This window comes from Stenella coeruleoalba, assembly GCF_951394435.1.
Source record: "Stenella coeruleoalba genome assembly, contig: scaffold_403, whole genome shotgun sequence".
Taxonomy (NCBI): Eukaryota; Metazoa; Chordata; class Mammalia; order Artiodactyla; family Delphinidae; genus Stenella; species Stenella coeruleoalba.
The window spans coordinates 7776-79864 of record NW_027645975.1 but is presented as its reverse complement, the minus strand read 5'-3'; the positions used below and the strand labels follow the sequence as shown (position 1 = coordinate 79864).

The 72089-nt window shown below is 43.9% G+C and overlaps 1 long non-coding RNA gene across 1 annotated transcript; it reads left to right on the top strand.

Annotated features, from left to right (window-relative positions):
• The first annotated feature begins 21948 nt into the window (after positions 1 to 21948).
• On the top strand, positions 21949 to 61495 carry LOC307181419. The gene is made up of 3 exons (XR_013826741.1): positions 21949 to 22004; positions 58252 to 58337; positions 61415 to 61495. It is a non-coding gene; the product is annotated as an uncharacterized lncRNA (long non-coding RNA).
• Positions 61496 to 72089: the final 10594 nt, after the last annotated feature.

Here is a 72089-nt window from a genome sequence, read left to right as displayed (position 1 = left end):
GGGGTGGCTGTGTCTTTTTGATTTTAATTTCCCTAAGCTATAGGACCATAAGTGGAAGTGCCCTAGGCTCTGTTGCTTTGTTTTTTAGATGTTTCAGGAAACACCATACACTTCTCCCGAGTGGTTGTTGGCAATTTACATCCCGCCCATCAGCATAACAAGGCTCCCAGTTCTCCATGGCCTGTCCTGCCTTTCTGGATTTTACACTTTTTTCAGATGGCCCTTTTGACCGGGGGGAAGTGAGACTTCATTGTAGTGCAGATTTCCTTTGCAAGCTTGCTTGGTTGGCCAAAAAGGGCGTATGCGTTTTTTCCTGAATATATTCAGGAAAAAACGCATACGCCCTTTTTGGCCAAGTGCATCATTGTGGACGTTCTGCCTCTTTCCTATGCTTTCAATGCAATTCCAGTCTACCTCCTGAAATCGGTTTCCTGCAATTCTGCCCCGCTTTCAAGTCCTCTTGGCAGCCTTACTTCAGTATATTTTTGGACGATAGCTGTCATTTATAACTCTGCAGGTTTGTGAATTAAAGTGCCCCTGAGCTCCTTTCTTCAACTCGCTTTCTTTTGAGCTGGCCGCAACACCGCAGGATGGCTTCAGGCCCTAATCTGGTTCCGGCACGGCACGCTGAGCCTTTGGTTAATTCCTCTTCCTGGTGGGAAATGAGAGTTAAATTTGCCCGTCCAGACACCTCCAGCTAGTCTCTCATTGGTTCTCGCTATTCCTGTTCATCTTCCGCAGAAATTGCAAACTGGGGCAAACAGGAGGTTAAAGGCACTGACTCTCCAAGTAGGGAGAGTGTTAGTAAAGCGTCTGGAATGTTGCACCCGAGTACCAGGGTACGAAAACTGAGACATATTTGAACACGTCTCCCGATCACATGGTTGATCATACTCTAGGTTCCACATGCATGTTTTAGCTGAAGGAAGAATACCTTAAACCTGGGTAGTTGAAACCCGTGGAATGGGTACCATGCAATATGACTTCAAAGGGTCTTCATTTGCTCACTGAACCTCTCCAATCCTATCACTGCTGCGTTTATGCCCCTGTACAAATGCTTGATTCTCTTTCGGAGACATAGCAATCCATAGGTTTTAAGATACTTACAAGTCAGGTACATTCTTAGGCGTTTAATATGCGGTGTTGAGTCCATTTCGTTGAGCAAGGAGTAGCTCTTGTCTATTCCATATTTGGCTTAAGGAACTTTATCTGTGCTCATTTCAATCTCTGGTTTTATGCAGCACCCCAACTCACCTTTACCCTTAAGCAAGCATAAGTTGGTTTTCTAAATTTGAGACCCTGTTCTGTTCTGTAATTCAGTTCCTGTGTAGCCAAGTTTACATTCCGTGTATTACTGATATCTTATGATGTTTCTTTTTCTGTGTGACTTATTTCAGTTAGAATCATCATACCTGAATCCACTCATTGTGCTGCTAAGGGCCTGATGACACAGATTTCATTGCTGAGTGATATTGCTTTGTAAGTAAATACCACAAGTTCTTTATCCATTTTTCACTTTCTGCGATGTTGAACTTGTACTGTAAACGAGGTTCTTGTAAACAGAGGCGTCCCAAACTTTGGGGTGGCTGTGTCTTTTTGATTTTAATTTCCCTAAGCTATAGGACCATAAGTGGAAGTGCCCTAGGTTCTGTTGCTTTGTTTTTTAGATGTTTCAGGAAACACCATACACTTCTCCTGAGTGGTTGTTGGCAATTTACATCCCGCCCATCAGCATAACAAGGCTCCCAGTTCTCCATGGCCTGTCCTGCCTTTCTGGATTTTACACTTTTTTCAGATGGCCCTTTTGACCGGGGGGAAGTGAGACTTCATTGTAGTGCAGATTTCCTTTGCAAGCTTGCTTGGTTGGCCAAAAAGGGCGTATGCGTTTTTTCCTGAATATATTCAGGAAAAAACGCATACGCCCTTTTTGGCCAAGTGCATCATTGTGGACGTTCTGCCTCTTTCCTATGCTTTCAATGCAATTCCAGTCTAACTCCTGAAATCGGTTTCCTGCAATTCTGCCCCGCTTTCAAGTCCTCTTGGCAGCCTTACTTCAGTCTATTTTTGGACGATAGCTGTCATTTATAACTCTGCAGGTTTGTGAATTACAGTGCCCCTGAGCTCCTTTCTTCAACTCGCTTTCTTTTGAGCTGGCCGCAACACCGCCGGATGGCTTCAGGCCCTAATCAGGTTCCGGCACGGCACGCTGAGCCTTTGGTTAATTCCTCTTCCTGGTGGGAAATGAGAGTTAAATTTGCCCGTCCAGACACCTCCAGCTAGTCTCTCATTGGTTCTCGCTATTCCTGTTCATCTTCCGCAGAAATTGCAAACTGGGGCAAACAGGAGGTTAAAGGCACTGACTCTCCAAGTAGGGAGAGTGTTAGTAAAGCGTCTGGAATGTTGCACCCGAGTACCAGGGTACGAAAACTGAGACATATTTGAACACGTCTCCCGATCACATGGTTGATCATACTCTAGGTTCCACATGCATGTTTTAGCTGAAGGAAGAATACCTTAAACCTGGGTAGTTGAAACCCGTGGAATGGGTACCATGCAATATGACTTCAAAGGGTCTTCATTTGCTCACCGAACCTCTCCAATCCTATCACTGCTGCGTTTATGCCCCTGTACACATGCTTGATTCTCTTTCGGAGACATAGCAATCCATAGGTTTTAAGATACTTACTAGTCAGGTACATTCTTAGGCGTTTAATATGGGGTGTTGAGTCCATTTCGTTGAGCAAGGAGTAGCTCTTGTCTATTCCATATTTGGCTTAAGGAACTTTATCTGTGCTCATTTCAATCTCTGGTTTTATGCAGCACCCCAACTCACCTTTACCCTTAAGCAAGAATAAGTTGGTTTTCTAAATTTGAGACCCTGTTCTGTTCTGTAATTCAGTTCCTGTGTAGCCAAGTTTCCATTCCGTGTATTACTGATATCTTATGATGTTTCTTTTTCTGTGTGACTTATTTCAGTTAGAATCATCATACCTGAATCCACTCATTGTGCTGCTAAGGGCCTGATGACACAGATTTCATTGCTGAGTGATATTGCTTTATAAGTAAATACCACAACTTCTTTATCCATTTTTCACTTTCTGCGATGTTGAACTTGTACTGTAAACGAGGTTCTTGTAAACAGAGGCGTCCCAAACTTTGGGGTGGCTGTGTCTTTTTGATTTTAATTTCCCTAAGCTATAGGACCATAAGTGGAAGTGCCCTAGGTTCTGTTGCTTCGTTTTTTAGATGTTTCAGGAAACACCATACACTTCTCCCGAGTGGTTGTTGGCAATTTACATCCCGCCCATCAGCATAACAAGGCTCCCAGTTCTCCATGGCCTGTCCTGCCTTTCTGGATTTTACACTTTTTTCAGATGGCCCTTTTGACCGGGGGGAAGTGAGACTTCATTGTAGTGCAGATTTCCTTTGCAAGCTTGCTTGGTTGGCCAAAAAGGGCGTATGCGTTTTTTCCTGAATATATTCAGGAAAAAACGCATACGCCCTTTTTGGCCAAGTGCATCATTGTGGACGTTCTGCCTCTTTCCTATGCTTTCAATGCAATTCCAGTCTACCTCCTGAAATCGGTTTCCTGCAATTCTGCCCCGCTTTCAAGTCCTCTTGGCAGCCTTACTTCAGTATATTTTTGGACGATAGCTGTCATTTATAACTCTGTAGGTTTGTGAAATACAGTGCCCCTGAGCTCCTTTCTTCAACTCGCTTTCTTTTGAGCTGGCCGCAACACCGCAGGATGGCTTCAGGCCCTAATCTGTTTCCGGCACGGCACGCTGAGCCTTTGGTTAATTCCTCTTCCTGGTGGGAAATGAGAGTTAAATTTGCCCGTCCAGACACCTCCAGCTAGTCTCTCATTGGTTCTCGCTATTCCTGTTCATCTTCCGCAGAAATTGCAAACTGGGGCAAACAGGAGGTTAAAGGCACTGACTCTCCAAGTAGGGAGAGTGTTAGTAAAGCGTCTGGAATGTTGCACCCGAGTACCAGGGTACGAAAACTGAGACATATTTGAACACGTCTCCCGATCACATGGTTGATCATACTCTAGGTTCCACATGCATGTTTTAGCTGAAGGAAGAATACCTTAAACCTGGGTAGTTGAGACCCGTGGAATGGGTACCATGCAATATGACTTCAAAGGGTCTTCATTTGCTCACTGAACCTCTCCAATCCTATCACTGCTGCGTTTATGCCCCTGTACAAATGCTTGATTCTCTTTCGGAGACATAGCAATCCATAGGTTTTAAGATACTTACAAGTCAGGTACATTCTTAGGCGTTTAATATGCGGTGTTGAGTCCATTTCGTTGAGCAAGGAGTAGCTCTTGTCTATTCCATATTTGGCTTAAGGAACTTTATCTGTGCTCATTTCAATCTCTGGTTTTATGCAGCACCCCAACTCACCTTTACCCTTAAGCAAGCATAAGTTGGTTTTCTAAATTTGAGACCCTGTTCTGTTCTGTAATTCAGTTCCTGTGTAGCCAAGTTTACATTCCGTGTATTACTGATATCTTATGATGTTTCTTTTTCTGTGTGACTTATTTCAGTTAGAATCATCATACCTGAATCCACTCATTGTGCTGCTAAGGGCCTGATGACACAGATTTCATTGCTGAGTGATATTGCTTTGTAAGTAAATACCACAAGTTCTTTATCCATTTTTCACTTTCTGCGATGTTGAACTTGTACTGTAAACGAGGTTCTTGTAAACAGAGGCGTCCCAAACTTTGGGGTGGCTGTGTCTTTTTGATTTTAATTTCCCTAAGCTATAGGACCATAAGTGGAAGTGCCCTAGGTTCTGTTGCTTTGTTTTTTAGATGTTTCAGGAAACACCATACACTTCTCCCGAGTGGTTGTTGGCAATTTACATCCCGCCCATCAGCATAACAAGGCTCCCAGTTCTCCATGGCCTGTCCTGCCTTTCTGGATTTTACACTTTTTTCAGATGGCCCTTTTGACCGGGGGGAAGTGAGACTTCATTGTAGTGCAGATTTCCTTTGCAAGCTTGCTTGGTTGGCCAAAAAGGGCGTATGCGTGTTTTCCTGAATATATTCAGGAAAAAACGCATACGCCCTTTTTGGCCAAGTGCATCATTGTGGACGTTCTGCCTCTTTTCCTATGCTTTCAATGCAATTCCAGTCTACCTCCTGAAATCGGTTTCCTGCAATTCTGCCCCGCTTTCAAGTCCTCTTGGCAGCCTTACTGCAGTCTATTTTTGGACGATAGCTGTCATTTATAACTCTGCAGGTTTGTGAATTACAGTGCCCCTGAGCTCCTTTCTTCAACTCGCTTTCTTTTGAGCTGGCCGCAACACCGCAGGATGGCTTCAGGCCCTAACCTGGTTCTGGCATGGCACGCTGAGCCTTTGGTTAATTCCTCTTCCTGGTGGGAAATGAGAGTTAAATTTGCCCGTCCAGACACCTCCAGCTAGTCTCCATTGGTTCTCGCTATTCCTGTTCATCTTCCGCAGAAATTGCAAACTGGGCCAAACAGGAGGTTAAAGGGACTGACTCTCCAAGTCGGGAGAGTGTTAGTTAAGCGTCTGGAATGTTGCACCCGAGTACCAGGGTACGAAAACTGAGACATATTTGAACACGTCTCCCGATCACATGGTTGATCATACTCTAGGTTCCACATGCATGTTTTAGCTGAAGGAAGAATACCTTAAACCTGGGTAGTTGAAACCCGTGGAATGGGTACCATGCAATATGACTTCAAAGGGTCTTCATTTGCTCACCGAACCTCTCCAATCCTATCACTGCTGCGTTTATGCCCCTGTACACATGCTTGATTCTCTTTTGGAGACATAGCAATCCATAGGTTTTAAGATACTTACAAGTCAGGTACATTCTTAGGCGTTTAATATGCGGTGTTGAGTCCATTTCGTTGAGCAAGGAGTAGCTCTTGTCTATTCCATATTTGGCTTAAGGAACTTTATCTGTGCTCATTTCAATCTCTGGTTTTATGCAGCACCCCAACTCACCTTTAACCTTAAGCAAGCATAAGTTGTTTTTCTAAATTTGAGACCCTCTTCTGTTCTGTAATTCAGTTCCTGTGTAGCCAAGTTTCCATTCCGTGTATTACTCATATCTTATGATGTTTCTTTTTCTGTGTGACTTATTTCAGTTAGAATCATCATACCTGAATCCACTCATTGTGCTGCTAAGGGCCTGATGACACAGATTTCATTGCTGAGTGATATTGCTTTGTAAGTAAATACCACAACTTCTTTATCCATTTTTCACTTTCTGCGATGTTGAACTTGTACTGTAAACGAGGTTCTTGTAAACAGAGGCGTCCCAAACTTTGGGGTGGCTGTGTCTTTTCGATTTTAATTTCCCTAAGCTATAGGACCATAAGTGGAAGTGCCCTAGGCTCTGTTGCTTTGTTTTTTAGATGTTTCAGGAAACACCATACACTTCTCCCGAGTGGTTGTTGGCAATTTACATCCCGCCCATCAGCATAACAAGGCTCCCAGTTCTCCATGGTCTGTCCTGCCTTTTTGGATTTTACACTTTTTTCAGATGGCCCTTTTGACTGGGGGGAAGTGAGACTTCATTGTAGTGCAGATTTCCTTTGCAAGCTTGCTTGGTTGGCCAAAAAGGGCGTATGTGTTTTTTCCTGAATATATTCAGGAAATAACGCATACGCCCTTTTTGGCCAAGTGCATCATTGTGGACGTTCTGCCTCTTTCCTATGCTTTCAATGCAATTCCAGTCTACCTCCTGAAATCGGTTTCCTGCAATTCTGCCCCGCTTTCAAGTCCTCTTGGCAGCCTTACTTCAGTATATTTTTGGACGATAGCTGTCATTTATAACTCTGCAGGTTTGTGAATTACAGTGCCCCTGAGCTCCTTTCTTCAACTCGCTTTCTTTTGAGCTGGCCGCAACAACGCCGGATAGCTTCAGGCCCTAATCTGGTTCCGGCACGGCACGCTGAGCCTTTGGTTAATTCCTCTTCCTGGTGGGAAATGAGAGTTAAATTTGCCCGTCCAGACACCTCCAGCTAGTCTCTCATTGGTTCTCGCTATTCCTGTTCATCTTCCGCAGAAATTGCAAACTGGGGCAAACAGGAGGTTAAAGGCACTGACTCTCCAAGTAGGGAGAGTGTTAGTAAAGCGTCTGGAATGTTGCACCCGAGTACCAGGGTACGAAAACTGAGACATATTTGAACACGTCTCCCGATCACATGGTTGATCATACTCTAGGTTCCACATGCATGTTTTAGCTGAAGGAAGAATACCTTAAACCTGGGTAGTTGAAACCCGTGGAATGGGTACCATGCAATATGACTTCAAAGGGTCTTCATTTGCTCACTGAACCTCTCCAATCCTATCACTGCTGCGTTTATGCCCCTGTACAAATGCTTGATTCTCTTTCGGAGACATAGCAATCCATAGGTTTTAAGATACTTACAAGTCAGGTACATTCTTAGGCGTTTAATATGCGGTGTTGAGTCCATTTCGTTGAGCAAGGAGTAGCTCTTGTCTATTCCATATTTGGCTTAAGGAACTTTATCTGTGCTCATTTCAATCTCTGGTTTTATGCAGCACCCCAACTCACCTTTACCCTTAAGCAAGCATAAGTTGGTTTTCTAAATTTGAGACCCTGTCCTGTTCTGTAATTCAGTTCCTGTGTAGCCAAGTTTACATTCCGTGTATTACTGATATCTTATGATGTTTCTTTTTCTGTGTGACTTATTTCAGTTAGAATCATCATACCTGAATCCACTCATTGTGCTGTTAAGGGCCTGATGACACAGATTTCATTGCTGAGTGATATTGCTTTATAAGTAAATACCACAACTTCTTTATCCATTTTTCACTTTCTGCGATGTTGAACTTGTACTGTAAACGAGGTTCTTGTAAACAGAGCCGTTCCAAACTTTGGGGTGGCTGTGTCTTTTTGATTTTAATTTCCCTAAGCTATAGGACCATAAGTGGAAGTGCCCTAGGTTCTGTTGCTTTGTTTTTTAGATGTTTCAGGAAACACCATACACTTCTCCCGAGTGGTTGTTGGCAATTTACATCCAGCCCATCAGCATAACAAGGCTCCCAGTTCTCCATGGCCTGTCCTGCCTTTCTGGAATTTACACTTTTATCAGACGGCCCTTTTGACCGGGGGGAAGTGAGACTTCATTGTAGTGCAGATTTCCTTTGCAAGCTTGCTTGGTTGGCCAAAAAGGGCGTATGCGTTTTTTCCTGAATATATTCAGGAAAAAACGCATACGCCCTTTTTGGCCAAGTGCATCATTGTGGACGTTCTGCCTCTTTCCTATGCTTTCAATGCAATTCCAGTCTACCTCCTGAAATCGGTTTCCTGCAATTCTGCCCCGCTTTCAAGTCCTCTTGGCAGCCTTACTTCAGTCTATTTTTGGACGATAGCTGTCATTTATAACTCTGCAGGTTTGTGAATTACAGTGCCCCTGAGCTCCTTTCTTCAACTCGCTTTCTTTTGAGCTGGCCGCAACACCGCCGGATGGCTTCAGGCCCTAATCTGGTTCCGGCACGGCACGCTGAGCCTTTGGTTAATTCCTCTTCCTGGTGGGAAATGAGAGTTAAATTTGCCCGTCCAGACACCTCCAGCTAGTCTCTCATTGGTTCTCGCTATTCCTGTTCATCTTCCGCAGAAATTGCAAACTGGGGCAAACAGGAGGTTAAAGGCACTGACTCTCCAAGTAGGGAGAGTGTTAGTAAAGCGTCTGGAATGTTGCACCCGAGTACCAGGGTACGAAAACTGAGACATATTTGAACACGTCTCCCGATCACATGGTTGATCATACTCTAGGTTCCACATGCATGTTTTAGCTGAAGGAAGAATACCTTAAACCTGGGTAGTTGAAACCCGTGGAATGGGTACCATGCAATATGACTTCAAAGGGTCTTCATTTGCTCACTGAACCTCTCCAATCCTATCACTGCTGCGTTTATGCCCCTGTACACATGCTTGATTCTCTTTCAGAGACATAGCAATCCATAGGTTTTAAGATACTTACTAGTCAGGTACATTCTTAGGCGTTTAATATGGGGTGTTGAGTCCATTTCGTTGAGCAAGGAGTAGCTCTTGTCTATTCCATATTTGGCTTAAGGAACTTTATCTGTGCTCATTTCAAACTCTGGTTTTATGCAGCACCCCAACTCACCTTTACCCTTAAGCAAGAATAAGTTGGTTTTCTAAATTTGAGACCCTGTTCTGTTCTGTAATTCAGTTCCTGTGTAGCCAAGTTTACATTCCGTGTATTACTGATATCTTATGATGTTTCTTTTTCTGTGTGACTTATTTCAGTTAGAATCATCATACCTGAATCCACTCATTGTGCTGCTAAGGGCCTGATGACACAGATTTCATTGCTGAGTGATATTGCTTTGTAAGTAAATACCACAACTTCTTTATCCATTTTTCACTTTCTGCGATGTTGAACTTGTACTGTAAACGAGGTTCTTGTAAACAGAGCCGTTCCAAACTTTGGGGTGGCTGTGTCTTTTTGATTTTAATTTCCCTAAGCTATAGGACCATAAGTGGAAGTGCCCTAGGCTCTGTTGCTTTGTTTTTTAGATGTTTCAGGAAACACCATACACTTCTCCCGAGTGGTTGTTGGCAATTTACATCCCGCCCATCAGCATAACAAGGCTCCCAGTTCTCCATGGTCTGTCCTGCCTTTCTGGATTTTACACTTTTTTCAGATGGCCCTTTTGACTGGGGGGAAGTGAGACTTCATTGTAGTGCAGATTTCCTTTGCAAGCTTGCTTGGTTGGCCAAAAAGGGCGTATGCGTTTTTTCCTGAATATATTCAGGAAAAAACGCATACGCCCTTTTTGGCCAAGTGCATCATTGTGGACGTTCTGCCTCTTTCCTATGCTTTCAATGCAATTCCAGTCTACCTCCTGAAATCGGTTTCCTGCAATTCTGCCCCACTTTCAAGTCCTCTTGGCAGCCTTACTTCAGTATATTTTTGGACGATAGCTGTCATTTATAACTCTGCAGGTTTGTGAATTACAGTGCCCCTGAGCTCCTTTCTTCAACTCGCTTTCTTTTGATCTGGCCGCAACAACGCCGGATGGCTTCAGGCCCTAATCTGGTTCCGGCACGGCACGCTGAGCCTTTGGTTAATTCCTCTTCCTGGTGGGAAATGAGAGTTAAATTTGCCCGTCCAGACACCTCCAGCTAGTCTCTCATTGGTTCTCGCTATTCCTGTTCATCTTCCGCAGAAATTGCAAACTGGGGCAAACAGGAGGTTAAAGGCACTGACTCTCCAAGTAGGGAGAGTGTTAGTAAAGCGTCTGGAATGTTGCACCCGAGTACCAGGGTACGAAAACTGAGACATATTTGAACACGTCTCCCGATCACATGGTTGATCATACTCTAGGTTCCACATGCATGTTTTAGCTGAAGGAAGAATACCTTAAACCTGGGTAGTTGAAACCCGTGGAATGGGTACCATGCAATATGACTTCAAAGGGTCTTCATTTGCTCACTGAACCTCTCCAATCCTATCACTGCTGCGTTTATGCCCCTGTACAAATGCTTGATTCTCTTTCGGAGACATAGCAATCCATAGGTTTTAAGATACTTACAAGTCAGGTACATTCTTAGGCGTTTAATATGCGGTGTTGAGTCCATTTCGTTGAGCAAGGAGTAGCTCTTGTCTATTCCATATTTGGCTTAAGGAACTTTATCTGTGCTCATTTCAATCTCTGGTTTTATGCAGCACCCCAACTCACCTTTACCCTTAAGCAAGCATAAGTTGGTTTTCTAAATTTGAGACCCTGTTCTGTTCTGTAATTCAGTTCCTGTGTAGCCAAGTTTCCATTCCGTGTATTACTCATATCTTATGATGTTTCTTTTTCTGTGTGACTTATTTCAGTTAGAATCATCATACCTGAATCCACTCATTGTGCTGCTAAGGGCCTGATGACACAGATTTCATTGCTGAGTGATATTGCTTTGTAAGTAAATACCACAACTTCTTTATCCATTTTTCACTTTCTGCGATGTTGAACTTGTACTGTAAACGAGGTTCTTGTAAACAGAGGCGTCCCAAACTTTGGGGTGGCTGTGTCTTTTTGATTTTAATTTCCCTAAGCTATAGGACCATAAGTGGAAGTGCCCTAGGCTCTGTTGCTTTGTTTTTTAGATGTTTCAGGAAACACCATACACTTCTCCCGAGTGGTTGTTGGCAATTTACATCCCGCCCATCAGCATAACAAGGCTCCCAGTTCTCCATGGTCTGTCCTGCCTTTTTGGATTTTACACTTTTTTCAGATGGCCCTTTTGACTGGGGGGAAGTGAGACTTCATTGTAGTGCAGATTTCCTTTGCAAGCTTGCTTGGTTTGCCAAAAAGGGCGTATGTGTTTTTTCCTGAATATATTCAGGAAATAACGCATACGCCCTTTTTGGCCAAGTGCATCATTGTGGACGTTCTGCCTCTTTCCTATGCTTTCAATGCAATTCCAGTCTACCTCCTGAAATCGGTTTCCTGCAATTCTGCCCCGCTTTCAAGTCCTCTTGGCAGCCTTACTTCAGTATATTTTTGGACGATAGCTGTCATTTATAACTCTGCAGGTTTGTGAATTACAGTGCCCCTGAGCTCCTTTCTTCAACTCGCTTTCTTTTGAGCTGGCCGCAACAACGCCGGATAGCTTCAGGCCCTAATCTGGTTCCGGCACGGCACGCTGAGCCTTTGGTTAATTCCTCTTCCTGGTGGGAAATGAGAGTTAAATTTGCCCGTCCAGACACCTCCAGCTAGTCTCTCATTGGTTCTCGCTATTCCTGTTCATCTTCCACAGAAATTGCAAACTGGGGCAAACAGGAGGTTAAAGGCACTGACTCTCCAAGTAGGGAGAGTGTTAGTAAAGCGTCTGGAATGTTGCACCCGAGTACCAGGGTACGAAAACTGAGACATATTTGAACACGTCTCCCGATCACATGGTTGATCATACTCTAGGTTCCACATGCATGTTTTAGCTGAAGGAAGAATACCTTAAACCTGGGTAGTTGAAACCCGTGGAATGGGTACCATGCAATATGACTTCAAAGGGTCTTCATTTGCTCACTGAACCTCTCCAATCCTATCACTGCTGCGTTTATGTCCCTGTACAAATGCTTGATTCTCTTTCGGAGACATAGCAATCCATAGGTTTTAAGATACTTACAAGTCAGGTACATTCTTAGGCGTTTAATATGCGGTGTTGAGTCCATTTCGTTGAGCAAGTAGTAGCTCTTGTCTATTCCATATTTGGCTTAAGGAACTTTATCTGTGCTCATTTCAATCTCTGGTTTTATGCAGCACCCCAACTCACCTTTACCCTTAAGCAAGCATAAGTTGGTTTTCTAAATTTGAGACCCTGTCCTGTTCTGTAATTCAGTTCCTGTGTAGCCAAGTTTACATTCCGTGTATTACTGATATCTTATGATGTTTCTTTTTCTGTGTGACTTATTTCAGTTAGAATCATCATACCTGAATCCACTCATTGTGCTGTTAAGGGCCTGATGACACAGATTTCATTGCTGAGTGATATTGCTTTATAAGTAAATACCACAACTTCTTTATCCATTTTTCACTTTCTGCGATGTTGAACTTGTACTGTAAACGAGGTTCTTGTAAACAGAGCCGTTCCAAACTTTGGGGTGGCTGTGTCTTTTTGATTTTAATTTCCCTAAGCTATAGGACCATAAGTGGAAGTGCCCTAGGTTCTGTTGCTTTGTTTTTTAGATGTTTCAGGAAACACCATACACTTCTCCCGAGTGGTTGTTGGCAATTTACATCCAGCCCATCAGCATAACAAGGCTCCCAGTTCTCCATGGCCTGTCCTGCCTTTCTGGATTTTACACTTTTATCAGACGGCCCTTTTGACCGGGGGGAAGTGAGACTTCATTGTAGTGCAGATTTCCTTTGCAAGCTTGCTTGGTTGGCCAAAAAGGGCGTATGCGTTTTTTCCTGAATATATTCAGGAAAAAACGCATACGCCCTTTTTGGCCAAGTGCATCATTGTGGACGTTCTGCCTCTTTCCTATGCTTTCAATGCAATTCCAGTCTACCTCCTGAAATCGGTTTCCTGCAATTCTGCCCCGCTTTCAAGTCCTCTTGGCAGCCTTACTTCAGTCTATTTTTGGACGATAGCTGTCATTTATAACTCTGCAGGTTTGTGAATTACAGTGCCCCTGAGCTCCTTTCTTCAACTCGCTTTCTTTTGAGCTGGCCGCAACACCGCCGGATGGCTTCAGGCCCTAATCTGGTTCCGGCACGGCACGCTGAGCCTTTGGTTAATTCCTCTTCCTGGTGGGAAATGAGAGTTAAATTTGCCCGTCCAGACACCTCCAGCTAGTCTCTCATTGGTTCTCGCTATTCCTGTTCATCTTCCGCAGAAATTGCAAACTGGGGCAAACAGGAGGTTAAAGGCACTGACTCTCCAAGTAGGGAGAGTGTTAGTAAAGCGTCTGGAATGTTGCACCCGAGTACCAGGGTACGAAAACTGAGACATATTTGAACACGTCTCCCGATCACATGGTTGATCATACTCTAGGTTCCACATGCATGTTTTAGCTGAAGGAAGAATACCTTAAACCTGGGTAGTTGAAACCCGTGGAATGGGTACCATGCAATATGACTTCAAAGGGTCTTCATTTGCTCACTGAACCTCTCCAATCCTATCACTGCTGCGTTTATGCCCCTGTACACATGCTTGATTCTCTTTCAGAGACATAGCAATCCATAGGTTTTAAGATACTTACTAGTCAGGTACATTCTTAGGCGTTTAATATGGGGTGTTGAGTCCATTTCGTTGAGCAAGGAGTAGCTCTTGTCTATTCCATATTTGGCTTAAGGAACTTTATCTGTGCTCATTTCAAACTCTGGTTTTATGCAGCACCCCAACTCACCTTTACCCTTAAGCAAGAATAAGTTGGTTTTCTAAATTTGAGACCCTGTTCTGTTCTGTAATTCAGTTCCTGTGTAGCCAAGTTTACATTCCGTGTATTACTGATATCTTATGATGTTTCTTTTTCTGTGTGACTTATTTCAGTTAGAATCATCATACCTGAATCCACTCATTGTGCTGCTAAGGGCCTGATGACACAGATTTCATTGCTGAGTGATATTGCTTTGTAAGTAAATACCACAACTTCTTTATCCATTTTTCACTTTCTGCGATGTTGAACTTGTACTGTAAACGAGGTTCTTGTAAACAGAGCCGTTCCAAACTTTGGGGTGGCTGTGTCTTTTTGATTTTAATTTCCCTAAGCTATAGGACCATAAGTGGAAGTGCCCTAGGTTCTGTTGCTTTGTTTTTTAGATGTTTCAGGAAACACCATACACTTCTCCCGAGTGGTTGTTGGCAATTTACATCCCGCCCATCAGCATAACAAGGCTCCCAGTTCTCCATGGCCTGTCCTGCCTTTCTGGATTTTACACTTTTTTCAGATGGCCCTTTTGACCGGGGGGAATTGAGACTTCATTGTAGTGCAGATTTCCTTTGCAAGCTTGCTTGGTTGGCCAAAAAGGGCGTATGCGTTTTTTCCTGAATATATTCAGGAAAAAACGCATACGCCCTTTTTGGCCAAGTGCATCATTGTGGACGTTCTGCCTCTTTCCTATGCTTTCAATGCAATTCCAGTCTACCTCCTGAAATCGGTTTCCTGCAATTCTGCCCCGCTTTCAAGTCCTCTTGGCAGCCTTACTTCAGTCTATTTTTGGACGATAGCTGTCATTTATAACTCTGTAGGTTTGTGAATTACAGTGCCCCTGAGCTCCTTTCTTCAACTCGCTTTCTTTTGAGCTGGCCGCAACACCGCAGGATGGCTTCAGGCCCTAATCTGGTTCCGGCACGGCACGCTGAGCCTTTGGTTAATTCCTCTTCCTGGTGGGAAATGAGAGTTAAATTTGCCCGTCCAGACACCTCCAGCTAGTCTCTCATTGGTTCTCGCTATTCCTGTTCATCTTCCGCAGAAATTGCAAACTGGGCCAAACAGGAGGTTAAAGGCACTGACTCTCCAAGTAGGGAGAGTGTTAGTAAAGCGTCTGGAATGTTGCACCCGAGTACCAGGGTACGAAAACTGAGACATATTTGAACACGTCTCCCGATCACATGGTTGATCATACTCTAGGTTCCACATGCATGTTTTAGCTGAAGGAAGAATACCTTAAACCTGGGTAGTTGAAACCCGTGGAATGGGTACCATGCAATATGACTTCAAAGGGTCTTCATTTGCTCACTGAACCTCTCCAATCCTATCACTGCTGCGTTTATGCCCCTGTACAAATGCTTGATTCTCTTTCGGAGACATAGCAATCCATAGGTTTTAAGATACTTACAAGTCAGGTACTTTCTTAGGCGTTTAATATGCGGTGTTGAGTCCATTTCGTTGAGCAAGGAGTAGCTCTTGTCTATTCCATATTTGGCTTAAGGAACTTTATCTGTGCTCATTTCAATCTCTGGTTTTATGCAGCACCCCAACTCACCTTTACCCTTAAGCAAGCATAAGTTGGTTTTCTAAATTTGAGACCCTGTTCTGTTCTGTAATTCAGTTCCTGTGTAGCCAAGTTTACATTCCGTGTATTACTGATATCTTATGATGTTTCTTTTTCTGTGTGACTTATTTCAGTTAGAATCATCATACCTGAATCCACTCATTGTGCTGCTAAGGGCCTGATGACACAGATTTCATTGCTGAGTGATATTGCTTTGTAAGTAAATACCACAAGTTCTTTATCCATTTTTCACTTTCTGCGATGTTGAACTTGTACTGTAAACGAGGTTCTTGTAAACAGAGGCGTCCCAAACTTTGGGGTGGCTGTGTCTTTTTGATTTTAATTTCCCTAAGCTATAGGACCATAAGTGGAAGTGCCCTAGGTTCTGTTGCTTTGTTTTTTAGATGTTTCAGGAAACACCATACACTTCTCCCGAGTGGTTGTTGGCAATTTACATCCCGCCCATCAGCATAACAAGGCTCCCAGTTCTCCATGGCCTGTCCTGCCTTTCTGGATTTTACACTTTTTTCAGATGGCCCTTTTGACTGGGGGGAAGTGAGACTTCATTGTAGTGCAGATTTCCTTTGCAAGCTTGCTTGGTTGGCCAAAAAGGGCGTATGCGTTTTTTCCTGAATATATTCAGGAAATAACGCATACGCCCTTTTTGGCCAAGTGCATCATTGTGGACGTTCTGCCTCTTTCCTATGCTTTCAATGCAATTCCAGTCTACCTCCTGAAATCGGTTTCCTGCAATTCTGCCCCGCTTTCAAGTCCTCTTGGCAGCCTTACTTCAGTCTATTTTTGGACGATAGCTGTCATTTATAACTCTGCAGGTTTGTGAATTACAGTGCCCCTGAGCTCCTTTCTTCAACTCGCTTTCTTTTGAGCTGGCCGCAACACCGCCGGATGGCTTCAGGCCCTAATCTGGTTCTGGCACGGCACGCTGAGCCTTTGGTTAATTCCTCTTCCTGGTGGGAAATGAGAGTTAAATTTGCCCGTCCAGACACCTCCAGCTAGTCTCTCATTGGTTCTCGCTATTCCTGTTCATCTTCCGCAGAAATTGCAAACTGGGGCAAACAGGAGGTTAAAGGCACTGACTCTCCAAGTAGGGAGAGTGTTAGTAAAGCGTCTGGAATGTTGCACCCGAGTACCAGGGTACGAAAACTGAGACATATTTGAACACGTCTCCCGATCACATGGTTGATCATACTCTAGGTTCCACATGCATGTTTTAGCTGAAGGAAGAATACCTTAAACCTGGGTAGTTGAAACCCGTGGAATGGGTACCATGCAATATGACTTCAAAGGGTCTTCATTTGCTCACTGAACCTCTCCAATCCTATCACTGCTGCGTTTATGCCCCTGTACACATGCTTGATTCTCTTTCAGAGACATAGCAATCCATAGGTTTTAAGATACTTACTAGTCAGGTACATTCTTAGGCGTTTAATATGGGGTGTTGAGTCCATTTCGTTGAGCAAGGAGTAGCTCTTGTCTATTCCATATTTGGCTTAAGGAACTTTATCTGTGCTCATTTCAAACTCTGGTTTTATGCAGCACCCCAACTCACCTTTACCCTTAAGCAAGAATAAGTTGGTTTTCTAAATTTGAGACCCTGTTCTGTTCTGTAATTCAGTTCCTGTGTAGCCAAGTTTACATTCCGTGTATTACTGATATCTTATGATGTTTCTTTTTCTGTGTGACTTATTTCAGTTAGAATCATCATACCTGAATCCACTCATTGTGCTGCTAAGGGCCTGATGACACAGATTTCATTGCTGAGTGATATTGCTTTGTAAGTAAATACCACAACTTCTTTATCCATTTTTCACTTTCTGCGATGTTGAACTTGTACTGTAAATGAGGTTCTTGTAAACAGAGCCGTTCCAAACTTTGGGGTGGCTGTGTCTTTTTGATTTTAATTTCCCTAAGCTATAGGACCATAAGTGGAAGTGCCCTAGGTTCTGTTGCTTTGTTTTTTAGATGTTTCAGGAAACACCATACACTTCTCCCGAGTGGTTGTTGGCAATTTACATCCCGCCCATCAGCATAACAAGGCTCCCAGTTCTCCATGGCCTGTCCTGCCTTTCTGGATTTTACACTTTTTTCAGATGGCCCTTTTGACCGGGGGGAATTGAGACTTCATTGTAGTGCAGATTTCCTTTGCAAGCTTGCTTGGTTGGCCAAAAAGGGCGTATGCGTTTTTTCCTGAATATATTCAGGAAAAAACGCATACGCCCTTTTTGGCCAAGTGCATCATTGTGGACGTTCTGCCTCTTTCCTATGCTTTCAATGCAATTCCAGTCTACCTCCTGAAATCGGTTTCCTGCAATTCTGCCCCGCTTTCAAGTCCTCTTGGCAGCCTTACTTCAGTATATTTTTGGACGATAGCTGTCATTTATAACTCTGTAGGTTTGTGAATTACAGTGCCCCTGAGCTCCTTTCTTCAACTCGCTTTCTTTTGAGCTGGCCGCAACACCGCAGGATGGCTTCAGGCCCTAATCTGGTTCCGGCACGGCACGCTGAGCCTTTGGTTAATTCCTCTTCCTGGTGGGAAATGAGAGTTAAATTTGCCCGTCCAGACACCTCCAGCTAGTCTCTCATTGGTTCTCGCTATTCCTGTTCATCTTCCGCAGAAATTGCAAACTGGGGCAAACAGGAGGTTAAAGGCACTGACTCTCCAAGTAGGGAGAGTGTTAGTAAAGCGTCTGGAATGTTGCACCCGAGTACCAGGGTACGAAAACTGAGACATATTTGAACACGTCTCCCGATCACATGGTTGATCATACTCTAGGTTCCACATGCATGTTTTAGCTGAAGGAAGAATACCTTAAACCTGGGTAGTTGAAACCCGTGGAATGGGTACCATGCAATATGACTTCAAAGGGTCTTCATTTGCTCACTGAACCTCTCCAATCCTATCACTGCTGCGTTTATGCCCCTGTACAAATGCTTGATTCTCTTTCGGAGACATAGCAATCCATAGGTTTTAAGATACTTACAAGTCAGGTACTTTCTTAGGCGTTTAATATGCGGTGTTGAGTCCATTTCGTTGAGCAAGGAGTAGCTCTTGTCTATTCCATATTTGGCTTAAGGAACTTTATCTGTGCTCATTTCAATCTCTGGTTTTATGCAGCACCCCAACTCACCTTTACCCTTAAGCAAGCATAAGTTGGTTTTCTAAATTTGAGACCCTGTTCTGTTCTGTAATTCAGTTCCTGTGTAGCCAAGTTTACATTCCGTGTATTACTGATATCTTATGATGTTTCTTTTTCTGTGTGACTTATTTCAGTTAGAATCATCATACCTGAATCCACTCATTGTGCTGCTAAGGGCCTGATGACACAGATTTCATTGCTGAGTGATATTGCTTTGTAAGTAAATACCACAAGTTCTTTATCCATTTTTCACTTTCTGCGATGTTGAACTTGTACTGTAAACGAGGTTCTTGTAAACAGAGGCGTCCCAAACTTTGGGGTGGCTGTGTCTTTTTGATTTTAATTTCCCTAAGCTATAGGACCATAAGTGGAAGTGCCCTAGGTTCTGTTGCTTTGTTTTTTAGATGTTTCAGGAAACACCATACACTTCTCCCGAGTGGTTGTTGGCAATTTACATCCCGCCCATCAGCATAACAAGGCTCCCAGTTCTCCATGGCCTGTCCTGCCTTTCTGGATTTTACACTTTTTTCAGATGGCCCTTTTGACTGGGGGGAAGTGAGACTTCATTGTAGTGCAGATTTCCTTTGCAAGCTTGCTTGGTTGGCCAAAAAGGGCGTATGCGTTTTTTCCTGAATATATTCAGGAAATAACGCATACGCCCTTTTTGGCCAAGTGCATCATTGTGGACGTTCTGCCTCTTTCCTATGCTTTCAATGCAATTCCAGTCTACCTCCTGAAATCGGTTTCCTGCAATTCTGCCCCGCTTTCAAGTCCTCTTGGCAGCCTTACTTCAGTCTATTTTTGGACGATAGCTGTCATTTATAACTCTGCAGGTTTGTGAATTACAGTGCCCCTGAGCTCCTTTCTTCAACTCGCTTTCTTTTGAGCTGGCCGCAACACCGCCGGATGGCTTCAGGCCCTAATCTGGTTCCGGCTCGGCATGCTGAGCCTTTGGATAATTCCTCTTCCTGGTGGGAAATGAGAGTTAAATTTGCCCGTCCAGACACCTCCAGCTAGTCTCCATTGGTTCTCGCTATTCCTGTTCATCTTCCGCAGAAATTGCAAACTGGGCCAAACAGGAGGTTAAAGGGACTGACTCTCCAAGTCGGGAGAGTGTTAGTTAAGCGTCTGGAATGTTGCACCCGAGTACCAGGGTACGAAAACTGAGACATATTTGAACACGTCTCCCGATCACATGGTTGATCATACTCTAGGTTCCACATGCATGTTTTAGCTGAAGGAAGAATACCTTAAACCTGGGTAGTTGAAACCCGTGGAATGGGTACCATGCAATATGACTTCAAAGGGTCTTCATTTGCTCACCGAACCTCTCCAATCCTATCACTGCTGCGTTTATGCCCCTGTACACATGCTTGATTCTCTTTTGGAGACATAGCAATCCATAGGTTTTAAGATACTTACAAGTCAGGTACATTCTTAGGCGTTTAATATGCGGTGTTCAGTCCATTTCGTTGAGCAAGGAGTAGCTCTTGTCTATTCCATATTTGGCTTAAGGAACTTTATCTGTGCTCATTTCAATCTCTGGTTTTATGCAGCACCCCAACTCACCTTTACCCTTAAGCAAGCATAAGTTGTTTTTCTAAATTTGAGACCCTGTTCTGTTCTGTAATTCAGTTCCTGTGTAGCCAAGTTTACATTCCGTGTATTACTCATATCTTATGAAGTTTCTTTTTCTGTGTGACTTATTTCAGTTAGAATCATCATACCTGAATCCACTCATTGTGCTGCTAAGGGCCTGATGACACAGATTTCATTGCTGAGTGATATTGCTTTGTAAGTAAATACCACAACTTCTTTATCCATTTTTCACTTTCTGCGATGTTGAACTTGTACTGTAAACGAGGTTCTTGTAAACAGAGCTGTTCCAAACTTTGGGGTGGCTGTGTCTTTTTGATTTTAAATTCCCTAAGCTATAGGACCATAAGTGGAAGTGCCCTAGGCTCTGTTGCTTTGTTTTTTAGATGTTTCAGGAAACACCATACACTTCTCCCGAGTGGTTGTTGGCAATTTACATCCCGCCCATCAGCATAACAAGGCTCCCAGTTCTCCATGGCCTGTCCTGCCTTTCTGGATTTTACACTTTTTTCAGATGGCCCTTTTGACCTGGGGGAAGTGAGACTTCATTGTAGTGCAGATTTCTTTGCAAGCTTGCTTGGTTGGCCAAAAAGGGCGTATGCGTTTTTTCCTGAATATATTCAGGAAATAACGCATACGCCCTTTTTGGCCAAGTGCATCATTGTGGACGTTCTGCCTCTTTTCCTATGCTTTCAATGCAATTCCAGTCTACCTCCTGAAATCGGTTTCCTGCAATTCTGCCCCGCTTTCAAGTCCTCTTGGCAGCCTTACTTCAGTCTATTTTTGGACGATAGCTGTCATTTATAACTCTGCAGGTTTGTGAATTACAGTGCCCCTGAGCTCCTTTCTTCAACTCGCTTTCTTGTGACCTGGCCGCAACACCGCAGGATGGCTTCAGGCCCTAATCTGGTTCCGGCACGGCACACTGAGCCTTTGGTTATTTCCTCTTCCTGTTGGGAAATGAGAGTTAAATTTGCCCGTCCAGACACCTCCAGCTAGCCTCTCATTGGTTCTCGCTATTCCTGTTCATCTTCCGCAGAAATTGCAAACTGAGCCAAACAGGAGGTTAAAGGCGCTGACTCTCCAAGTGGGGAGAGTGTTAGTAAAGCGTCTGGAATGTTGCACCCGAGTACCAGGGGAGGAAAACTGAGACATATTTGAACACGTCTCCCGTTCACATGGTTGATCATACTTGGGTTCCACATGCATGTTTTAGCTGAAGGAAGAATACCTTAAACCTGGAGAGTTGAGACCCGTGGAATGGGTACCATGCAATATGATTTCAAAGGGTCTTCATTTGCTCACCGAACCTCTCCAATCCTATCACTGCTGCGTTTATGCCCCTGTACACACGCTTGATTCTCTTTTGGACACATAGCAATCCATAGGTTTTATGATACTTACTAGTCAGGTACATTCTTAGGCGTTTAATATGCGGTGTTGAGTCCATTTCATTGAGCAAGGAGTAGCTCTTGTCTATTCCATATTTGACTTAAGGAACTTTATCTGTGCTCATTTCAATCTCTGGTTTTATGCAGCACCCCAACTCACCTTTACCCTTAAGCAAGCATAAGTTGGTTTTCTAAATTTCAGACCCTGTTCTGTTTTAGAATGCAGTTCCTGTGTAGCCAAGTTTACATTCCGTGTATTAGTGATATCTTATGATGTTTCTTTTTCTGTGTGACTTATTTCAGTTAGAATCATCGTACCTGAATCCACTCATTATGCTGCTAAGGGCCTGATGACATAGATTTCATTGCTGAGTGATACTGCGTTGTAAGTAAATACCACAAGTTCTTTATCCATTTTTCACTTTCTGCGATGTTGAACTTGTACTGTAAACGAGGTTCTTGTAAACAGAGCCGTTCCAAACTTTGGGGTGGCTGTGTCTTTTTGATTTTAATTTCCCTAAGCTATAGGACCATAAGTGGCAGTGCCCTAGGCTCTGTTGCTTTGTTTTTTAGATGTTTCAGGAAACACCATACACTTCTCCCGAGTGGTTGTTGGCAATTTACATCCCGCCCATCAGCATAACAAGGCTCCCAGTTCTCCATGGCCTGTCCTGCCTTTCTGGATTTTACACTTTTTTCAGATGGCCCTTTTGACCGGGGGGAAGTGAGACTTCATTGTAGTGCAGATTTCCTTTGCAAGCTTGCTTGGTTGGCCAAAAAGGGCGTATGCGTTTTTTCCTGAATATATTCAGGAAAAAACGCATACGCACTTTTTCGCCAAGTGCATCATTGTGGACGTTCTGCCTCTTTTCCTATGCTTTCAATGCAATTCCAGTCTACCTCCTGAAATCGGTTTCCTGCAATTCTGCCCCGCTTTCAAGTCCTCTTGGCAGCCTTACTTCAGTCTATTTTTGGACGATAGCTGTCATTTATAACTCTGCAGGTTTGTGAATTACAGTGCCCCTGAGCTCCTTTCTTCAACTCGCTTTCTTGTGACCTGGCCGCAACACCGCAGGATGGCTTCAGGCCCTAATCTGGTTCCGGCACGGCACGCTGAGCCTTTGGTTATTTTCTCATCCTGGTGGGAAATGAGAGTTAAATTTGCCCGTCCAGACACCTCCAGCTAGTCTCTCATTGGTTCTCGCTATTCCTGTTCATCTTCCGCAGAAATTGCAAACTGAGGCAAACAGGAGGTTAAAGGCACTGACTCTCCAAGTAGGGAGAGTGTTAGTAAAGCGTCTGGAATGTTGCACCCGAGTACCAGGGTACGAAAACTGAGACATATTTGAACACGTCTCCCGATCACATGGTTGATCATACTCTAGGTTCCACATGCATGTTTTAGCTGAAGGAAGAATACCTTAAACCTGGGTAGTTGAAACCCGTGGAATGGGTACCATGCAATATGACTTCAAAGGGTCTTCATTTGCTCACTGAACCTCTCCAATCCTATCACTGCTGCGTTTATGCCCCTGTACAAATGCTTGATTCTCTTTCGGAGACATAGCAACCCATAGGTTTTAAGATACTTACAAGTCAGGTACATTCTTAGGCATTTAATATGCGGTGTTGAGTCCATTTCGTTGAGCAAGGAGTAGCTCTTGTCTATTCCATATTTGGCTTAAGGAACTTTATCTGTGCTCATTTCAATCTCTGGTTTTATGCAGCACCCCAACTCACCTTTACCCTTAAGCAAGCATAAGTTGGTTTTCTAAATTTGAGACCCTGTTCTGTTCTGTAATTCAGTTCCTGTGTAGCCAAGTTTACATTCCGTGTATTACTGATATCTTATGATGTTTCTTTTTCTGTGTGACTTATTTCAGTTAGAATCATCATACCTGAATCCACTCATTGTGCTGCTAAGGGCCTGATGACACAGATTTCATTGCTGAGTGATATTGCTTTGTAAGTAAATACCACAACTTCTTTATCCATTTTTCACTTTCTGCGATGTTGAACTTGTACTGTAAACGAGGTTCTTGTAAACAGAGGCGTCCCAAACTTTGGGGTGGCTGTGTCTTTTTGATTTTAATTTCCCTAAGCTATAGGACCATAAGTGGAAGTGCCCTAGGTTCTGTTGCTTTGTTTTTTAGATGTTTCAGGAAACACCATACACTTCTCCCGAGTGGTTGTTGGCAATTTACATCCCGCCCATCAGCATAACAAGGCTCCCAGTTCTCCATGGCCTGTCCTGCCTTTCTGGATTTTACACTTTTTTCAGATGGCCCTTTTGACTGGGGGGAAGTGAGACTTCATTGTAGTGCAGATTTCCTTTGCAAGCTTGCTTGGTTGGCCAAAAAGGGCGTATGCGTTTTTTCCTGAATATATTCAGGAAAAAACGCATACGCCCTTTTTGGCCAAGTGCATCATTGTGGACGTTCTGCCTCTTTCCTATGCTTTCAATGCAATTCCAGTCTACCTCCTGAAATCGGTTTCCTGCAATTCTGCCCCGCTTTCAAGTCCTCTTGGCAGCCTTACTTCAGTATATTTTTGGACGATAGCTGTCATTTATAACTCTGCAGGTTTGTGAATTACAGTGCCCCTGAGCTCCTTTCTTCAACTCGCTTTCTTTTGAGCTGGCCGCAACACCGCCGGATGGCTTCAGGCCCTAATCTGGTTCCGGCACGGCACGCTGAGCCTTTGGTTAATTCCTCTTCCTGGTGGGAAATGAGAGTTAAATTTGCCCGTCCAGACACCTCCAGCTAGTCTCTCATTGGATCTCGCTATTCCTGTTCATCTTCCACAGAAATTGCAAACTGAGGCAAACAGGAGGTTAAAGGCACTGACTCTCCAAGTAGGGAGAGTGTTAGTAAAGCGTCTGGAATGTTGCACCCGAGTACCAGGGTACGAAAACTGAGACATATTTGAACACGTCTCCCGATCACATGGTTGATCATACTCTAGGTTCCACATGCATGTTTTAGCTGAAGGAAGAATACCTTAAACCTGGGTAGTTGAAACCCGTGGAATGGGTACCATGCAATATGACTTCAAAGGGTCTTCATTTGCTCACTGAACCTCTCCAATCCTATCACTGCTGCGTTTATGCCCCTGTACAAATGCTTGATTCTCTTTCGGAGACATAGCAATCCATAGGTTTTAAGATACTTACAAGTCAGGTACATTCTTAGGCATTTAATATACGGTGTTGAGTCCATTTCGTTGAGCAAGGAGTAGCTCTTGTCTATTCCATATTTGGCTTAAGGAACTTTATCTGTGCTCATTTCAATCTCTGGTTTTATGCAGCACCCCAACTCACCTTTACCCTTAAGCAAGCATAAGTTGGTTTTCTAAATTTGAGACCCTGTTCTGTTCTGTAATTCAGTTCCTGTGTAGCCAAGTTTACATTCCGTGTATTACTGATATCTTATGATGTTTCTTTTTCTGTGTGACTTATTTCAGTTAGAATCATCATACCTGAATCCACTCATTGTGCTGCTAAGGGCCTGATGACACAGATTTCATTGCTGAGTGATATTGCTTTGTAAGTAAATACCACAAGTTCTTTATCCATTTTTCACTTTCTGCGATGTTGAACTTGTACTGTAAACGAGGTTCTTGTAAACAGAGGCGTCCCAAACTTTGGGGTGGCTGTGTCTTTTTGATTTTAATTTCCCTAAGCTATAGGACCATAAGTGGCAGTGCCCTAGGCTCTGTTGCTTTGTTTTTTAGATGTTTCAGGAAACACCATACACTTCTCCCGAGTGTCTGTTGGCAATTTACATCCCGCCCATCAGCATAACAAGGCTCCCAGTTCTCCATGGCCTGTCCTGCCTTTCTGGATTTTACACTTTTTTCAGATGGCCCTTTTGACCGGGGGGAAGTGAGACTTCATTGTAGTGCAGATTTCCTTTGCAAGCTTGCTTGGTTGGCCAAAAAGTGCGTATGCGTTTTTTCCTGAATATATTCAGGAAAAAACGCATACGCACTTTTTCGCCAAGTGCATCATTGTGGACGTTCTGCCTCTTTTCCTATGCTTTCAATGCAATTCCAGTCTACCTCCTGAAATCGGTTTCCTGCAATTCTGCCCCGCTTTCAAGTCCTCTTGGCAGCCTTACTTCAGTCTATTTTTGGACGATAGCTGTCATTTATAACTCTGCAGGTTTGTGAATTACAGTGCCCCTGAGCTCCTTTCTTCAACTCGCTTTCTTGTGACCTGGCCGCAACACCGCAGGATGGCTTCAGGCCCTAATCTGGTTCCGGCACGGCACACTGAGCCTTTGGTTATTTCCTCTTCCTGTTGGGAAATGAGAGTTAAATTTGCCCGTCCAGACACCTCCAGCTAGCCTCTCATTGGTTCTCGCTATTCCTGTTCATCTTCCACAGAAATTGCAAACTGAGCCAAACAGGAGGTTAAAGGCGCTGACTCTCCAAGTGGGGAGAGTGTTAGTAAAGCGTCTGGAATGTTGCACCCGAGTACCAGGGGAGGAAAACTGAGACATATTTGAACACGTCTCCCGTTCACATGGTTGATCATACTTGGGTTCCACATGCATGTTTTAGCTGAAGGAAGAATACCTTAAACCTGGAGAGTTGAGACCCGTGGAATGGGTACCATGCAATATGACTTCAAAGGGTCTTCATTTGCTCACCGAATCTCTCCAATCCTATCACTGCTGCGTTTATGCCCCTGTACACACGCTTGATTCTCTTTTGGAGACATAGCAATCCATAGGTTTTACGATACTTACTAGTCAGGTACATTCTTAGGCGTTTAATATGCGGTGTTGAGTCCATTTCGTTGAGCAAGGAGTAGCTCTTGTCTATTCCATATTTGACTTAAGGAACTTTATCTGTGCTCATTTCAATCTCTGGTTTTATGCAGCACCCCAACTCACCTTTACCCTTAAGCAAGCATAAGTTGGTTTTCTAAATTTGAGACCCTGTTCTGTTTTGGAATGCAGTTCCTGTGTAGCCAAGTTTACATTCCGTGTATTAGTGATATCATATGATGTTTCTTTTTCTGTGTGACTTATTTCAGTTAGAATCATCGTACCTGAATCCACTCATTATGCTGCTACGGGCCTGATGACATAGATTTCATTGCTGAGTGATACTGCGTTGTAAGTAAATACCACAAGTTCTTTATCCATTTTTCACTTTCTGCGATGTTGAACTTGTTCCTGTAAACGAGGTTCTTGTAAACAGAGGCGTCCCAAACTTTGGGGTGGCTGTGTCTTTTTGATTTTAATTTCCCTAAGCTATAGGACCATAAGTGGCAGTGCCCTAGGCTCTGTTGCTTTGTTTTTTAGATGTTTCAGGAAACACCATACACTTCTCCCGAGTGTCTGTTGGCAATTTACATCCCGCCCATCAGCATAACAAGGCTCCCAGTTCTCCATGGCCTGTCCTGCCTTTCTGGATTTTACACTTTTTTCAGATGGCCCTTTTGACCGGGGGGAAGTGAGACTTCATTGTAGTGCAGATTTCCTTTGCAAGCTTGCTTGGTTGGCCAAAAAGGGCGTATGCGTTTTTTCCTGAATATATTCAGGAAAAAACGCATACGCCCTTTTTGGCCAAGTGCATCATTGTGGACGTTCTGCCTCTTTTCCGATGCTTTCAATGCAATTCCAGTCTACCTCCTGAAATCGGTTTCCTGCAATTCTGCCCCGCTTTCAAGTCCTCTTGGCAGCCTTACTTCAGTCTATTTTTGGACGATAGCTGTCATTTATAACTCTGCAGGTTTGTGAATTACAGTGCCCCTGAGCTCCTTTCTTCAACTCGCTTTCTTGTGACCTGGCCGCAACACCGCAGGATGGCTTCAGGCCCTAATCTGGTTCCGGCACGGCACGCTGAGCCTTTGGTTATTTTCTCATCCTGGTGGGAAATGAGAGATAAATTTGCCCGTCCAGACACCTCCAGCTAGTCTCTCATTGGTTCTCGCTATTCCTGTTCATCTTCCGCAGAAATTGCAAACTGGGCCAAACAGGAGGTTAAAGGCGCTGACTCTCCAAGTGCGGAGAGTGTTAGTAAAGCGTCTGGAATGTTGCACCCGAGTACCAGGGGAGAAAAACTGAGACATATTTGAACACGTCTCCCGTTCACACGGTTGATCATACTCTGGGTTCCACCTGCATGTTTTAGCTGAAGGAAGAATACTTTAAACCTGCAGAGTTGAGACCCGTGGAATGGGTACCATGCAATATGACTTCAAAGGGTCTTCATTTGCTCACCGAACCTCTCCAATCCTATCACTGCTGCATTTATGCCCCTGTACACAAGCTTGATTCTCTTTTGGAGACATAGCAATCCATAGGTTTTAAGATACTTACTAGTCAGGTACGTTCTTAGGCGTTTAATATGGGGTGTTGAGTCCATTTCGTTGAGCAAGGAGTAGCTCTTGTCTATTCCATATTTGGCTTAAGGAACTTTATCTGTGCTCATTTCAATCTCTGGTTTTATGCAGCACCCCAACTCACCTTTCCGCTTAAGCAAGCATAAGTTGCTTTTCTAAATTTGAGACCCTGTTCTGTTTTGGAATTCAGTTCCTGTGTAGCCAAGTTTACATTCTGTGTATTAGTGGTATCTTATGATGTTTCTTTTTCTGTGTGATTTATTTCAGTTAGAATCATCGTACCTGAATCCACTCATTATGCTGCTACGGGCCTGATGACATAGATTTCATTGCTGAGTGATACTGCATTGTACGTAAGTACCACAAGTTCTTTATCCATTTTTCACTTTCTGTGATATTGAACTTGTACGGTAAACGAGGTTCTTGTAAACAGAGGCGTCCCAAACTTTGGGGTGGCTGTGTCTTTTTTATTTTAATTTCCCTAAGCTATAGGACCATAAGTGGCAGTGCCCTAGGCTCTGTTGCTTTGTTTTTTAGATGTTTCAGGAAACACCATACACTTCTCCCGAGCGTCTGTTGGCAACTTACATCCCGCCCATCAGCATAACAAGGCTCCCAGTTCTCCATGGCCTGTCCTGCCTTTCTGGATTTTACACTTTTTTCAGATGGCCCTTTTGACCGGGGGGAAGTGAGACTTCATTGTAGTGCAGATTTTCTTTGCAAGCTTGCTTGGTTGGCCAAAAAGGGCGTATGCGTTTTTTCCTGAATATATTCAGGAAAAAACGCATACGCCCTTTTTGGCCAAGTGCATCATTGTGGACGTTCTGCCTCTTTTCCTATGCTTTCAATGCAATTCCAGTCTACCTCCTGAAATCGGTTTCCTGCAATTCTGCCCTGCTTTCAAGTCCTCTTGGCAGCCTTACCTCAGTATATTTTTGGACGATAGCTGTCATTTATAACTCTGCAGGTTTGTGAATTACAGTGCCCCTGAGCTCCTTTCTTCAACTCGCTTTCTTGTGAGCTGGCCGCAACACCGCAGGATGGCTTCAGGCCCTAATCTGCTACCGGCACGGCACGCTGAGCCTTTGGTTATTTCCTCTTCCTGGTGGGAAATGAGAGTTAAATTTGCCCGTCCAGACACCTCCAGCTAGTCTCTCATTGGTTCTCCCTATTCCTGTTCATCTTCCGCAGAAATTGCAAACTGGGCCAAACAGGAGGTTAAAGGGACTGACTCTCCAAGTGGGGAGAGTGTTAATAAAGCGTCTGGAATGTTGCACCCGAGTACCAGGGGAGGAAAACTGAGACATATTTGAACACGTCTCCCGTTCACATGGTTGATCATACTCTGGGTTCCACATGTATGTTTTAGCTGAAGGAAGAATACCTTAAACCTGGAGAGTTGAGACCCGTGGAATGGGTACCATGCAATATGGCTTCAAAGGGTCTTCATTTCTCACCGAACCTCTCCAATCCTATCACTGCTGCGTTTATGCCCCTGTACACACGCTTGATTCTCTTTTGGAGACATAGCAATCCATAGGTTTTAAGATACTTACTAGTCAGGTACATTCTTAGGCGTTTAATATGGGGTGTTGAGTCCATTTCGTTGAGCAAGGAGTAGCTCTTGTCTATTCCATATTTGGCTTAAGGAACTTTATCTGTGCTCATTTCAATCTCTGGTTTTATGCAGCACCCCAACTCACCTTTCCCCTTAAGCAAGCATAAGTTGGTTTTCTAAATTTGAGACCCTGTTCTGTTCTGTAATTCAGTTCCTGTGTAGCCAAGTTTACATTCCGTGTATTAGTGATATCTTATGATGTTTCTTTTTCTGTGTGCCTTATTTCAGTTAGAATCATCGTACCTGAATCCACTCATTATGCTGCTACGGGCCTGATGACATAGATTTCATTGATGAGTGATACTGCATTGTACGTAAGTACCACAAGTTCTTTATCCATTTTTCACTTTCTGTGATATTGAACTTGTACTGTAAACGAGTTTCTTGTAAACGGAGGCGTCCCAAACTTTGGGGTGGCTGTGTCTTTTTGATTTTAATTTCCCTAAGCTATAGGACCATAAGTGGAAGTGCCCTAGGCTCTGTTGCTTTGTTTTTTAGATGTTTCAGGAAACACCATACACTTCTCCCGAGTGGTTGTTGGCAATTTACATCCCGCCCATCAGCATAACAAGGCTCCCAGTTCTCCATGGCCTGTCCTGCCTTTCTGGATTTTACACTTTTTTCAGATGGCCCTTTTGACCGGGGGGAAGTGAGACTTCATTGTAGTGCAGATTTCCTTTGCAAGCTTGCTTGGTTGGCCAAAAAGGGCGTATGCGTTTTTTCCTGAATATATTCAGGAAAAAACGCATACGCCCTTTTTGGCCAAGTGCATCATTGTGGACGTTCTGCCTCTTTTCCTATGCTTTCAATGCAATTCCAGTCTACCTCCTGAAATCGGTTTCCTGCAATTCTGCCCCGCTTTCAAGTCCTCTTGGCAGCCTTACTTCAGTCTATTTTTGGACGATAGCTGTCATTTATAACTCTGCAGGTTTGTGAATTACAGTGCCCCTGAGCTCCTTTCTACAACTAGCTTTCTTTTGAGCTGGCCGCAACACCGCAGGATGGCTTCAGGCCCTAATCTGGTTCCGGCCCGGCATGCTGAGCCTTTGGTTAATTCCTCTTCCTGGTGGGAAATGAGAGTTAAATTTGCCCGTCCAGACACCTCCAGCTAGCCTCTCATTGGTTCTCGCTATTCCTGTTCATCTTCCGCAGAAATTGCAAACTGGGCCAAACAGGAGGTTAAAGGGACTGACTTTCCAAGTGGGGAGAGTGTTAGTAAAGCGTCTGGAATGTTGCAAACGAGTACCAGGGGAGGAAAACTGAGACATATTTGAACACGTCTCCCGATCACATGGTTGATCATACTCTAGGTTCCACATGCATGTTTTAGCTGAAGGAAGAATACCTTAAACCTGGGTAGTTGAAACCCGTGGAATGGATCCCATGCAATATGACTTCAAAGGGTCTTCATTTGCTCACCGAACCTCTCCAATCCTATCACTGCTGCGTTTATGCCCCTGTACACATGCTTGATTCTCTTTCGGAGACATAGCAATCCATAGGTTTTAAGATACTTACTAGTCAGGTACATTCTTAGGCGTTTAATATGCGGTGTTGAGTCCATTTCGTTGAGCAAGGAGTAGCTCTTGTCTATTCCATATTTGACTTAAGGAACTTTATCTGTGCTCATTTCAATCTCTGGTTTTATGCAGCACCCCAACTCACCTTTACCGTTAAGCAAGAATAAGTTGGTTTTCGAAATTTGAGACCCTGTTCTGTTCTGTAATTCAGTTCCTGTGTAGCCAAGTTTACATTCCGTGTATTCCTGATATCTTATGATGTTTCTTTTTCTGTGTGACTTACTTCAGTTAGAATCATCATACCTGAATCCACTCATTGTGCTGCTAAGGGCCTGATGACACAGATTTCATTGCTGAGTGATATTGCTTTGTAAGTAAATACCACAACTTCTTTATCCATTTTTCACTTTCTGCGATGTTGAACTTGTACTGTAAACGAGGTTCTTGTAAACAGAGGCATCCCAAACTTTGGGGTGGCTGTGTCTTTTTGATTTTAATTTCCCTAAGCTATAGGACCATAAGTGGCAGTGCCCTAGGCTCTGTTGCTTTGTTTTTTAGATGTTTCAGGAAACACCATACACTTCTCCCGAGTGTCTGTTGGCAATTTACATCCCGCCCATCAGCATAACAAGGCTCCCAGTTCTCCATGGCCTGTCCTGCCTTTCTGGATTTTACACTTTTTTCAGATGGCCCTTTTGACCGGGGGGAAGTGAGACTTCATTGTAGTGCAGATTTCCTTTGCAAGCTTGCTTGGTTGGCCAAAAAGGGCGTATGCGTTTTTTCCTGAATATATTCAGGAAAAAACGCATACGCCCTTTTTGGCCAAGTGCATCATTGTGGACGTTCTGCCTCTTTTCCGATGCTTTCAATGCAATTCCAGTCTACCTCCTGAAATCGGTTTCCTGCAATTCTGCCCCGCTTTCAAGTCCTCTTGGCAGCCTTACTTCAGTCTATTTTTGGACGATAGCTGTCATTTATAACTCTGCAGGTTTGTGAATTACAGTGCCCCTGAGCTCCTTTCTTCAACTCGCTTTCTTGTGACCTGGCCGCAACACCGCAGGATGGCTTCAGACCCTAATCTGGTTCCGGCCCGGCACGCTGAGCCTTTGGTTATTTCCTATTCCTGGTGGGAAATGAGAGTTAAATTTGCCCGTCCAGACACCTCCAGCTAGTCTCTCATTGGTTCTCGCTATTCCTGTTCATCTTCCGCAGAAATTGCAAACTGGGCCAAACAGGAGGTTAAAGGCGCTGACTCTCCAAGTGGGGAGAGTGTTAGTAAAGCATCTGGAATGTTGCACCCGAGTACCAGGGGAGGAAAACTGAGACATATTTGAACACGTCTCCCGTTCACATGGTTCATCATACTTGGGTTCCACATGCATGTTTTAGCTGAAGGAAGAATACCTTAAACCTGGAGAGTTGAGACCCGTGTGATGGGTACCATGCAATATGACTTCAAAGGGTCTTCATTTGCTCACCGAACCTCTCCAATCCTATCACTGCTGCGTTTATGCCCCTGTACACATGCTTGATTCTCTTTCAGAGACATAGCAATCCATAGGTTTTAAGATACTTACTAGTCAGGTACATTCTTAGGCGTTTAATATGCGGTGTTGAGTCCATTTCGTTGAGCAAGGAGTAGCTCTTGTCTATTCCATATTTGACTTAAGGAACTTTATCTGTGCTCATTTCAATCTCTGGTTTTATGCAGCACCCCAACTCACCTTTACCCTTAAGCAAGCATAAGTTGGTTTTCTAAATTTGAGACCCTGTTCTGTTCTGTAATTCAGTTCCTGTGTAGCCAAGTTTACATTCCGTGTATTACTGATATCTTATGATGTTTCTTTTTCTGTGTGACTTACTTCAGTTAGAATCATCATACCTGAATCCACTCATTGTGCTGCTAAGGGCCTGATGACACAGATTTCATTGCTGAGTGATATTGCTTTGTAAGTAAATACCACAACTTCTTTATCCATTTTTCACTTTCTGCGATGTTGAACTTGTACTGTAAACGAGGTTCTTGTAAACAGAGGCGTCCCAAACTTTGGGGTGGCTGTGTCTTTTTGATTTTAATTTCCCTAAGCTATAGGACCATAAGTGGCAGTGCCCTAGGCTCTGTTGCTTTGTTTTTTAGATGTTTCAGGAAACACCATACACTTCTCCCGAGTGTCTGTTGGCAATTTACATCCCGCCCATCAGCATAACAAGGCTCCCAGTTCTCCATGGCCTGTCCTGCCTTTCTGGATTTTACACTTTTTTCAGATGGCCCTTTTGACCGGGGGGAATTGAGACTTCATTGTAGTGCAGATTTCCTTTGCAAGCTTGCTTGGTTGGCCAAAAAGGGCGTATGCGTTTTTTCCTGAATATATTAAGGAAAAAACGCATACGCCCTTTTTGGCCAAGTGCAACATTGTGGACGTTCTGCCTCTTTTCCTATGCTTTCAATGCAATTCCAGTCTACCTCCTGAAATCGGTTTCCTGCAATTCTGCCCCGCTTTCAAGTCCTCTTGGCAGCCTTACTTCAGTCTATTTTTGGACGATAGCTGTCATTTATAACTCTGCAGGTTTGTGAATTACAGTGCCCCTGAGCTCCTTTCTTCAACTCGCTTTCTTGTGACCTGGCCGCAACACCGCAGGATGGCTTCAGGCCCTAATCTGGTTCCGGCCCGGCACGCTGAGCCTTTGGTTATTTCCTCTTCCTGGTGGGAAATGAGAGTTAAATTTGCCCGTCCAGACACCTCCAGCTAGTCTCTCATTGGTTCTCGCTATTACTGTTCATCTTCCGCAGAAATTGCAAACTGGGCCAAACAGGAGGTTAAAGGCGCTGACTCTCCAAGTGGGGAGAGTGTTAGTAAAGCGTCTGGAATGTTGCACCCGAGTACCAGGGGAGGAAAACTGAGACATATTTGAACACGTCTCCCGTTCACATGGTTGATCATACTTGGGTTCCACATGCATGTTTTAGCTGAAGGAAGAATACCTTAAACCTGGAGAGTTGAGACCCGTGTAATGGGTACCATGCAATATGACTTCAAAGGGTCTTCATTTGCTCACCGAACCTCTCCAATCCTATCACTGCTGCGTTTATGCCCCTGTACACATGCTTGATTCTCTTTCGGAGACATAGCAATCCATAGGTTTTAAGATACTTACTAGTCAGGTACATTCTTAGGCGTTTAATATGCGGTGTTGAGTCCATTTCGTTGAGCAAGGAGTAGCTCTTGTCTATTCCATATTTGACTTAAGGAACTTTATCTGTGCTCATTTCAATCTCTGGTTTTATGCAGCACCCCAACTCACCTTTAACCTTAAGCAAGCATAAGTTGGTTTTCTAAATTTGAGACCCTCTTCTGTTCTGTAATTCAGTTCCTGTGTAGCCAAGTTTACATTCCGTGTATTACTGATATCTTATGATGTTTCTTTTTCTGTGTGACTTACTTCAGTTAGAATCATCATACCTGAATCCACTCATTGTGCTGCTAAGGGCCTGATGACACAGATTTCATTGCTGAGTGATATTGCTTTGTAAGTAAATACCACAACTTCTTTATCCATTTTTCACTTTCTGCGATGTTGAACTTGTACTGTAAACGAGGTTCTTGTAAACAGAGGCGTCCCAAACTTTGGGGTGGCTGTGTCTTTTTGATTTTAATTTCCCTAAGCTATAGGACCATAAGTGGCAGTGCCCTAGGCTCTGTTGCTTTGTTTTTTAGATGTTTCAGGAAACACCATACACTTCTCCGGAGTGTCTGTTGGCAATTTACATCCCGCCCATCAGCATAACAAGGCTCCCAGTTCTCCATGGCCTGTCCTGCCTTTCTGGATTTTACACTTTTTTCAGATGGCCCTTTTGACCGGGGGGAAGTGAGACTTCATTGTAGTGCAGATTTCCTTTGCAAGCTTGCTTGGTTGGCCAAAAAGGGCGTATGCATTTTTTCCTGAATATATTCAGGAAAAAACGCATACGCCCTTTTTGGCCAAGTGCATCATTGTGGACGTTCTGCCTCTTTTCCTATGCTTTCAATGCAATTCCAGTCTACCTCCTGAAATCGGTTTCCTGCAATGCTGCCCCGCTTTCAAGTCCTCTTGGCAGCCTTACTTCAGTCTATTTTTGGACGATAGCTGTCATTTATAACTCTGCAGGTTTGTGAATTACAGTGCCCCTGAGCTCCTTTCTTCAACTCGCTTTCTTTTGAGCTGGCCACAACACCGCAGGATGGCTTCAGGCCCTAATCTGGTTCCGTTACGGCGCGCTGAGACTTTGGTTATTTCCTCTTCCTGGTGGGAAATGAGAGTTAAATTTGCCGGTCCAGACACCTCCAGCTAGCCTCTCATTGGTTCTCGCTATTCCTGTTCATCTTCCGCAGAAATTGCAAACTGGGCCAAACAGGAGGTTAAAGGCGCTGACTCTCCAAGTGGGGAGAGTGTTAGTAAAGCATCTGGAATGTTGCACCCGAGTACCAGGGGAGGAAAACTGAGACATATTTGAACACGTCTCCCGTTCACATGGTTGATCATACTTGGGTTCCACATGCATGTTTTAGCTGAAGGAAGAATACCTTAAACCTGGAGAGTTGAGACCCGTGTAATGGGTACCATGCAATATGACTTCAAAGGGTCTTCATTTGCTCACCGAACCTCTCCAATCCTATCACTGCTGCGTTTATGCCCCTGTACACATGCTTGATTCTCTTTCGGAGACATAGCAATCCTTAGGTTTTAAGATACTTACTAGTCAGGTACATTCTTAGGCGTTTAATATGCGGTGTTGAGTCCATTTCGTTGAGCAAGGAGTAGCTCTTGTCTATTCCATATTTGACTTAAGGAACTTTATCTGTGCTCATTTCAATCTCTGGTTTTATGCAGCACCCCAACTCACCTTTACCCTTAAGCAAGCATAAGTTGGTTTTCTAAATTTGAGACCCTGTTCTGTTCTGTAATTCAGTTCCTGTGTAGCCAAGTTTACATTCCGTGTATTACTGATATCTTATGATGTTTCTTTTTCTGTGTGACTTACTTCAGTTAGAATCATCATACCTGAATCCACTCATTGTGCTGCTAAGGGCCTGATGACACAGATTTCATTGCTGAGTGATATTGCTTTGTAAGTAAATACCACAACTTCTTTATCCATTTTTCACTTTCTGCGATGTTGAACTTGTACTGTAAATGAGGTTCTTGTAAACAGAGGCATCCCAAACTTTGGGGTGGCTGTGTCTTTTTGATTTTAATTTCCCTAAGCTATAGGACCATAAGTGGCAGTGCCCTAGGCTCTGTTGCTTTGTTTTTTAGATGTTTCAGGAAACACCATACACTTCTCCCAAGTGTCTGTTGGCAATTTACATCCCGCCCATCAGCATAACAAGGCTCCCAGTTCTCCATGGCCTGTCCTGCCTTTCTGGATTTTACACTTTTTTCAGATGGCCCTTTTGACCGGGGGGAAGTGAGACTTCATTGTAGTGCAGATTTCCTTTGCAAGCTTGCTTGGTTGGCCAAAAAGGGCGTATGCGTTTTTTCCTGAATATATTCAGGAAAAAACGCATACGCCCTTTTTGGCCAAGTGCATCATTGTGGACGTTCTGCCTCTTTTCCTATGCTTTCAATGCAATTCCAGTCTACCTCCTGAAATCGGTTTCCTGCAATTCTGCCCCGCTTTCAAGTCCTCTTGGCAGCCTCACTTCAGTATATTTTTGGACGATAGCTGTCATTTATAACTCTGCAGGTTTGTGAATTACAGTGCCCCTGAGCTCCTTTCTTCAACTCGGTTTCTTTTGAGCTGGCTGCAACACCGCAGGATGGCTTCAGGCCCTAATCTGGTTCCGGCACGGCACGCTGAGCCTTTGGTTATTTCCTCTTCCTGGTGGGAAATGAGAGTTAAATTTGCCCGTCCAGACACCTCCAGCTAGCCTCTCATTGGTTCTCGCTATTCCTGTTCATCTTCCGCAGAAATTGCAAACTGGGCCAAACAGGAGGTTAAAGGGACTGACTCTCCAAGTGGGGAGAGTGTTAGTAAAGCGTCTGGAATGTTGCACCCGAGTACCAGGGGAGGAAAACTGAGACATATTTGAACACGTCTCCCGATCACATGGTTGATCATACTCTAGGTTCCACATGCATGTTTTAGCTGAAGGAAGAATACCTTAAACCTGGGTAGTTGAAACCCGTGGAATGGGTACCATGCAATATGACTTCAAAGGGTCTTCATTTGCTCACCGAACCTCTCCAATCCTATCACTGCTGCGTTTATGCCCCTGTACACATGCTTGATTCTCTTTCGGAGACATAGCAATCCATAGGTTTTAAGATACTTACAAGTCAGGTACATTCTTAGGCGTTTAATATGGGGGTGTTGAGTCCATTTCGTTGAGCAAGGAGTAGCTCTTTTCTATTCCATATTTGGCTTAAGGAACTTTATCTGTGCTCATTTCAATCTCTGGTTTTATGCAGCACCCCAACTCACCTTTACCCTTAAGCAAGCATAAGTTGTTTTTCTAAATTTGAGACCCTCTTCTGTTCTGTAATTCAGTTCCTGTGTAGCCAAGTTTACATTCCGTGTATTACTGATATCTTACGATGTTTCTTTTTCTGTGTGACTTATTTCAGTTAGAATCATCGTACCTGAATCCACTCATTATGCTGCGACGGGCCTGATGACATAGATTTCATTGCTGAGTGATACTGCATTGTACGTAAGTACCACAAGTTCTTTATCCATTTTTCACTTTCTGCGATGTTGAACTTGTACTGTAAACGAGGTTCTTGTAAACAGAGGCTTCCCAAACTTTGGGGTGGCTGTGTCTTTTTGATTTTAATTTCCCTAAGCTATAGGACCATAAGTGGAAGTGCCCTAGGCTCTGTTGCTTTGTTTTTTTATGTTTCAGGAAACACCATATACTTCTCCCGAGTGTCTGTTGGCAATTTACATCCTGCCCATCAGCATAACAAGGCTCCCAGTTCTCCATGGCCTGTCCTGCCTTTCTGGATTTTACACTTTTTTCAGATGGCCCTTTTGACCGGGAGGAAGTGAGACTTCATTGTAGTGCAGATTTCCTTTGCAAGCTTGCTTGGTTGGCCAAAAAGGGCGTATGCGTTTTTTCCTGAATATATTCAGGAAAAAACGCATACGCCCTTTTTGGCCAAGTGCATCATTGTGGACGTTCTGACTCTTTTCCTATGCTTTCAATGCAATTTCAGTCTACCTCCTGAAATCGGTTTCCTGCAATTCTGCCCTGCTTTCAAGTCCTCTTGGCAGCCTTACTTCAGTCCTTTTTTGGACGATAGCTGTCATTTATAACTCTGCAGGTTTGTGAATTACAGTGCCCCTGAGCTCCTTTCTTCAACTCGCTTTCTTGTGACCTGGCCGCAACACCGCAGGATGGCTTCAGGCCCTAATCTGGTTCCGGCACGGCACGCTGAGCCTTTGCTTATTTCCTCTTCCTGGTGGGAAATGAGAGTTAAATTTGCCCGTCCAGACACCTCCAGCTAGTCTCTCATTGGTTCTCGCTATTCCTGTTCATCTTCCGCAGAAATTGCAAACTGGGCCAAACAGGAGGTTAAAGGCGCTGACTCTCCAAGTGGGGAGAGTGTTAGTAAAGCGTCTGGAATGTTGCACCCGAGTACCAGGGGAGGAAAACTGAGACATATTTGAACACGTCTCCCGTTCACATGGTTGATCATACTCTGGGTTCCACATGCAGGTTTTAGCTGAAGGAAGAATACCTTAAACCTGGAGAGTTAAGACCCGTGTAATGGGTACCATGCAATATGACTTCAAAGGGTCTTCATTTGCTCACCGAACCTCTCCAATCCTATCACTGCTGCGTTTATGCCCCTGTACACATGCTTGATTCTCTTTCGGAGACATAGCAATCCATAGGTTTTAAGATACTTACTAGTCAGGTACATTCTTAGGCGTTTAATATGCGGTGTTGAGTCCATTTCATTGAGCAAGGAGTAGCTCTTGTCTATTCCATATTTGGCTTAAGGAACTTTATCTGTGCTCATTTCAATCTCTGGTTTTATGCAGCACCCCAACTCACCTTTACCCTTAAGCAAGCATAAGTTGGTTTTCTAAATTTGAGACCCTGTTCTGTTCTGTAATTCAGTTCCTGTGTAGCCAAGTTTACATTCCGTGTATTACTGATGTCTTATGATGTTTCTTTTTCTGTGTGACTTATTTCAGTTAGAATCAGCATACCTGAATCCACTCATTGTGCTGCTAAGGGCCTGATGACACAGATTTCATTGCTGAGTGATATTGCTTTGTAAGTAAATACCACAACTTCTTTATCCATTTTTCACTTTCTGCGATGTTGAACTTGTACTGTAAACGAGGTTCTTGTAAACAGAGCCGTTCCAAACTTTGGGGTGGCTGTGTCTTTTTGATTTTAATTTCCCTAAGCTATAGGACCATAAGTGGAAGTGCCCTAGGTTCTGTTGCTTTGTTTTTTAGATGTTTCAGGAAACACCATACACTTCTCCCGAGTGGTTGTTGGCAATTTACATCCCGCCCATCAGCATAACAAGGCTCCCAGTTCTCCATGGCCTGTCCTGCCTTTCTGGATTTTACACTTTTTTCAGATGGCCCTTTTGACCGGGGGGAAGTGAGACTTCATTGTAGTGCAGATTTCCTTTGCAAGCTTGCTTGGTTGGCCAAAAAGGGCGTATGCGTTTTTTCCTGAATATATTCAGGAAAAAACGCATACGCCCTTTTTGGCCAAGTGCATCATTGTGGACGTTCTGCCTCTTTTCCTATGCTTTCAATGCAATTCCAGTCTACCTCCTGAAATTGGTTTCCTGCAATTCTGCCCCGCTTTCAAGTCCTCTTGGCAGCCTTACTTCAGTCTATTTTTGGACGATAGCTGTCATTTATAACTCTGCAGGTTTGTGAATTACAGTGCCCCTGAGCTCCTTTCTTCAACTCGCTTTCTTGTGACCTGGCCACAACACCGCAGGATGGCTTCAGGCCCTAATCTGGTTCCGGCCCGGCATGCTGAGCCTTTGGTTAATTCCTCTTCCTAGTGGGAAATGAGAGTTAAATTTGCCCGTTCAGACACCTCCAGCTAGTCTCTCATTGGTTCTCGCTATTCCTGTTCATCTTCCGCAGAAATTGCAAACTGGCCAAACAGGAGGTTAAAGGCGCTGACTCTCCAAGTGGGGAGAGTGTTAGTAAAGCGTCTGGAATGTTGCACCCGAGTACCAGGGGAGGAAAACTGAGACATATTTGAACACGTCTCCCGTTCACATGGTTGATCATACTTGGGTTCCACATGCATGTTTTAGCTGAAGGAAGAATACCTTAAACCTGGAGAGTTAAGACCCGTGGAATGGGTACCATGCAATATGACTTCAAAGGGTCTTCATTTGCTCACCGAACCTCTCCAATCCTATCACTGCTGCGTTTATGCCCCTGTACACATGCTTGATTCTCTTTCAGAGACATAGCAATCCATAGGTTTTAAGATACTTACTAGTCAGGTACATTCTTAGGCGTTTAATATGGGGTTTTGAGTCCATTTCGTTGAGCAAGGAGTAGCTCTTGTCTATTCCATATTTGGCTTAAGGAACTTTATCTGTGCTCATTTCAATCTCTGTTTTTATGCAGCACCCCAACTCACCTTTCCCCTTAAGCAAGCATAAGTTGGTTTTCTATATTTGAGAACCTGTTCTGTTCTGTAATTCAGTTCCTGTGTAGCCAAGTTTACATTCCGTGTATTACTGATATCTTACGATGTTTCTTTTTCTGTGTGACTTATTTCAGTTAGAATCATCGTACCTGAATCCACTCATTATGCTGCGACGGGCCTGATGACATAGATTTCATTGCTGAGTGATACTGCATTGTACGTAAGTACCACAAGTTCTTTATCCATTTTTCACTTTCTGCGATGTTGAACTTGTACTGTAAACGAGGTTCTTGTAAACAGAGGCTTCCCAAACTTTGGGGTGGCTGTGTCTTTTTGATTTTAATTTCCCTAAGCTATAGGACCATAAGTGGAAGTGCCCTAGGCTCTGTTGCTTTGTTTTTTTATGTTTCAGGAAACACCATATACTTCTCCCGAGTGTCTGTTGGCAATTTACATCCTGCCCATCAGCATAACAAGGCTCCCAGTTCTCCATGGCCTGTCCTGCCTTTCTGGATTTTACACTTTTTTCAGATGGCCCTTTTGACCGGGGGGAAGTGAGACTTCATTGTAGTGCAGATTTCCTTTGCAAGCTTGCTTGCTTGGCCAAAAAGGGCGTATGCGTTTTTTCCTGAATATATTCAGGAAAAAACGCATACGCCCTTTTTGGCCAAGTGCATCATTGTGGACGTTCTGCCTCTTTTCCTATGCTTTCAATGCAATTCCAGTCTACCTCCTGAAATTGGTTTCCTGCAATTCTGCCCCGCTTTCAAGTCCTCTTGGCAGCCTTACTTCAGTCTATTTTTGGACGATAGCTGTCATTTATAACTCTGCAGGTTTGTGAATTACAGTGCCCCTGAGCTCCTTTCTTCAACTCGCTTTCTTGTGACCTGGCCGCAACACCGCAGGATGGCTTCAGGCCCTAATCTGGTTCCGGCACGGCACGCTGAGCCTTTGCTTATTTCCTCTTCCTGGTGGGAAATGAGAGTTAAATTTGCCCGTCCAGACACCTCCAGCTAGTCTCTCATTGGTTCTCGCTATTCCTGTTCATCTTCCGCAGAAATTGCAAACTGGGCCAAACAGGAGGTTAAAGGCGCTGACTCTCCAAGTGGGGAGAGTGTTAGTAAAGCGTCTGGAATGTTGCACCCGAGTACCAGGGGAGGAAAACTGAGACATATTTGAACACGTCTCCCGTTCACATGGTTGATCATACTCTGGGTTCCACATGCAGGTTTTAGCTGAAGGAAGAATACCTTAAACCTGGAGAGTTAAGACCCGTGTAATGGGTACCATGCAATATGACTTCAAAGGGTCTTCATTTGCTCACCGAACCTCTCCAATCCTATCACTGCTGCGTTTATGCCCCTGTACACATGCTTGATTCTCTTTCGGAGACACAGCAATCCATAGGTTTTAAGATACTTACTAGTCAGGTACATTCTTAGGCGTTTAATATGCGGTGTTGAGTCCATTTCATTGAGCAAGGAGTAGCTCTTGTCTATTCCATATTTGGCTTAAGGAACTTTATCTGTGCTCATTTCAATCTCTGGTTTTATGCAGCACCCCAACTCACCTTTCCCCTTAAGCAAGCATAAGTTGGTTTTCTAAATTTGAGACCCTGTTCTGTTCTGTAATTCAGTTCCTGTGTAGCCAAGTTTACATTCCGTGTATTACTGATGTCTTATGATGTTTCTTTTTCTGTGTGACTTATTTCAGTTAGAATCAGCATACCTGAATCCACTCATTGTGCTGCTAAGGGCCTGATGACACAGATTTCATTGCTGAGTGATATTGCTTTGTAAGTAAATACCACAACTTCTTTATCCATTTTTCACTTTCTGCGATGTTGAACTTGTACTGTAAACGAGGTTCTTGTAAACAGAGCCGTTCCAAACTTTGGGGTGGCTGTGTCTTTTTGATTTTAATTTCCCTAAGCTATAGGACCATAAGTGGAAGTGCCCTAGGTTCTGTTGCTTTGTTTTTTAGATGTTTCAGGAAACACCATACACTTCTCCCGAGTGGTTGTTGGCAATTTACATCCCGCCCATCAGCATAACAAGGCTCCCAGTTCTCCATGGCCTGTCCTGCCTTTCTGGATTTTACACTTTTTTCAGATGGCCCTTTTGACCGGGGGGAAGTGAGACTTCATTGTAGTGCAGATTTCCTTTGCAAGCTTGCTTGGTTGGCCAAAAAGGGCGTATGCGTTTTTTCCTGAATATATTCAGGAAAAAACGCATACGCCCTTTTTGGCCAAGTGCATCATTGTGGACGTTCTGCCTCTTTTCCTATGCTTTCAATGCAATTCCAGTCTACCTCCTGAAATTGGTTTCCTGCAATTCTGCCCCGCTTTCAAGTCCTCTTGGCAGCCTTACTTCAGTCTATTTTTGGACGATAGCTGTCATTTATAACTCTGCAGGTTTCTGAATTACAGTGCCCCTGAGCTCCTTTCTTCAACTCGCTTTCTTGTAACCTGGCCACAACACCGCAGGATGGCTTCAGGCCCTAATCTGGTTCCGGGCCGGCATGCTGAGCCTTTGGTTAATTCCTCTTCCTGGTGGGAAATGAGAGTTAAATTTGCCCGTTCAGACACCTCCAGCTAGTCTCTCATTGGTTCTCGCTATTCCTGTTCATCTTCCGCAGAAATTGCAAACTGGGCCAAACAGGAGGTTAAAGGGACTGACTCTCCAAGTGGGGAGAGTGTTAGTAAAGCGTCTGGAATGTTGCACCCGAGTACCAGGGGAGGAAAACTGAGACATATTTGAACACGTCTCCCGTTCACATGGTTGATCATACTCTGGGTTCCACATGCATGTTTTATCTAAAGAAAGAATACCTTAAACCTGGAGAGTTGAGACCCGTGTAATGGGTACCATGCAATATGACTTCAAAGGGTCTTCATTTGCTCAACGAACCTCTCCAATCCTATCACTGCTGCGTTTATGCCCCTGTACACACGCTTGATTCTCTTTTGGAGACATAGCAATCCATAGGTTTTAAGATACTTACTAGTCAGGTACATTCTTAGGCTTTTAATATGCGGTGTTGAGTCCATTGCGTTGAGCAAGGAGTAGCTCTTGTCTATTCCATATTTGGCTTAAGGACCTTTATCTGTGCTCATTTCAATCTCTGGTTTTATGCAGCACCCCAACTCACCTTTCCCCTTAAGCAAGCATAAGTTGGTTTTCTAAATTTGAGACCCTGTTCTGTTTTGGAATGCAGTTCCTGTGTAGCCAAGTTTACATTCCGTGTATTAGTGATATCTTATGATGTTTCTTTTTCTGTGTGACTTATTTCAGTTAGAATCATCGTACCTGAATCCACTCATTATGCTGCTATGGGCCTGATGACATAGATTTCATTGCTGAGTGATACTGCATTGTACGTAAGTACCACAAGTTCTTTATCCATTTTTCACTTTCTGTGATATTGAACTTGTACCGTAAACGCGGTTCTTGTAAACGGAGGCGTCCCAAACTTTGGGGTGGCTGTGTCTTTTTGATTTTAATTTCCCTAAGCTATAGGACCATAAGTGGAAGTGCCCTAGGCTCTGTTGCTTTGTTTTTTAGATGTTTCAGGAAACACCATACACTTCTCCTGAGTGTCTGTTGGCAATTTACATCCCGCCCATCAGCTTAACAAGGCTCCCAGTTCTCCATGGCCTGTCCTGCCTTTCTGGATTTTACACTTTTTTCAGATGGACCTTTTGACCGGGTAGAAGTGCGACTTCATTGTAGTGCAGATGTGCTTTGCAAGTTTGCTTGATTGGCCAAAAAGGGCGTATGCGTTTTATCCTGAATATATTCAGGAAAAAACGCATACGCCCTTTATGGCCAAGTGCATCATTGTGGACGTTCTGCCTCTTTTCCTATGCTTTCAATGCAATTCCAGTCTACCTCCTGAAATCGGTTTCCTGCAATTCTGCCCCGCTTTCAAGTCCTCTTGGCAGCCTTACTTCAGTATATTTTTGGACGATAGCTGTCATTTATAACTCTGCAGGTTTGTGAATTACAGTGCCCCTGAGCTCCTTTCTTCAACTCGCTTTCTTGTGAGCTGGCCGCAACACCGCAGGATGTCTTCAGGCCCTAATCTGGCTCTGGCACGGCATGCTGAGCCTTTGGTTAATTCCTCTTCCTGGTGGGAAGTGAGAGTTAAATTTGCCCGTCCAGACACCTCCAGCTAGCCTCTCATTGGTTCTCGCTATTCCTGTTCATCTTCCGCAGAAATTGCAAACTGAGCCAAACAGGAGGTTAAAGGCGCTGACTTTCCAAGTGGGGAGAGTGTTAGTAAAGCGTCTGGAATGTTGCACCCGAGTACCAGGGGAGGAAAACTGAGACATATTAGAACACGTCTCCCGTTCACATGGTTGATCATACTTGGGTTCCACATGCATGTTTTAGCTGAAGGAAGAATACCTAAAACCTGGGTAGTTGAAACCCGTGGAATGGGTACCATGCAATATGACTTCAAAGGGTCTTCATTTGCTCACCGAACCTCTCCAATCCTATCACTGCTGCGTTTATGCCCCTGTACACATGCTTGATTCTCTTTCGGAGACATAGCAATCTATAGGTTTTAAGATACTTTCTAGTCAGGTACATTCTTAGGCGTTTAATATGCGGTGTTGAGTCCATTTCGTTGAGCAAGGAGTAGCTCTTGTCTATTCCATATTTGGCTTAAGGAACTTTATCTGTGCTCATTTCAATCTCTGGTTTTATGCAGCACCCCAACTCACCTTTACCCTTAAGCAAGCATAAGTTGGTTTTCTAAATTTGAGACCCTGTTCTGTTCTGTAATTCAGTTCCTGTGTAGCCAAGTTTACATTCCGTGTATTACTGATATCTTATGATGTTTCGTTTTCTGTGTGACTTATTTCAGTTAGAATCATCATACCTGAATCCACTCATTGTGCTGCTAAGGTCCTGATGACATAGATTTCATTGCTGAGTGATATTGCTTTGTAAGTGAATACCACAACTTCTTTATCCATTTTTCACTTTCTGCGATGTTGAACTTGTACTGTAAACGAGGTTCTTATAAACAGAGGCGTCCCAAACTTTGGGGTGGCTGTGTCTTTTTGATTTTAATTTCCCTAAGCTATAGGACCATAAGTGGCAGTGCCCTAGGCTCTGTTGCTTTGTTTTTTAGATGTTTCAGGAAACACCATACACTTCTCCCGAGTGTCTGTTGGCAATTTACATCCCGCCCATCAGCATACCAAGGCTCCCAGTTCTCCATGGCCTGTCCTGCCTTTCTGGATTTTACACATTTTTCAGATGGCCCTTTTGACCGGGGGGACATGAGACTTCATTGTAGTGCAGATTTCCTTTGCAAGCTTGCTTGGTTGGCCAAAAAGGGCGTATGCTTTTTTTCCTGAATATATTCAGGAAAAAACGCATACGCCCTTTTTGGCCAAGTGCATCATTGTGGACGTTCTGCCTCTTTTCCTATGCTTTCAATGCAATTCCAGTCTACCTCCTGAAATCGGTTTCCTGCAATTCTGCCCCGCTTTCAAGTCCTCTTGGCAGCCTTACTTCAGTCTATTTTTGGACGATAGCTGTCATTTATAACTCTGCAGGTTTGTGAATTACAGTGCCCCTGAGCTCCTTTCTTCAACTCGCTTTCTTGTGACCTGGCCGCAACACCGCAGGATGGCTTCAGGCCCTAATCTCGTTCCGGCACGGCACGCTAAGCCTTTGGTTAATTCCTCTTCCTGGTGGGAAATGAGAGTTAAATTTGCCCGTCCAGACACCTCCAGCTAGCCTCTCATTGGTTCTCTCTATTCCTGTTCATCTTCCGCAGAAATTGCAAGCTGGGCCAAACAGGAGGTTAAAGGGACTGACTCTCCAAGACGGGAGAATGATACTAAAGCGTCTGGAATGTTGCACCCGAGTACCAGGGGAGGGAAACTGAGACATATTTGAACACGTCTCCCGTTCACATGGTTGATCATACTCTGGGTTCCACATGCATGTTTTAGCTGAAGGAAGAATACCTTAAACCTGGAGAGTTGAGACCCGTGAAATGGGTACCATTCAGTATGACTTCAAAGGGTCTTCATTTGCTCACCGAACCTCTCCAATCCTATCACTGCTGCGTTTATGCCCCTGTACAGTTGCTTGATTCTCTTTCGGAGACATAGCAATCCATAGGCTTTAAGATACTTACTAGTCAGGTACATTCTTAGGCGTTTAATATGCGGTGTTGAGTCCATTTCGTTGAGCAAGGAGTAGCTCTTGTCTATTCCATATTTGGCTTAAGGACCTTTATCTGTGCTCATTTCAATCTCTGGTTTTATGCAGCACCCCAACTCACCTTTCCCCTTAAGCAAGCATAAGTTGGTTTTCTAAATTTGAGACCCTGTTCTGTTTTGGAATGCAGTTCCTGTGTAGCCAAGTTTACATTCCGTGTATTAGTGATATCTTATGATGTTTCTTTTTCTGTGTGACTTATTTCAGTTAGAATCATCGTACCTGAATCCACTCATTATGCTGCTATGGGCCTGATGACATAGATTTCATTGCTGAGTGATACTGCATTGTACGTAAGTACCACAAGTTCTTTATCCATTTTTCACTTTCTGTGATATTGAACTTGTACCGTAAACGCGGTTCTTGTAAACGGAGGCGTCCCAAACTTTGGGGTGGCTGTGTCTTTTTGATTTTAATTTCCCTAAGCTATAGGACCATAAGTGGAAGTGCCCTAGGCTCTGTTGCTTTGTTTTTTAGATGTTTCAGGAAACACCATACACTTCTCCTGAGTGTCTGTTGGCAATTTACATCCCGCCCATCAGCTTAACAAGGCTCCCAGTTCTCCATGGCCTGTCCTGCCTTTCTGGATTTTACACTTTTTTCAGATGGACCTTTTGACCGGGTAGAAGTGCGACTTCATTGTAGTGCAGATGTGCTTTGCAAGTTTGCTTGATTGGCCAAAAAGGGCGTATGCGTTTTTTCCTGAATATATTCAGGAAAAAACGCATACGCCCTTTATGGCCAAGTGCATCATTGTGGACGTTCTGCCTCTTTTCCTATGCTTTCAATGCAATTCCAGTCTACCTCCTGAAATCGGTTTCCTGCAATTCTGCCCCGCTTTCAAGTCCTCTTGGCAGCCTTACTTCAGTATATTTTTGGACGATAGCTGTCATTTATAACTCTGCAGGTTTGTGAATTACAGTGCCCCTGAGCTCCTTTCTTCAACTCGCTTTCTTGTGAGCTGGCCGCAACACCGCAGGATGTCTTCAGGCCCTAATCTGGCTCTGGCACGGCATGCTGAGCCTTTGGTTAATTCCTCTTCCTGGTGGGAAGTGAGAGTTAAATTTGCCCGTCCAGACACCTCCAGCTAGCCTCTCATTGGTTCTCGCTATTCCTGTTCATCTTCCGCAGAAATTGCAAACTGAGCCAAACAGGAGGTTAAAGGCGCTGACTTTCCAAGTGGGGAGAGTGTTAGTAAAGCGTCTGGAATGTTGCACCCGAGTACCAGGGGAGGAAAACTGAGACATATTAGAACACGTCTCCCGTTCACATGGTTGATCATACTTGGGTTCCACATGCATGTTTTAGCTGAAGGAAGAATACCTAAAACCTGGGTAGTTGAAACCCGTGGAATGGGTACCATGCAATATGACTTCAAAGGGTCTTCATTTGCTCACCGAACCTCTCCAATCCTATCACTGCTGCGTTTATGCCCCTGTACACATGCTTGATTCTCTTTCGGAGACATAGCAATCTATAGGTTTTAAGATACTTTCTAGTCAGGTACATTCTTAGGCGTTTAATATGCGGTGTTGAGTCCATTTCGTTGAGCAAGGAGTAGCTCTTGTCTATTCCATATTTGGCTTAAGGAACTTTATCTGTGCTCATTTCAATCTCTGGTTTTATGCAGCACCCCAACTCACCTTTACCCTTAAGCAAGCATAAGTTGGTTTTCTAAATTTGAGACCCTGTTCTGTTCTGTAATTCAGTTCCTGTGTAGCCAAGTTTACATTCCGTGTATTACTGATATCTTATGATGTTTCGTTTTCTGTGTGACTTATTTCAGTTAGAATCATCATACCTGAATCCACTCATTGTGCTGCTAAGGTCCTGATGACATAGATTTCATTGCTGAGTGATATTGCTTTGTAAGTGAATACCACAACTTCTTTATCCATTTTTCACTTTCTGCGATGTTGAACTTGTACTGTAAACGAGGTTCTTATAAACAGAGGCGTCCCAAACTTTGGGGTGGCTGTGTCTTTTTGATTTTAATTTCCCTAAGCTATAGGACCATAAGTGGCAGTGCCCTAGGCTCTGTTGCTTTGTTTTTTAGATGTTTCAGGAAACACCATACACTTCTCCCGAGTGTCTGTTGGCAATTTACATCCCGCCCATCAGCATACCAAGGCTCCCAGTTCTCCATGGCCTGTCCTGCCTTTCTGGATTTTACACATTTTTCAGATGGCCCTTTTGACCGGGGGGACATGAGACTTCATTGTAGTGCAGATTTCCTTTGCAAGCTTGCTTGGTTGGCCAAAAAGGGCGTATGCTTTTTTTCCTGAATATATTCAGGAAAAAACGCATACGCCCTTTTTGGCCAAGTGCATCATTGTGGACGTTCTGCCTCTTTTCCTATGCTTTCAATGCAATTCCAGTCTACCTCCTGAAATCGGTTTCCTGCAATTCTGCCCCGCTTTCAAGTCCTCTTGGCAGCCTTACTTCAGTCTATTTTTGGACGATAGCTGTCATTTATAACTCTGCAGGTTTGTGAATTACAGTGCCCCTGAGCTCCTTTCTTCAACTCGCTTTCTTGTGACCTGGCCGCAACACCGCAGGATGGCTTCAGGCCCTAATCTCGTTCCGGCACGGCACGCTAAGCCTTTGGTTAATTCCTCTTCCTGGTGGGAAATGAGAGTTAAATTTGCCCGTCCAGACACCTCCAGCTAGCCTCTCATTGGTTCTCTCTATTCCTGTTCATCTTCCGCAGAAATTGCAAGCTGGGCCAAACAGGAGGTTAAAGGGACTGACTCTCCAAGACGGGAGAATGATACTAAAGCGTCTGGAATGTTGCACCCGAGTACCAGGGGAGGGAAACTGAGACATATTTGAACACGTCTCCCGTTCACATGGTTGATCATACTCTGGGTTCCACATGCATGTTTTAGCTGAAGGAAGAATACCTTAAACCTGGAGAGTTGAGACCCGTGAAATGGGTACCATTCAGTATGACTTCAAAGGGTCTTCATTTGCTCACCGAACCTCTCCAATCCTATCACTGCTGCGTTTATGCCCCTGTACAGTTGCTTGATTCTCTTTCGGAGACATAGCAATCCATAGGCTTTAAGATACTTACTAGTCAGGTACATTCTTAGGCGTTTAATATGCGGTGTTGAGTCCATTTCGTTGAGCAAGGAGTAGCTCTTGTCTATTCCATATTTGGCTTAAGGAACTTTATCTGTGCTCATTTCAATCTCTGGTTTTATGCAGCACCCCAACTCACCTTTACCCTTAAGCAAGCATAAGTTGGTTTTCTAAATTTGAGACCCTGTTCTGTTCTGTAATTCAGTTCCTGTGTAGCCAAGTTTCCATTCCGTGTATTACTGATATCTTATGATGTTTCTTTTTCTGTGTGACTTATTTCAGTTAGAATCATCATACCTGAATCCACTCATTGTGCTGCTAAGGGCCTGATGACATAGATTTCATTGCTGAGTGATATTGCTTTGTAAGTGAATACCACAAGATCTTTATCCATTTTTCACTTTCTGTGATATTGAACTTGTACGGTAAACGAGGTTCTTGTAAACGGAGGCGTCCCAAACTTTGGGGTGGCTGTGTCTTTTTGATTTTAATTTCCCTAAGCTATAGGACCATAAGTGGAAGTGCCCTAGGCTCTGTTGCTTTGTTTTTTAGATGTTTCAGGAAACACCATACACTTCTCCCCAGTGTCTGTTGGCAATTTACATCCCGCCCATCAGCATAACAAGGCTCCCAGTTCTCCATGGCCTGTCCTGCCTTTCTGGATTTTACACTTTTTTCAGATGGCCCTTTTGACCGGGGGGAAGTGAAATTTCATTGTAGTGCAGATTTCCTTTGCAAGCTTGCTTGGTTGGCCAAAAAGGGCGTATGCGTTTTTTCCTGAATATATTCAGGAAAAAACGCATACGCCCTTTTTGGCCAAGTGCATCATTGTGGACGTTCTGCCTCTTTTCCTATGCTTTCAATGCAATTCCAGTCTACCTCCTGAAATCGGTTTCCTGCAATTCTGCCCCGCTTTCAAGTCCTCTTGGCAGCCTTACTTCAGTCTATTTTTGGACGATAGCTGTCATTTATAACTCTGCAGGTTTGTGAATTACAGTGCCCCTGAGCTCCTTTCTTCAACTCGCTTTCTTGTGAGCTGGCCGCAACACCGCAGGATGGCTTCAGGCCCTAATCTGGTTCCGGCACGGCACGCTGAGCCTTTGGTTAATTCCTCTTTCTGGTGGGAAATGATAGTTAAATTTGCCCGTTCAGACACCTCCAGCTAGCCTCTCATTGGTTCTCGCTATTCCTGTTCATCTTCCGCAGAAATTGCAAACTGGGCCAAACAGGAGGTTAAAGGTGCTGACTCTCCAAGTGGGGAGAGTGTTAGTAAAGCGTCTGGAATGTTGCACCCGAGTACCAGGGGAAGAAAACTGAGACATATTTGAACACGTCTCCCGATCACATGGTTGATCATACTCTGGGTTCCACATGCATGTTTTAGCTGAAGGAAGAATACCTAAAACCTGGGTAGTTGAAACCCGTGGAATGGGTACCATGCAATATGACTTCAAAGGGTCTTCATTTGCTCACCGAACCTCTCCAATCCTATCACTGCTGCGTTTATGCCCCTGTACACATGCTTGATTCTCTTTCGGAGACATAGCAATCCATAGGTTTTAAGATACTTACTAGTCAGGTACATTCTTAGGCGTTTAATATGCGGTGTTGAGTCCATTTCGTTGAGCAAGGAGTAGCTCTTGTCTATTCCATATTTGGCTTAAGGAACTTTATCTGTGCTCATTTCAATCTCTGGTTTTATGCAGCACCCCAACTCACCTTTCCCCTTAAGCAAGCATAAGTTGGTTTTCTAAATTTGAGACCCTGTTCTGTTCTGTAATTCAGTTCCTGTGTAGCCAAGTTTACATTCCGTGTATTACTGATATCTTATGATGTTTCTTTTTCTGTGTGACTTATTTCAGTTAGAATCATCATACCTGAATCCACTCATTGTGCTGCTAAGGGCCTGATGACACAGATTTCATTGCTGAGTGATATTGCTTTGTAAGTAAATACCACAACTTCTTTCTCCATTTTTCAATTTCTGCGATGTTGAACTTGTACTGTAAACGAGGTTCTTGTAAACAGAGCCGTTCCAAACTTTGGGGTGGCTGTGTCTTTTTGATTTTAATTTCCCTAAGCTATAGGACCATAAGTGGAAGTGCCCTAGGTTCTGTTGCTTTGTTTTTTAGATGTTTCAGGAAACACCATACACTTCTCCCGAGTGTCTGTTGGCAATTTACATCCCGCCCATCAGCATAACAAGGCTCCCAGTTCTCCATGGCCTGTCCTGCCTTTGTGGATTTTACACTTTTTTCAGATGGCCCTTTTGACCGGGTGGAAGTGAGACTTCATTGTAGTGCAGATTTCCTTTGCAAGTTTGCTTGGTTGGCCAAAAAGGGCGTATGCGTTTTTTCCTGAATATATTCAGGAAAAAACGCATACGCCCTTTTTGGCCAAGTGCATCATTGTGGACGTTCTGCCTCTTTTCCTATGCTTTCAATGCAATTCCAGTCTACCTCCTGAAATCGGTTTCCTGCAATTCTGCCCCGCTTTCAAGTCCTCTTGACAGCCTTACTTCAGTCTATTTTTGGACGATAGCTGTCATTTATAACTCTGCAGGTTTGTGAATTACAGTGCCCCTGAGCTCCTTTCTTCAACTCGCTTTCTTGTGAGCTGGCCGCAACACCGCAGGATGGCTTCAGGCCCTAATCTGGTACCGGCACGGCACGCTGAGCCTTTGGTTAATTCCTCTTCCTGGTGGGAAATGAGAGTTAAATTTGCCCGTCCAGACACCTCCAGCTAGCCTCTCATTGGTTCTCGCTATTCCTGTTCATCCTCCGCAGAAATTGCAAGCTGGGCCAAACAGGAGGTTAAAGGGACTGACTCTCCAAGACGGGAGAATGATAGTAAAGCATCTGGAATGTTGCACCCGAGTACCAGGGGAGGGAAACTGAGACATATTTGAACACGTCTCCCGTTCACATGGTTGATCATACTCTGGGTTCCACATGCATGTTTTAGCTGAAGGAAGAATACCTTAAACCTGGAGAGTTGAGACCCGTGAAATGGGTACCATTCAGTATGACTTCAAAGGGTATTCATTTGCTCACCGAACCTCTCCAATCCTATCACTGCTGCGTTTATGCCCCTGTACACTTGCTTGATTCTCTTTCGGAGACATAGCAATCCATAGGCTTTAAGATACTTACTAGTCAGGTACATTCTTAGGCGTTTAATATGCGGTGTTGAGTCCATTTCGTTGAGCAAGGAGTAGCTCTTGTCTATTCCATATTTGGCTTAAGGAACTTTATCTGTGCTCATTTCAATCTCTGGTTTTATGCAGCACCCCAACTCACCTTTACCCTTAAGCAAGCATAAGTTGGTTTTCTAAATTTGAGACCCTGTTCTGTTCTGTAATTCAGTTCCTGTGTAGCCAAGTTTACATTCCGTGTATTACTGATATCTTATGATGTTTCTTTTTCTGTGTGACTTATTTCAGTTAGAATCATCATACCTGAATCCACTCATTGTGCTGCTAAGGGCCTGATGACATAGATTTCATTGCTGAGTGATATTGCTTTGTAAGTGAATACCACAAGTTCTTTATCCATTTTTCACTTTCTGTGATATTGAACTTGTACGGTAAACGACGTTCTTGTAAACAGAGGCGTCCCAAACTTTGGGGTGGCTGTGTCTTTTTGATTTTAATTTCCCTAAGCTATAGGACCATAAGTGGAAGTGCCCTAGGCTCTGTTGCTTTGTTTTTTAGATGTTTCAGGAAACACCATACACTTCTCCCGAGTGTCTGTTGGCAATTTACATCCCGCCCATCAGCATAACAAGGCTCCCAGTTCTCCATGGCCTGTCCTGCCTTTCTGGATTTTACACTTTTTTCAGATGGCCCTTTTGACCGGGGGGAAGTGAAATTTCATTGTAGTGCAGATTTCCTTTGCAAGCTTGCTTGGTTGGCCAAAAAGGGCGTATGCGTTTTTTCCTGAATATATTCAGGAAAAAACGCATACGCCCTTTTTGGCCAAGTGCATCATTGTGGACGTTCTGCCTCTTTTCCTATGCTTTCAATGCAATTCCAGTCTACCTCCTGAAATCGGTTTCCTGCAATTCTGCCCCGCTTTCAAGTCCTCTTGGCAGCCTTACTTCAGTCTATTTTTGGACGATAGCTGTCATTTATAACTCTGCAGGTTTGTGAATTACAGTGCCCCTGAGCTCCTTTCTTCAACTCGCTTTCTTGTGACCTGGCCGCAACACCGCAGGATGGCTTCAGGCCCTAATCTGGTTCCGGCACGGCACGCTGAGCCTTTGGTTAATTCCTCTTTCTGGTGGGAAATGAGAGTTAAATTTGCCCGTCCAGACACCTCCAGCTAGCCTCTCATTGGTTCTCGCTATTCCTGTTCATCTTCCGCAGAAATTGCAAACTGGGCCAAACAGGAGGTTAAAGGTGCTGACTCTCCAAGTGGGGAGAGTGTTAGTAAAGCGTCTGGAATGTTGCACCCGAGTACCAGGGTACGAAAACTGAGACATATTTGAACACGTCTCCCGATCACATGGTTGATCATACTCTGGGTTCCACATGCATGTTTTAGCTGAAGGAAGAATACCTAAAACCTGGGTAGTTGAAACCCGTGGAATGGGTACCATGCAATATGACTTCAAAGGGTCTTCATTTGCTCACCGAACCTCTCCAATCCTATCACTGCTGCGTTTATGCCCCTGTACACACGCTTGATTCTCTTTTGGAGACATAGCAATCCATAGGTTTTAAGATACTTACTAGTCAGGTACATTCTTAGGCGTTTAATATGCGGTGTTGAGTCCATTTCGTTGAGCAAGGAGTAGCTCTTGTGTATTCCATATTTGGCTTAATGAACTTTATCTGTGCTCATTTCAATCTCTGGTTTTATGCAGCACCCCAACTCACCTTTACCCTTAAGCAAGCATAAGTTGGTTTTCTAAATTTGAGACCCTGTTCTGTTCTGTAATTCAGTTCCTGTGTAGCCAAGTTTACATTCCGTGTATTACTGATATCTTATGATGTTTCTTTTTCTGTGTGACTTATTTCAGTTAGAATCATCATACCTGAATCCACTCATTGTGCTGCTAAGGGCCTGATGACACAGATTTCATTGCTGAGTGATATTGCTTTGTAAGTAAATACCACAACTTCTTTCTCCATTTTTCAATTTCTGCGATGTTGAACTTGTACTGTAAACGACGTTCTTGTAAACAGAGCCGTTCCAAACTTTGGGGTGGCTGTGTCTTTTTGATTTTAATTTCCCTAAGCTATAGGACCATAAGTGGAAGTGCCCTAGGTTCTGTTGCTTTGTTTTTTAGATGTTTCAGGAAACACCATACACTTCTCCCGAGTGGTTGTTGGCAATTTACATCCCGCCCATCAGCATAACAAGGCTCCCAGTTCTCCATGGCCTGTCCTGCCTTTGTGGATTTTACACTTTTTTCAGATGGCCCTTTTGACCGGGTGGAAGTGAGACTTCATTGTAGTGCAGATTTCCTTTGCAAGTTTGCTTGGTTGGCCAAAAAGGGCGTATGCGTTTTTTCCTGAATATATTCAGGAAAAAACGCATACGGCCTTTTTGGCCAAGTGCATCATTGTGGACGGTCTGCCTCTTTTCCTATGCTTTCAATGCAATTCCAGTCTACCTCCTGAAATCGGTTTCCTGCAATTCTGCCCCGCTTTCAAGTCCTCTTGACAGCCTTACTTCAGTCTATTTTTGGACGATAGCTGTCATTTATAACTCTGCAGGTTTGTGAATTACAGTGCCCCTGAGCTCCTTTCTTCAACTCGCTTTCTTGTGAGCTGGCCGCAACACCGCAGGATGGCTTCAGGCCCTAATCTGGTACCGGCACGGCACGCTGAGCCTTTGGTTAATTCCTCTTCCTGGTGGGAAATGAGAGTTAAATTTGCCCGTCCAGACACCTCCAGCTAGCCTCTCATTGGTTCTCGCTATTCCTGTTCATCTTCCGCAGAAATTGCAAGCTGGGCCAAACAGGAGGTTAAAGGGACTGACTCTCCAAGACGGGAGAATGATAGTAAAGCATCTGGAATGTTGCACCCGAGTACCAGGGGAGGGAAACTGAGACATATTTGAACACGTCTCCCGTTCACATGGTTGATCATACTCTGGGTTCCACAGGCATGTTTTAGCTGAAGGAAGAATACCTTAAACCTGGAGAGTTGAGACCCGTGAAATGGGTACCATTCAATATGACTTCAAAGGGTCTTCATTTGCTCACCGAACCTCTCCAATCCTATCACTGCTGCGTTTATGCCCCTGTACACTTGCTTGATTCTCTTTCGGAGACATAGCAATCCATAGGCTTTAAGATACTTACTAGTTAGGTACATTCTTAGGCGTTTAATATGCGGTGTTGAGTCCATTTCGTTGAGCAAGGAGTAGCTCTTGTCTATTCCATATTTGGCTTAAGGAACTTTATCTGTGCTCATTTCAATCTCTGGTTTTATGCAGCACCCCAACTCACCTTTACCCTTAAGCAAGCATAAGTTGGTTTTCTAAATTTGAGATCCTGTTCTGTTCTGTAATTCAGTTCCTGTGTAGCCAAGTTTACATTCCGTGTATTACTGATATCTTATGATGTTTCTTTTTCTGTGTGACTTATTTCAGTTAGAATCATCATACCTGAATCCACTCATTGTGCTGCTAAGGGCCTGATGACATAGATTTCATTGCTGAGTGATATTGCTTTGTAAGTGAATACCACAAGTTCTTTATCCATTTTTCACTTTCTGTGATATTGAACTTGTACGGTAAACGAGGTTCTTGTAAACGGAGGCGTCCCAAACTTTGGGGTGGCTGTGTCTTTTTGATTTTAATTTCCCTAAGCTATAGGACCATAAGTGGAAGTGCCCTAGGCTCTGTTGCTTTGTTTTTTAGATGTTTCAGGAAACACCATACACTTCTCCCGAGTGTCTGTTGGCAATTTACATCCCGCCCATCAGCATAACAAGGCTCCCAGTTCTCCATGGCCTGTCCTGCCTTTCTGGATTTTACACTTTTCTCAGATGGCCCTTTTGACCGGGGGGAAGTGAAATTTCATTGTAGTGCAGATTTCCTTTGCAAGCTTGCTTGGTTGGCCAAAAAGGGCGTATGCGTTTTTTCCTGAATATATTCAGGAAAAAACGCATACGCCCTTTTTGGCCAAGTGCATCATTGTGGACGTTCTGCCTCTCTTCCTATGCTTTCAATGCAATTCCAGTCTACCTCCTGAAATCGGTTTCCTGCAATTCTGCCCCGCTTTCAAGTCCTCTTGGCAGCCTTACTTCAGTCTATTTTTGGACGATAGCTGTCATTTATAACTCTGCAGGTTTGTGAATTACAGTGCCCCTGAGCTCCTTTCTTCAACTCGCTTTCTTTTGAGCTGGCCGTAACACCGCAGGATTGCTTCAGGCCCTAATCTGGTACCGGCACGGCACGCTGAGCCTTTGGTTAATTCCTCTTCCTGGTGGGAAATGAGAGTTAAATTTGCCCGTCCAGACACCTCCAGCTAGCCTCTCATTGGTTCTCGCTATTCCGGTTCATCTTCCACAGAAATTGCAAACTGGGCCAAACAGGAGGTTAAAGGGACTGACTCTCCAAGTGGGGAGAGTGTTAGTAAAGCGTCTGGAATGTTGCACCCGAGTACCAGGGGAAGAAAACTGAGACATATTTGAACACGTCTCCCGTTCACATGGTTGATCATACTTGGGTTCCACATGCATGTTTTAGCTGAAGGAAGAATACCTTAAACCTGGGTAGTTGAAACCCGGGGAATGGGTACCATGCAATATGACTTCAAAGGGTCTTCATTTGCTCACCGAACCTCTCCAATCCTATCACTGCTGCGTTTATGCCCCTGTACACATGCTTGATTCTCTTTCTTAGACATAGCAATCCATAAGTTTTAAGATACTTACTAGTTAGGTACATTCTTAGGCGTTTAATATGGGGTGTTGAGTCCATTTCGTTGAGCAAGGAGTAGCTCTTGTCTATTCCATATTTGGCTTAAGGAACTTTATCTGTGCTCATTTCAATCTCTGGTTTTATGCAGCACCCCAACTCACCTTTCCCCTTAAGCAAGCATAAGTTGGTTTTCGAAATTTGAGACCCTGTGCTGTTCTGTAATTCAGTTCCTGTGTAGCCAAGTTTACATTCCGTGTATTACTGATATCTTATGATGTTTCTTTTTCTGTGTGACTTATTTCAGTTAGAATCATCATACCTGAATCCACTCATTGTGCTGCTAAGGGCCTGATGACACAGATTTCATTGCTGAGTGATATTGCTTTTTAAGTAAATACCACAACTTCTTTATCCATTTTTCACTTTCTGCGATGTTGAACTTGTACTGTAAACGAGGTTCTTGTAAACAGAGGCATCCCAAACTTTTGGGTGGCTGTGTCTTTTTGATTTTAATTTCCCTAAGCTATAGGACCATAAGTGGCAGTGCCCTAGGCTCTGTTGCTTTGTTTTTTAGATGTTTCAGAAAACACCATACACTTCTTCTGAGTGTCTGTTGGTAATTTACATCCCGCCCATCAGCATAACAAGGCTCCCAGTTCTCCATGGCCTGTCCTGCCTTTCTGGATTTTACACTTTTTTCAGATAGCCCTTTTGACAGGGGGGAAGTGAGACTTCATTGTAGTGCAGATTTCCTTTGCAAGCTTGCTTGGTTGGCCAAAAAGGGCGTATGCGTTTTTTCCTGAATATATTCAGGAAAAAACGCATACGCCCTTTTTGGCCAAGTGCATCATTGTGGACGTTCTGCCTCTTTTCCTATGCTTTCAATGCAATTCCAGTCTACCTCCTGAAATCGGTTTCCTGCAATTCTGCCCCGCTTTCAAGTCCTCTTGGCAGCCTTACTTCAGTCTATTTTTGGACGATAGCTGTCATTTATAACTCTGCAGGTTTGTGAATTACAGTGCCCCTGAGCTCCTTTCTTCAACTCGCTTTCTTTTGAGCTGGCCGCAACACTGCAGGATGGCTTCAGGCCCTAATCTGGTTCCGGCACGGCACACTGAGCCTTTGGTTATTTCCTCTTCCTGGTGGGAAATGAGAGTTAAATTTGCCCGTCCAGACACCTCCAGCTAGCCTCTCATTGGTTCTCGCTATTCCTGTTCATCTTCCGCAGAAATTGCAAACTGGGCCAAACAGGAGGTTAAACGTGCTGACTTTCCAAGTGGGGAGAGTGTTAGTAAAGCGTCTGGAATGTTGCACCCGAGTACCAGGGGAGGAAAACTGAGACATATTTGAACACGTCTCCCGATCAGATGGTTGATCATACTCTAGCTTCCACATGCATGTTTTAGCTGAAGGAAGAATACCTTAAACCTGGGTAGTTGAAACCCGTGGAATGGGTACCATGAAATATGACTTCAAAGGGTCTTCATTTGCTCACCGAACCTCTCCAATCCTATCACTGCTGCGTTTATGCCCCTGTACACATGCTTGATTCTCTTTCGGAGACATAGCAATCCATAGGTTTTAAGATACTTACTAGTCAGGTACATTCTTAGGCGTTTAATATGGGGTGTTGAGTCCATTTCGTTGAGCAAGGAGTAGCTCTTGTCTATTCCATATTTGGCTTAAGGAACTTTATCTGTGCTCATTTCAATCTCTGGTTTTATGCAGCACCCCAACTCACCTTTCCCCTTAAGCAAGCATAAGTTGGTTTTCGAAATTTGAGACCCTGTTCTGTTCTGTAATTCAGTTCCTGTGTAGCCAAGTTTACATTCCGTGTATTACTGATATCTTATGATGTTTCTTTTTCTGTGTGACTTATTTCAGTTAGAATCATCATACCTGAATCCACTCATTGTGCTGCTAAGGGCCTGATGACACAGATTTCATTGTTGAGTGATATTGCTTTGTAAGTAAATACCAGAACTTCTTTATCCATTTTTCACTTTCTGTGATGTTGAACTTGTACTGTAAACGAGCTTCTTGTAAACAGAGCCGTTCGAAATTTTGGGGTGGCTGTGTCTTTTTGATTTTAAATTCCCTAAGCTATAGGACCATAAGTGGAAGTGCCCTAGGCTCTGTTGCTTTGTTTTTTAGATGTTTCAGGAAACACCATACACTTCTTCTGAGTGTCTGTTGGCAATTTACATCCCGCCCATCAGCATAACAAGGCTCCCAGTTCTCCATGTCCTGTCCTGCCTTTCTGGATTTTACACTTTTTTCAGATGGCCCTTTTGACCGGGGGGAAGTGAGACTTCATTGTAGTGCAGATTTCCTTTGCAAGCTTGCTTGGTTGGCCAAAAAGGGCGTATGCGTTTTTTCCTGAATATATTCAGGAAAAAACGCATACGCCCTTTTTGGCCAAGTGCATCATTGTGGACGTTCTGCCTCTTTTCCTATGCTTTCAATGCAATTCCAGTCTACCTCCTGAAATCGGTTTCCTGCAATTCTGCCCCGCTTTCAAGTCCTCTTGGCAGCCTTACTTCAGTCTATTTTTGGACGATAGCTGTCATTTATAACTCTGCAGGTTTGTGAATTACAGTGCCCCTGAGCTCCTTTCTTCAACTCGCTTTCTTTTGAGCTGGCCGCAACACTGCAGGATGGCTTCAGGCCCTAATCTGGTTCCGGCACGGCACACTGAGCCTTTGGTTATTTCCTCTTCCTGGTGGGAAATGAGAGTTAAATTTGCCCGTCCAGACACCTCCAGCTAGCCTCTCATTGGTTCTCGCTATTCCTGTTCATCTTCCGCAGAAATTGCAAACTGGGCCAAACAGGAGGTTAAAGGCGCTGACTTTCCAAGTGGGGAGAGTGTTAGTAAAGCGTCTGGAATGTTGCACCCGAGTACCAGGGGAGGAAAACTGAGACATATTTGAACACGTCTCCCGTTCACATGGTTGATCATACTTGGGTTCCACATGCATGTTTTAGCTGAAGGAAGAATACCTTAAACCTGGGTAGTTGAAACCCGTGGAATGGGTACCATGCAATATGACTTCAAAGGGTCTTCATTTGCTCACCGAACCTCTCCAATCCTATCACTGCTGCGTTTATGCCCCTGTACACATGCTTGATTCTCTTTCGGAGACATAGCAATCCATAGGTTTTAAGATACTTACTACTTAGGTACATTCTTAGGCGTTTAATATGGGGTGTTGAGTCCATTTCGTTGAGCAAGGAGTAGCTCTTGTCTCTTCCATATTTGGCTTAAGGAACTTTATCTGTGCTCATTTCAATCTCTGGTTTTATGCAGCACCCCAACTCACCTTTCCCCTTAAGCAAGCATAAGTTGGTTTTCGAAATTTGAGACCCTGTTCTGTTCTGTAATTCAGTTCCTGTGTAGCCAAGTTTACATTCCGTGTATTACTGATATCTTATGATGTTTCTTTTTCTGTGTGACTTATTTCAGTTAGAATCATCATACCTGAATCCACTCATTGTGCTGCTAAGGGCCTGATGACACAGATTTCATTGCTGAGTGATATTGCTTTTTAAGTAAATACCACAACTTCTTTATCCATTTCTCACTTTCTGCGATGTTGAACTTGTACTGTAAACGAGGTTCTTGTAAACAGAGGCGTCCCAAACTTTTGGGTGGCTGTGTCTTTTTGATTTTAATTTCCCTAAGCTATAGGACCATAAGTGGCAGTGCCCTAGGCTCTGTTGCTTTGTTTTTTAGATGTTTCAGAAAACACCATACACTTCTTCTGAGTGTCTGTTGGTAATTTACATCCCACCCATCAGCATAACAAGGCTCCCAGTTCTCCATGGCCTGTCCTGCCTTTCTGGATTTTACACTTTTTTCAGATAGCCCTTTTGACAGGGGGGAAGTGAGACTTCATTGTAGTGCAGATTTCCTTTGCAAGCTTGCTTGGTTGGCCAAAAAGGGCGTATGCGTTTTTTCCTGAATATATTCAGGAAAAAACGCATACGCCCTTTTTGGCCAAGTGCATCATTGTGGACGTTCTGCCTCTTTTCCTATGCTTTCAATGCAATTCCAGTCTACCTCTTGAAATCGGTTTCCTGCAATTCTGCCCCGCTTTCAAGTCCTCTTGGCAGCCTTACTTCAGTCTATTTTTGGACGATAGCTGTCATTTATAACTCTGCAGGTTTGTGAATTACAGTGCCCCTGAGCTCCTTTCTTCAACTCGCTTTCTTTTGAGCTGGCCGCAACACTGCAGGATGGCTTCAGGCCCTAATCTGGTTCCGGCACGGCACACTGAGCCTTTGGTTATTTCCTCTTCCTGGTGGGAAATGAGAGTTAAATTTGCCCGTCCAGACACCTCCAGCTAGCCTCTCATTGGTTCTCGCTATTCCTGTTCATCTTCCGCAGAAATTGCAAACTAGGCCAAACAGGAGGTTAAAGGTGCTGACTTTCCAAGTGGGGAGAGTGTTAGTAAAGCGTCTGGAATGTTGCACCCGAGTACCAGGGGAGGAAAACTGAGACATATTTGAACACGTCTCCCGATCAGATGGTTGATCATACTCTAGGTTCCACATGCATGTTTTAGCTGAAGGAAGAATACCTTAAACCTGGGTAGTTGAAACCCGTGGAATGGGTACCATGCAATATGACTTCAAAGGGTCTTCATTTGCTCACCGAACCTCTCCAATCCTATCACTGCTGCGTTTATGCCCCTGTACACATGCTTGATTCTCTTTCGGAGACATAGCAATCCATAGGTTTTAAGATACTTACTAGTCAGGTACATTCTTAGGCGTTTAATATGGGGTGTTGAGTCCATTTCGTTGAGCAAGGAGTAGCTCTTGTCTATTCCATATTTGGCTTAAGGAACTTTATCTGTGCTCATTTCAATCTCTGGTTTTATGCAGCACCCCAACTCACCTTTCCCCTTAAGCAAGCATAAGTTGGTTTTCGAAATTTGAGACCCTGTTCTGTTCTGTAATTCAGTTCCTGTGTAGCCAAGTTTACATTCCGTGTATTACTGATATCTTATGATGTTTCTTTTTCTGTGTGACTTATTTCAGTTAGAATCATCATACCTGAATCCACTCATTGTGCTGCTAAGGGCCTGATGACACAGATTTCATTGTTGAGTGATATTGCTTTGTAAGTAAATACCAGAACTTCTTTATCCATTTTTCACTTTCTGTGATGTTGAACTTGTACTGTAAACGAGGTTCTTGTAAACAGAGCCGTTCGAAACTTTGGGGTGGCTGTGTCTTTTTGATTTTAAATTCCCTAAGCTATAGGACCATAAGTGGAAGTGCCCTAGGCTCTGTTGCTTTGTTTTTTAGATGTTTCAGGAAACACCATACACTTCTCCCGAGTGTCTGTTGGCAATTTACATCCCGCCCATCAGCATAACAAGGCTCCCAGTTCTCCATGTCCTGTCCTGCCTTTCTGGATTTTACACTTTTTTCAGATGGCCCTTTTGACCGGGGGGAAGTGAGACTTCATTGTAGTGCAGATTTCCTTTGCAAGCTTGCTTGGTTGTCCAAAAAGGGCGTATGCGTTTTTTCCTGAATATATTCAGGAAAAAACGCATACGCCCTTTTTGGCCAAGTGCATCATTGTGGACGTTCTGCCTCTTTTCCTATGCTTTCAATGCAATTCCAGTCTACCTCCTGAAATTGGTTTCCTGCAATTCTGCTCCGCTTTCAAGTCCTCTTGGCAGCCTTACTTCAGTCTATTTTTGGACGATAGCTGTCATTTATAACTCTGCAGGTTTGTGAATTACAGTGCCCCTGAGCTCCTTTCTTCAACTCGCTTTCTTTTGAGCTGGCCGCAACACTGCTGGATGGCTTCAGGCCCTAATCTGGTTCCGGCACGGCACACTGAGCCTTTGGTTATTTCCTCTTCCTGGTGGGAAATGAGAGTTAAATTTGCCCGTCCAGACACCTCCAGCTAGCCTCTCATTGGTTCTCGCTATTCCTGTTCATCTTCCGCAGAAATTGCAAACTGAGCCAAACAGGAGGTTAAAGGCGCTGACTTTCCAAGTGGGGAGAGTGTTAGTAAAGCGTCTGGAATGTTGCACCCGAGTACCAGGGGAGGAAAACTGAGACATATTAGAACACGTCTCCCGTTCACATGGTTGATCATACTTGGGTTCCACATGCATGTTTTAGCTGAAGGAAGAATACCTTAAACCTGGGTAGTTGAAACCCGTGGAATGGGTACCATGCAATATGACTTCAAAGGGTCTTCATTTGCTCACCGAACCTCTCCAATCCTATCACTGCTGCGTTTATGCCCCTGTACACATGCTTGATTCTCTTTCGGAGACATAGCAATCCATAGGTTTTAAGATACTTACTACTTAGGTACATTCTTAGGCGTTTAATATGGGGTGTTGAGTCCATTTCGTTGAGCAAGGAGTAGCTCTTGTCTATTCCATATTTGGCTTAAGGAACTTTATCTGTGCTCATTTCAGTCTCTGGTTTTATGCAGCACCCCAACTCACCTTTCCCCTTAAGCAAGCATAAGTTGGTTTTCGAAATTTGAGACCCTGTTCTGTTCTGTAATTCAGTTCCTGTGTAGCCAAGTTTACATTCCGTGTATTACTGATATCTTATGATGTTTCTTTTTCTGTGTGACTTATTTCAGTTAGAATCATCATACCTGAATCCACTCATTGTGCTGCTAAGGGCCTGATGACACAGATTTCATTGCTGAGTGATATTGCTTTTTAAGTAAATACCACAACTTCTTTATCCATTTTTCACTTTCTGCGATGTTGAACTTGTACTGTAAACGAGGTTCTTGTAAACAGAGGCATCCCAAACTTTTGGGTGGCTGTGTCTTTTTGATTTTAATTTCCCTAAGCTATAGGACCATAAGTGGCAGTGCCCTAGGCTCTGTTGCTTTGTTTTTTAGATGTTTCAGGAAACACCATACACTTCTCCTGAGTGTCTGTTGGCAATTTACATCCCGCCCATCAGCATAACAAGGCTCCCAGTTCTCCATGTCCTGTCCTGCCTTTCTGGATTTTACACTTTTTTCAGATGGCCCTTTTGACCGGGGGGAAGTGAGACTTCATTGTAGTGCAGATTTCCTTTGCAAGCTTGCTTGGTTGGCCAAAAAGGGCGTATGCGTTTTTTCCTGAATATATTCAGGAAAAAACGTATACGCCCTTTTTGGCCAAGTGCATCATTGTGGACGTTCTGCCTCTTTTCCTATGCTTTCAATGCAATTCCAGTCTACCTCCTGAAATCGGTTTCCTGCAATTCTGCCCCGCTTTCAAGTCCTCTTGGCAGCCTTACTTCAGTCTATTTTTGGACGATAGCTGTCATTTATAACTCTGCAGGTTTGTGAATTACAGTGCCCCTGAGCTCCTTTCTTCAACTCGCTTTCTTTTGAGCTGGCCGCAACACTGCAGGATGGCTTCAGGCCCTAATCTGGTTCCGGCACGGCACACTGAGCCTTTGGTTATTTCCTCTTCCTGGTGGGAAATGAGAGTTAAATTTGCCCGTCCAGACACCTCCAGCTAGCCTCTCATTGGTTCTCGCTATTCCTGTTCATCTTCCGCAGAAATTGCAAGCTGGGCCAAACAGGAGGTTAAAGGGACTGACTCTCCAAGACGGGAGAATGATAGTAAAGCATCTGGAATGTTGCACCCGAGTACCAGGGGAGGGAAACTGAGACATATTTGAACACGTCTCCCGTTCACATGGTTGATCATACTCTGGGTTCCACATGCATGTTTTAGCTGAAGGAAGAATACCTTAAACCTGGAGAGTTGAGACCCGTGAAATGGGTACCATTCAATATGACTTCAAAGGGTCTTCATTTGCTCACCGAACCTCTCCAATCCTATCACTGCTGCGTTTATGCCCCTGTACACTTGCTTGATTCTCTTTCGGAGACATAGCAATCCATAGGCTTTAAGATACTTACTAGTCAGGTACATTCTTAGGCGTTTAATATGCGGTGTTGAGTCCATTTCGTTGAGCAAGGAGTAGCTCTTGTCTATTCCATATTTGGCTTAAGGAACTTTATCTGTGCTCATTGCAATCTCTGGTTTTATGCAGCACCCCAACTCACCTTTACCCTTAAGCAAGCATAAGTTGGTTTTCTAAATTTGAGACCCTGTTCTGTTCTGTAATTCAGTTCCTGTGTAGCCAAGTTTACATTCCGTGTATTACTGATATCTTATGATGTTTCTTTTTCTGTGTGACTTATTTCAGTTAGAATCATCATACCTGAATCCACTCATTGTGCTGCTAAGGGCCTGATGACACAGATTTCATTGTTGAGTGATATTGCTTTGTAAGTAAATACCAGAACTTCTTTATCCATTTTTCACTTTCTGTGATGTTGAACTTGTACTGTAAACGAGGTTCTTGTAAACAGAGCCGTTCGAAACTTTGGGGTGGCTGTGTCTTTTTGATTTTAAATTCCCTAAGCTATAGGACCATAAGTGGAAGTGCCCTAGGCTCTGTTGCTTTGTTTTTTAGATGTTTCAGGAAACACCATACACTTCTCCCGAGTGTCTGTTGGCAATTTACATCCCGCCCATCAGCATAACAAGGCTCCCAGTTCTCCATGTCCTGTCCTGCCTTTCTGGATTTTACACTTTTTTCAGATGGCCCTTTTGACCGGGGGGAAGTGAGACTTCATTGTAGTGCAGATTTCCTTTGCAAGCTTGCTTGGTTGTCCAAAAAGGGCGTATGCGTTTTTTCCTGAATATATTCAGGAAAAAACGCATACGCCCTTTTTGGCCAAGTGCATCATTGTGGACGTTCTGCCTCTTTTCCTATGCTTTCAATGCAATTCCAGTCTACCTCCTGAAATCGGTTTCCTGCAATTCTGCCCCGCTTTCAAGTCCTCTTGGCAGCCTTACTTCAGTCTATTTTTGGACGATAGCTGTCATTTATAACTCTGCAGGTTTGTGAATTACAGTGCCCCTGAGCTCCTTTCTTCAACTCGCTTTCTTGTGAGCTGGCCGCAACACCGCAGGATGGCTTCAGGCCCTAATCTGGTTCCGGCACGGCACGCTGAGCCTTTGGTTAATTCCTCTTCCTGTTGGGAAATGAGAGTTAAATTTGCCCGTCCAGACACCTCCAGCTAGTCTCTCATTGCTTCTCGCTATTCCTGTTCATCTTCCGCAGAAATTGCAAACTGGGCCAAACAGGAGGTTAAAGGGACTGACTATCCAAGTCGGGAGAGTGTTAGTAAAGCGTCTGGAATGTTGCACCCGAGTACCAGGGTATGAAAACTGAGACATATTTGAACACGTCTCCTGATCACATGGTTGATCATACTCTACGTTCCACATGCATGTTTTAGCTGAAGGAAGAATACCTTAAACCTGGGTAGTTGAAACCCGTGGAATGGGTACCATGCAATATGACTTCAAAGGGTCTTCATTTGCTCACCGAACCTCTCCAATCCTATCACTGCTGCGTTTATGCCCCTGTACACATGCTTGATTCTCTTTCGGAGACATAGCAATCCATAGGTTTTAAGATACTTACTACTTAGGTACATTCTTAGGCGTTTAATATGGGGTGTTGAGTCCATTTCGTTGAGCAAGGAGTAGCTCTTGTCTATTCCATATTTGGCTTAAGGAACTTTATCTGTGCTCATTTCAGTCTCTGGTTTTATGCAGCACCCCAACTCACCTTTCCCCTTAAGCAAGCATAAGTTGGTTTTCGAAATTTGAGACCCTGTTCTGTTCTGTAATTCAGTTCCTGTGTAGCCAAGTTTACATTCCGTGTATTACTGATATCTTATGATGTTTCTTTTTCTGTGTGACTTATTTCAGTTAGAATCATCATACCTGAATCCACTCATTGTGCTGCTAAGGGCCTGATGACACAGATTTCATTGCTGAGTGATATTGCTTTGTAAGTAAATACCACAACTTCTTTATCCATTTTTCACTTTCTGCGATGTTGAACTTGTACTGTAAACGAGGTTCTTGTAAACAGAGGCGTCCCAAACTTTTGGGTGGCTGTGTCTTTTTGATTTTAATTTCCCTAAGCTATAGGACCATAAGTGGCAGTGCCCTAGGCTCTGTTGCTTTGTTTTTTAGATGTTTCAGGAAACACCATACACTTCTCCTGAGTGTCTGTTGGCAATTTACATCCCGCCCATCAGCATAACAAGGCTCCCAGTTCTCCATGTCCTGTCCTGCCTTTCTGGATTTTACACTTTTTTCAGATGGCCCTTTTGACCGGGGGGAAGTGAGACTTCATTGTAGTGCAGATTTCCTTTGCAAGCTTGCTTGGTTGGCCAAAAAGGGCGTATGCGTTTTTTCCTGAATATATTCAGGAAAAAACGTATACGCCCTTTTTGGCCAAGTGCATCATTGTGGACGTTCTGCCTCTTTTCCTATGCTTTCAATGCAATTCCAGTCTACCTCCTGAAATCGGTTTCCTGCAATTCTGCCCCGCTTTCAAGTCCTCTTGGCAGCCTTACTTCAGTCTATTTTTGGACGATAGCTGTCATTTATAACTCTGCAGGTTTGTGAATTACAGTGCCCCTGAGCTCCTTTCTTCAACTCGCTTTCTTTTGAGCTGGCCGCAACACTGCAGGATGGCTTCAGGCCCTAATCTGGTTCCGGCACGGCACACTGAGCCTTTGGTTATTTCCTCTTCCTGGTGGGAAATGAGAGTTAAATTTGCCCGTCCAGACACCTCCAGCTAGCCTCTCATTGGTTCTCGCTATTCCTGTTCATCTTCCGCAGAAATTGCAAGCTGGGCCAAACAGGAGGTTAAAGGGACTGACTCTCCAAGACGGGAGAATGATAGTAAAGCATCTGGAATGTTGCACCCGAGTACCAGGGGAGGGAAACTGAGACATATTTGAACACGTCTCCCGTTCACATGGTTGATCATACTCTGGGTTCCACATGCATGTTTTAGCTGAAGGAAGAATACCTTAAACCTGGAGAGTTGAGACCCGTGAAATGGGTACCATTCAATATGACTTCAAAGGGTCTTCATTTGCTCACCGAACCTCTCCAATCCTATCACTGCTGCGTTTATGCCCCTGTACACTTGCTTGATTCTCTTTCGGAGACATAGCAATCCATAGGCTTTAAGATACTTACTAGTCAGGTACATTCTTAGGCGTTTAATATGCGGTGTTGAGTCCATTTCGTTGAGCAAGGAGTAGCTCTTGTCTATTCCATATTTGGCTTAAGGAACTTTATCTGTGCTCATTGCAATCTCTGGTTTTATGCAGCACCCCAACTCACCTTTACCCTTAAGCAAGCATAAGTTGGTTTTCTAAATTTGAGACCCTGTTCTGTTCTGTAATTCAGTTCCTGTGTAGCCAAGTTTCCATTCCGTGTATTACTGATATCTTATGATGTTTCTTTTTCTGTGTGACTTATTTCAGTTAGAATCATCATACCTGAATCCACTCATTGTGCTGCTAAGGGCCTGATGACATAGATTTCATTGCTGAGTGATATTCCTTTGTAAGTGAATACCACAACTTCTTTATCCATTTTTCACTTTCTGTGATATTGAACTTGTACGGTAAACGAGGTTCTTGTAAACGGAGGCGTCCCAAACTTTGGGGTGGCTGTGTCTTTTTGATTTTAATTTCCCTAAGCTATAGGACCATAAGTGGAAGTGCCCTAGGCTCTGTTGCTTTGTTTTTTAGATGTTTCAGGAAACACCATACACTTCTCCTGAGTGTCTGTTGGCAATTTACATCCCGCCCATCAGCATAACAAGGCTCCCAGTTCTCCATGGCCTGTCCTGCCTTTCTGGATTTTACACTTTTCTCAGATGGCCCTTTTGACCGGGGGGAAGTGAAATTTCATTGTAGTGCAGATTTCCTTTGCAAGCTTGCTTGGTTGGCCAAAAAGGGCGTATGCGTTTTTTCCTGAATATATTCAGGAAAAAACGCATACGCCCTTTTTGGCCAAGTGCATCATTGTGGACGTTCTGCCTCTTTTCCTATGCTTTCAATGCAATTCCAGTCTACCTCCTGAAATCGGTTTCCTGCAATTCTGCCCCGCTTTCAAGTCCTCTTGGCAGCCTTACTTCAGTCTATTTTTGGACGATAGCTGTCATTTATAACTCTGCAGGTTTGTGAATTACAGTGCCCCTGAGCTCCTTTCTTCAACTCGCTTTCTTGTGAGCTGGCCGCAACACCGCAGGATGGCTTCAGGCCCTAATCTGGTACCGGCACGGCACGCTGAGCCTTTGGTTAATTCCTCTTCCTGGTGGGAAATGAGAGTTAAATTTGCCCGTCCAGACACCTCCAGCTAGCCTCTCATTGGTTCTCGCTATTCCTGTTCATCTTCCACAGAAATTGCAAACTGGGCCAAACAGGAGGTTAAAGGGACTGACTCTCCAAGACGGGAGAATGATACTAAAGCATCTGGAATGTTGCACCAGAGTACCAGGGTACGAAAACTGAGACATATTTGAACACGTCTCCCGATCACATGGTTGATCATACTCTAGGTTCCACATGCATGTTTTAGCTGAAGGAAGAATACCATAAACCTCGGTAGTTGAAACCCGTGGAATGGGTACCATGCAATATGACTTCAAAGGGTCTTCATTTGCTCACCGAACCTCTCCAATCCTATCACTGCTGCGTTTATGCCCCGGAACACATGCTTGATTCTCTTTCGGAGACATAGCAATCCATAGGTTTTAAGATACTTACAAGTCAGGTACATTCTTAGGCGTTTAATATGCGGTGTTGAGTCCATTTCGTTGAGCAAGGAGTAGCTCTTGTCTATTCCATATTTGGCTTAAGGAACTTTATCTGTGCTCATTTCAATCTCTGGTTTTATGCAGCACCCCAACTCACCTTTACCCTTAAGCAAGCATAAGTTGGTTTTCGAAATTTGAGACCCTGTTCTGTTCTGTAATTCAGTTCCTGTGTAGCCAAGTTTACATTCCGTGTATTACTGATATCTTATGATGTTTCTTTTTCTGTGTGACTTATTTCAGTTAGAATCATCATACCTGAATCCACTCATTGTGCTGCTAAGGGCCTGATGACACAGATTTCATTGCTGAGTGATATTGCTTTGTAAGTAAATACCACAACTTCTTTATCCATTTTTCAATTTCTGCGATGTTGAACTTGTACTGTAAACGAGGTTCTTGTAAACAGAGGCGTCCCAAACTTTGGGTTGGCTGTGTCTTTTTGATTTTAATTTCCCTAAGCTATAGGACCATAAGTCGCAGTGCCCTAGGCTCTGTTGCTTTGTTTTTTAGATGTTTCAGGAAACACCATACACTTCTCCCGAGTGTCTGTTGGCAATTTACATCCCGCCCATCAGCATAACAAGGCTCCCAGTTCTCCATGTCCTGTCCTGCCTTTCTGGATTTTACACTTTTTTCAGATGGCCCTTTTGACCGGGGGGAAGTGAGACTTCATTGTAGTGCAGATTTCCTTTGCAAGCTTGCTTGGTTGGCCAAAAAGGGCGTATGCGTTTTTTCCTGAATATATTCAGGAAAAAACGCATACGCCCTTTTTGGCCAAGTGCATCATTGTGGACGTTCTGCCTCTTTTCCTATGCTTTCAATGCAATTCCAGTCTACCTCCTGAAATTGGTTTCCTGCAATTCTGCCCTGCTTTCAAGTCCTCTTGGCAGCCTTACTTCAGTCTATTTTTGGACGATAGCTGTCATTTATAACTCTGCAGGTTTGTGAATTACAGTGCCCCTGAGCTCCTTTCTTCAACTCGCTTTCTTTTGAGCTGGCCGCAACACTGCAGGATGGCTTCAGGCCCTAATCTGGTTCCGGCACGGCACACTGAGCCTTTGGTTATTTCCTCTTCCTGGTGGGAAATGAGAGTTAAATTTGCCCGTCCAGACACCTCCAGCTAGCCTCTCATTGGTTCTCGCTATTCCTGTTCATCTTCCGCAGAAATTGCAAACTGGGCCAAACAGGAGGTTAAAGGCGCTGACTTTCCAAGTGGGGAGAGTGTTAGTAAAGCGTCTGGAATGTTGCACCCGAGTACCAGGGGAAGAAAACTGAGACATATTTCAACACGTCTCCCGTTCACATGGTTGATCATACTTGGGTTCCACATGCATGTTTTAGCTGAAGGAAGAATACATTAAACCTGGGTAGTTGAAACCCGGGGAATGGGTACCATGCAATATGACTTCAAAGGGTCTTCATTTGCTCACCGAACCTCTC